A 72,089-nucleotide genomic window follows, 5' to 3' on the forward strand; every position below is an offset into this window, starting at 1 on the left:
CAGGTTGGATTTCTCAAGATAAAGGTTAGAAAAAAATAAAATAAGATTTGGACAAGAAAAAAAAGCATCTCTGGAGTTGTGTGGCATGCTGTGGAAATACTCTACGTTGATGTTCTACTTAATTCTTCTATCATTTTAGAGTTGAGTGCTTGGAGTTTTTTTTTTTTTATTTTTTTGAACATCCATTGGCTTTGAGTAAGAGCAGGTATCTTTAAAAAGTCCCTCATTCCTTTGGGTCATAGTCCTGTTGAGGTTTATTTATAAATCAAAGTGGAGATTAAATGGGGCACCTGGGCCTATTTTTAGAATAAGAGGTTCTGATGGATAGCTTGTGGTTGAAGTCTTTTATCCCTGCTGATCTTTGTTGCCCGCTGCAGTGGGACCCCCAGGATGTGCAATTGTAGGGAAAATATGCCTTTTGACCCTGGAAAAAGATGAAATGAACCCTCTGGAGATTCCAAAGGAGAAGCCCTAAATGACAAACATCCATATGATGTGAGGAGAGGAAGGCTTTCTGAAAGGAAAAGACATGCACTCTGATGTTCCCCAGGATTCAAAGTCAGAAATCTCATATCAGGTTTATCAGGGAGAGGCTGGCATCACACTCACCAAGTGGCCCAGAAGAAAGCATGTTTAGGAATTGCCAGGGTATCTGAACTGAAGGCTCTGTCTGGTTCAGGGTGAGGGGGCCTGAGGATTTGTGGTAAGGTTAGCTCTCAGGATGACTTGCTACTGAGTCTCACTCTTGAAGGTCCAGCTACTCTGGCACAGAATTGTCATTTAGGGAACGTATGCTGAGCATCTGTATGTAGAGAAAGATCTAAATGTGAATTGTCACTGAGGACAGACAGGCACATGTTTGCAAGACTGCAAAGCAACAGTTCACAGCAGCAACTCGGGTGCAACAAGATGCAGGAAAAGATCAGACATCTGTTTCTAGCAGGATTAAAGGCCATCCATTCTTCCTTAACTGTCAGTATAAACTCCAAAAAGTGTTTTTTGTTTTTTTTATTTTGTCAATTTAGGTATGATGCTAAGGTTAAAAAAACACTCTAAACATATATGCATTTATTAGCGCATTATAGTCTCACATCATTATGTAAATAATGAACTGCAGTCTTCCTCCTACTCTACCCTTCTTCCCTGGCACCACTGAGGTTTCCCCTTCATTATCTGGACTCCCTCTGGCATCCCAAATACTCCCTAGCTTGTGCATATTAGAGGAAACATATGACCCTTTACTTTCTGTGATTGGCTAATCTTATTTAGCATAATGTTTTCCAGATCCTTCCATCTTCTTACAAATGATGTAATTTTTTCTGCTTTATTGCTGAGTAGAATTTAATCATGTGTATTTCCCATAATTTTGTAATCCATTCATCTGTTGATGGACATTTAGGTTGGTTTCATAATTTGGCTATTGTGAATTGTGCTGCTATGAACATGGGTATGCATATGTTACTGTAGTTCTCTGGCTTCAGAGCCCCAAGTAAACACTGACATAAACTATGAACAAATAGAATCTCAGGCCCTAGAGCAAAGTCCCATAGCATACTTGAAACTAACAAAAAAATTCCTCAGGTCAGAAATTCAATTATATTTAATATACACAACTACCAAGCTTTTTGTATAGTAAATATATGTTAGTCCTACAGCCATCTACATACCAACGATTCATATCACACTTAAAATTTACTATAAAATGGCATAAGTGAAAAGTACATATTTTAATAAACAGAAGATTTTAATGTGAACATTTTTTGATGGGCTTTGTGTGGCTCCTTATCTGTGAAATGCCTATTCCTGGGGGTTTCTTCTTCTTCAAATGGGTTACTTCTTATTTTCTTACTGATTTTTAGGAGTTTTGCATATGTTCTAAATGTTATTATTTTAACAATGATAAGTGTTAAAGTGTGTTTTTTTCAGTTTGTCGCTTATTTTTCTTTATTGTTGTATAGCCTTAATAAACAGAAGATTCTAATAAAGATAGACTTGAGTTTACTAATACTTTATGTTATGCATTGTCATCTTTAAAAAAAAACTCAGATATCTAGGCCATAGAAATGATCTTGGATTTTATTCAGTAACCAGCTGCCTCAGTACCCTTTACTGAATACCATAACCCTTCCTTTATTGAAACTGAACAGTAGCATATATCAAAGTTTAGTTTAAGTGCATGTCTGTTTTGGGATTCTGTGTTTTTTTCTGTTACTATATCTTCCTTTAGTATCAGACTGCCTCAAGTAACTGTTGATTTCTAGAAGGCCAATTTCTTTCTCCTTTCCAATTATTCTTATTCAAGAACATTTGGGCTATTGGTTACATCTCTCTGCTTTTCCATATTAGTAGAATAAGTTTATCAAGTTCTATTTGAAACCCTTCTAGAATTATGTTTGCATAATTCATAAATTGATGACATTTCGTGGAGTCATCAATTTGGAGAGAATAAAAATCTTTATACTACTGAGTTATCAATGAACATGAAATGTTGTGTAGAAAAGTTGTGTACTTTTTTCCCCATGAAAGACTTAAACAGTTTTTTTTTACTAAGTTTACTCTAAGATATCAAATCTTTTGATGCTATTTTAAGTGATATACTTTTCAGTTGCAGTTTTTCAAGTGATTTTGATCCTGTACCTTTGAGAAACCCTGTGACTCATGTTTAGGGTTTCCCCACGTAGAGGTTCTATATGCCACTGCCAGCACCTGTGGCTATTCCTAGACCAGGCCACTTTCCTCTTGATTTTCAGTTGAGGGAGTTGCAGGACAAATAGGGAGATTTGGGCTATAAGCCATATTCTGGCTTGTGATTAAGAATTCAGAGAGATCAAACAAACAAACAAACAAAAAGAATTCAAAGAAGCCAGGCATGGTGATACATTCCTTGTAATCTTAGTACTTGGAAAACTGAGACAGGAGGATTGTAGATTCAAGGCCTGCATTGGTAATTTAGTGAGATCCTGTTTCAAAATAAAAGCCAAAGTTGAGCCGGGCGTGGAGACTCACGCTTATAATCCCGCGCTTGGGAGGCAGAGACAGGAGGATAGCGCAGGTTCAAAGCCAGCCTTGCTGGTTTAAGAGACCCTGTTTTTAAATAAAATTTTTAAAAAGCTAAAGTTAAGTATAGCTGAGAGGTAAAATACCATTGTGTTCAATTCCCAGTACCATGAAGAAAGAAAAGGAATCCAAGGAAACATCTCTACCTTTCTCCAGAGTCCCAGAGGGCTAGATGGCAGGATATGTCATCTATCTTCCTGTTCAGGCGCCAGGTGTCATTTTGGCCCATCCACATTTGCCGAGAGTCTACAAACACAGGCAGATGTGCGCAGATGGACGTGGCCTTTCTCCTTCCTCCTTTCTCATCTGGGTCATCTTTTCTCCAGACAAGCTCAAAATGAGAGTTTTAAAACATTTTGTACTTAAGCTGGGCGTGGTGGCGCATGCTTGTAATCTCCGTGCTTGGGAGGCAGAGACAGGAGGATCGCGCAGGTTCGAAGCCAGCCGCGCTGGCTTAAGAGACCCTGTTTCCAAAAATTAAAAAAAGTATAAAATAGGTCTGGGAGTGTAGCCCGGAGGTAGACGGGCTTCCTGGAACCCCAGTACCACCACAAAAAAATTGTATTTAAATATAGTATTTTCAGGCATTTTGTTGCAGAAGTTTTTCTGCTCATTTAGTCTATATCCTCCTTTTTTGTAATGTAGAAAAGAATTATGAGATTATTTGACATATCTGTTTCTTAATGAACTCATGATTTTCATATTCTCTTTAGTTACTCACATTTTAAATTATAAAAATATGAAAGTAGTATCTGTGAAAGTGGCCCACCTGTATTTTCCATGTCTATCTTTGACTTTTCCTCTTAAAAATTGAGCCATTTGCTTTATTCCCAGTTTGGCACCTCTCCCAGGCTCCATGCTTTTCAAATAATTACTGAAAAATGGTTCTGATCTCATGACTGCCATCTCTTGCAGTCCTCTCTTTATGGTTTATCTGAGCCTGAAAATTAGAAATCCAAACAATGTCCTCTAATTTAATCCTATTTTGGTTGCATGGGAGAAAAAGTTGGGGATCTAAACTTCTATACTAATTCTGAGCAGTCTTTGTTTGGCTACTGTCATCTCCTACCTAAGCACAGTTTTACTACTACAGAAAGAGTAAGCAGAGGAGCATGGAACATCAGGAAAACGTTCTACTTACAAATCATCACAATTGATTCAGAAAGGACAGCCCAGGAGAGGCCAGAGGGTTAATAAACACTGTCATCTTCACTTAATGTAACTGTCAAAATTGGAGAGAAAGTATTCTCAACTTCATTTTGTCTGAAAAGTTATGTTAAGGAATACATTTCTCAAAAATAAAATATACTCCCAAATTATTTTTATGAAATTAATTTTTATCAGGGTAATTGCAAAAAGGACTGAATTTCCTTGTTCAGGTATAATGAAGCATGTAATTGCAATGCCTACTAAGCATATATTTTTTTCTAGAAAAGTATATGTTGTTTAATGATAAAAATAATTTTTGCATTGAAAGATCTATCCATTTCTCTCTTGAAAAGAAAAATGTGCCCAGTTATCCCAGTTAGGATTACAAAGTTTATGCTTCATTTTGAATTAGGTGGATATGATGAGAAATTATTTGGGCAAAGATGCATTTATGACATTATTAAGTCACTGCTATGAATTCTTCAAAGTAACTACTCCTGGGAAGTACCAGTGGGAACATAGGTAATGGAACAAATCCAAAGCCTAAAGACTGTACTGAAGTAACACTGGAATGCTTATCAGTGTGTGCATATTCAGTGTTTTAAAGAACATTCAGGAAACACTGAGAATTAAAGATATTTCTGATTCTTGCTAAATCTATCATATGTGAGGAAAAAATACTTTTATTGGATTTGAAGTGTGTGGTATTATTAAATGACTTAGGAGTTTGATTATCCTGGGAGGCAAAGTGACATCCAACAGGGATTACAGGGAGTGATTTGGGAATCATAAAATAGTGACAGGCCTGGAGGAGCTTTGGGGAGGCTGAGGCCACTGCAGTAGTATTGTCCTGGGACCCGAATATAAGGAAAACAATGAAGACTTCTAAGCATGGCCCACTGTTTAAACTCTAAATGTTAAGTCTAAAAGATGGGAAGATCCAGGTACAGTGATGCATACCTGTAATCTCAGTACTTAGGAGGCTGGGACAGGTGTCCCACAGGTTTGAGACCAGTCTCATCAACTTAGTGAGATCCTCAGCAACTTAATGAGACTCTGTTACAAAATTAAAATAGGAATGAGGGTGTAACTTGGAGGTAAACACCTCTAGGTTCAATCCCCAGCACAATAAATAAATAAATAAATAAATAAATAAATAAATAAATAAATTTCTTCATTCCATTACTTTTCTTTCTGTTTCTCGCTCCCTTCCTTCTTCCCTTTTCTTTCTTTCTTTCTTTTTTATAGTACTAGGGATTGAACCCGGAGGTATTTCATCTCTGAGACACTATTTTTTTCTTATTTTGAATCAGGGACTCACTAACTGGAAAAGGATCTTGCTAAGTTGCTGAGTCTGACCTTGAACCTGTGATCCTCTTATCTCATCGGCCCCTGTACTGGGATTACAGTTGTGTTGCACCACACTTGGCTATCTTTCTCCCATTCTATATATAACAGTAGCAGCAGCAACATTAGTTGACACTTTTACTTAACATACTTTTAAAAACACCATGGCTGGGCGTGGTGGCACATGCTTGTAATTCCCGCGCTTGGGAGGCAGAGACGGGAGGATCGCTCGCGCAGGTTCGAAGCCAGCCACACACGCTGGTTTAGGAGACGCTGTTTCCAAATAAAAATATAAAATAGGTCTGGGAGTGTAGCCTGGAGGTTAAAGGGCTTCCAGGAACCCCAGTACCACCACCAAAAAAAAAAAAAAAAGCACCATGAAATACCATAAAATACCATTATTATTCTCCTCAATATTTAATGATTTGAAGATGAGACTCAGAAATTTAAGGACTGATCCTAAGAACTATAAGCACCAGTAGCTGAGTTGGGAGAAGACATAAGATGTTCTTGTTGTTTCTTTCTTTTTTTAATGTAATCCCGGAGCAACCCAGGATGAATAAGAATAGGCATCTAAGTGTGATTTTACCACACAAAGATGAAAGTTCTAGGCTAAGACATAGGGTAGACAACAGAATGTGGAATGTAGTTAGCCTGGAAATCTGTTTTCCAAGGGAAAATTTATATTCTTCCATCAAAATTGGCATCTTCTCTTTGCAGTCTGGCTAAGTGATTCTGAAATATTCAAAGCTAACAATGTCAATATTCCCCCAGAAGTTTAGTTCCTTCTGTTCCTATGAGTCTAACCATCCTTTTGTTTACAGTATCCTGAAAAGAACTTTCCTTTGATCAATCTTTGTCTTGCTGTCATTGCGTACTAATCAGCAGACTTCACCCGTGATAATAATCATAGCACTCAATCTGTGCCCAAGTGGAAAATTGTAGCACTTGAGGTGGCAGTGTCATTGGACAGTGTAGGCGTGCTCATTGCAAACTGGACTTGCACCCTGAGAGGCAAAGCGTTTCTACTTCATTATCTTCAGCAGCAGGAACTCTAGATTTCATCTTAAGAACTAGGTCAGTATTGGGGGCATAGGAGGGCATTGAAATGAAACCATCTGGTTGGCAATAAAGAAAAATAGCTCTGTTATCACTGGAGACACAGTACTGTGTATCAAAATTGTTTATTTGCAATTTTAGTATACTGATAGAGATTGATGAAATATTGATTCATGTTGACTTTTAAAACTTTTAAAAATAATTTAGCATACAATAAAATGCTGTGAATTTTGACAAATGCATATAACAATATAACTGCCACCAAAATCAAGACAAAGAAAAAAATTCCCTTATTCTCCCCAAATCCTTTGTGCTTCTCATCTGTAGTTAAGCCATCTTTTAATCACTAAAACGCTTGCAAAATTGATCAAGTATCCATCTTTAAACTTTTGCTTTCCTTAGAATATTATATAAGTGAAATATGCTGCTGCCATGGCACTCGCCTGTGAATTTTTTTATTGGTCCATTGTAGCCATACATCTTAATGGAGTACAAGATGATAAAAGCATAATGAACACATTACTCATTTAGCCCTTACCTAATTCCTACTTTATTCTCTTTCCCCTCCCTCCTTCTCATGTTCGGCTTAGTGATTGAGGTTGATATATTTGCAAATATACTTTAAATTATCTCTTGATTACTCATGACAACTAATACAATTAAATATTGTGTACATAGTTGTTATAATGTGTTGTTTAGAAAATTATGACAAAAACAAAAATTTTTTATATCAATACAGGTATGAATAAAAATACTTTCAATTCATGATTGTTTGAATCTGTGGATGTAGAACTTATGATATAGACTATGTTTGTTTTCTTTTCCTAGGATGCTTTATTTCATCATGTACCATTTTCAAATACTCATTCTTCAAAGTTTAAGTTCGATGATTTGTTTTCTATGCAACATTTCCAGACTTGCCTTAGTTACTTACTTCAAGGCAATTAAACTATTGAACATTTTTCTTTTTTTTTTAATTCACTGGAGATTGAAGCCAGGATTACAAACTACATACTTAACCTGTTTTTATTTTTGTTTTGAAACAAGTCCTTGCAAAATTGTTGAAGCTAGTCTTAGACCTATGATCCTCCTGTCTCAGCCTATTAAGTACTGGGATTGCAGTTCTGTACCACCCCACCCAGCTTTAGGGTAATTGAAGTTCTTTTATAGCAGTAACCCCACTCCAATTTTGGCATAGTCATTTTGGTACATGTATATTGCCTATTCTAGCCTATAAAGTTTTTCCAAATCAAATATTTTCCCTATTTACTATTGGAAAAAAGGAGGTAATATCTTGAAATACACTATGATATTTATCCATCAGATCTGGACTGAGACATTCCACTTTTTTCGCCATGGGCTTATGTTGGGTAGGAGAGGGAAAAGATTTTTATAATAAGAGTACAAAACATTTCAATATACATATCAGAGACAACATATGAGAGATATTTCAAATTACAAAAGACAGTCTTTTTTTTAAGGGAAATAGATTACCTGTTAATTGAAAGGTAATAACCTTATAAAGAAGGTGTAGCATAGTTGGATGTTTCTCTCTCCACCATCTCTTTCTCTCTCCACCAGCTGGCCATATGGTCAGAATGGCCATCTTCAAGCTAGGAAAAGTCTTCACTAGAAATGAAACCACCATCCTAATTCCAATACTTGGTAGGCTGAAATAGGAAGATTGCAAATTTTATGTCAGCCTCAGCAATTTGGTGAGAACTCAGAAATTTGGTGAGACTCTGTTTCAAAAAAAGAAAAAAGAAAAAAAAGAAAAATAAATTAAAAACCTGGGGCCATAACTCAGAGGTAGAATATTCCTGGGTTCCATTTATAAAAAAAAGGAAGAGGAGGAGGAGGACGAAGAGGAGAAGGAGGAGGAGGAGGAGGAGGAGGAGGAGGAGGAGGAGAGACTGAGGAAGAAGATGAGGAGGAGGAGGAGGGGGAGGAGGGGAGGAGGGACAACTAGAAATAAACAATGACAAAGAGACTAGAGAACTAGATGATTCTGATTCTGAAGGAGGGGATTAGGGCCAGCTGGATAAAAAGAGCTGGGAGGTGGGAGACAAGAGAAGAAAGGCCAAGGGTCTTGGGTACCATGAGGAACCTCAGGTAGAAAATGATTCAGAGTTAGCTGTGAAATAATCTATGTTCAGCACCCAACATCAAATTCCCCATATCCCATATCAAGTTCACACATATCTGTGTTAGTCTTCCTGGGCTGCCTTAAGGCAGGATCATGGAATAGGGATCTTAAACAAGGAACATTGACTATGTCATAATTCATAGTTTTGAAAGCTGGAAGCCCAAGATCACGATTTTAAGCAATTTGGTATCTGGACAAGGTCCACTTCCTGGCTTCTCACTGTATCCTCATGTGGGCTTTCCTCAGAGTATGCAGATTAAGAGAGAATGAGAAAGGGCACTGTGGTGTCTCTTCCTATATGGGCACCATTCCTATTAGATATGATCTCACAATGGACTGAGCTGTTGAACTCAAATATGGAAATCCTAACCTTCAATATTACTGAATATGGAGAAAAAAAACATTTAAGGAGGTAAATGAGGAAAAATGAGGTCATAATCCAATAAAAGAGGAAAAAGAGACACCATAGCACTTTCTCTCTCTCTCTACCATTTGAGGACATGGTGCTGAGTGGATATCTTCAAGCTAGGAAGAGTCCTCACTTGAAATGAAATGACCATTAACCACCTCCTTCAAAAAGAGAAGAAAAATAAAATTAAATCAAGTAGGACCTTGATTTTAGGCTTTCCAGCCTCAGAGTGATGAGAAATAAAATTTTGCTGCATAAGCCATCTGGTCTGTGGCATTATGTTGTCAGAGCCCAAGCAAATTATCACAGGGTCCCATCATTATGGCCTCATTTAATGACCTTAATTGATTAGATCCTTAAATGTCCTATTTTCAAATATACACCAATCATGGGTGAAAAAGTTACCTGGACCACATTAGCCAAAGAGAGGAGCCAATTCCTCAAGTACCTCAGTGCTATTCTGTGACTTATTATCCTGAACCAATGCTTAATTACCATAATAGTGGATGATATGAATAAGAGATGTGTCACTGAGACTGCAAATTAATCCAAATACTCTTTTAGTACTTTAGTTTTTTAGTTTTTTTTTTTATGTCTCCCATTAAATTTTCTGTGTCTCCCATTACATTTTTCTAGTGGTTTATTCATTTTCCCGCTTAAGTCTCTTTTTGTCAGATGTATACAAATAATAACTGGGTTGACCTAAATACCTCACAAAACGCACCATCAAATCCTTGATGTTTAGGATGTTTAGGAATGTTTAAGATGTTTAGGAATTAATTATAAGCATATTTCTCTCTATCCTTGGAAGTACCATATATTATAATGGTGTAGAAAAAATTTTAATAAGAATATTGAATTTCGTTCAACTTGTATTAATGGTATTAAGAACATCACACTTTTCTTATATTTACAAGGAACTCTTAAGTTTTCCTTTTGGTGTCTGTAGTGATATAAGCATGACTGCTTGGGAAAGATCATTTTGGACTGCAAATTTAAGTGTCTTCATTTTTAGTGGAGCTTGGCATACTAGAGAATAAAGATGACACCAAAGACTGAAGAGCCTTTAAAGCCACCTGGTGAGCCATACACTTCCTCATTAACAAGTGAAGACAATGTCTCTTGTTGTGGTTCAAAATCCTTATGAAGTAACTCTTTCTCTACCTCTCTTCATTTTCCTTTCCTTCCCACTTATCAGGTTGACTTGAGGAGGAGAGATGAAGTAAAAGGCAGAAAAAGAGCCAGAGAGCCACTTGGGAAATGTCATGAGAGATGGCATGTGAGAAAGTGGGCAGGTGAAGCAGCAAAAAGGAGCAAAGCTACTTGAGATGGCTGTAGGTGAGGCACGGCAACTGGGTCAGGAGGAGAGGAGGAAGAATGGCTTTGGGGGAGGACATGGTGACTGAATAGATAGGAAAAGAGGAGGAAGACTCAATGACAGCTCCAAAATTTCTACCTGAAAGACTGGGATCCTGTTCTTATTCTTAGGAAAAAGTGTCAAATCAAAAACACCCTGAGATTTCACCTAACTCCCTCTAGAATGGCAATCATTCAAAACATAAACAACAATAAATGCTGGCAAAGCTGTGGAGAAGTGGGAACTCTGAAACATTGTTGGTGGGATTGCAAATTAGTGCAACCACTTTGGAAAACAGTATGGAGAATCCTTAGACGAATGGGAATAAATTTACCATTTGACCCAGCAATGCCACTTCTGGGTATCTACCCAAATGAAAGGAAACTAAACTACCAAACTAATGCATGTGTATCTATTCATAGCTGCCCAATTCACCATAGCCAAACTATGGAACCAGCCAAGATGTCCATCAACAGATGAATGGATTACAAAACTGTGGGATATGTACACAATGGAATTTTATTCAGCCATAAAGAAAAACACAATTACATCATTTACAGGGAAATGAAGGGAACTGGAGAACATTGTGCTAAGTGAGATTAGTCAGTCACAAAAAGTAAGAAATCAGATGCTTTCCCTAATATATGAAAGCTAGGGAGACATGGGTAACTGGAGGAACTCTAGATGTAGAAGCAGATTCTATAGAGGATCAAATAAGGCAACCTAACTGAGGGGATGAGGGGGGGGAGGAAAACTCTCTAAAGCACATGATGTACTTAAACAAACATATCAAAGTCAATCACTAAGCCAAGCATAGGAAGGAGAGATGGGGAGGGAATGAGATGGAGATTGGGTTAGGGCTAATTGGTGATGTGTGTATGTATGTCTACACAAGTCTTTTATCCCATTAAGATGTATGACTACAATGCACCGATAAAAAAAATTAAAAAGAGAGAAAATGAAAAAAATGTCAAAAGTTTTCAAAATATATTTCCAGCTTCCATGGTGCACTGTAATAGTAGAGTATATTTGAGTAGAAAATAGTATTAGTATACATTACAAGGATGATAAAGTGTTACAGGTGACAATCATAATTCAGAGATGAAGTTAAATGGATAAAGAAAATGTAGTACAATGAAATTTTAACCAGACATAAAGAAAAACAAAATTATGTCATTTGGAGAAAAATTGATGGATAATATTATGCTAAGGGAGATCAGCCAGTATCACAAAGTCAAGGTTTAAATGTCTTATCTTATATGTGGAAACTAGAAAAAATAGGAAACAAAATTAACTTCAGATAAATGAGGAGAAAGATGAGTAGAATAGTGGAAAGGGACCAGGAAATTGAGACGGGAGGACTGAAAGTAAGAACTAATGGAAGAAACAGTTTGAATTATGCTGTTCCCATGTATACAAGTACCATGATCAAACTCACTATTATGTATGGGGAAGGTTATCAGGGTGGGACCTGAAGGGAAACACACCAAGACCTGTGTGCATGTTTGTTTTTATGACTTTGAACCTCACCGTGATGTAGAATTATAGTGTAACAATAAAGGTATTTTAAAAACAAAGAAATTAAGGAGACTAACTCTTACCTCTTTTTCACTTTTCTAATACAAAATAAATATTCCTCATGAGCCCAGCCACATAGGAGAAGTCCATTGTCACAAAGTGAGGTACACACTGCTTCCTGACAAAAGAAGGAATTGATCTCCTCTACTTTCCACCTTTCCTTTATGAAAATAAAATAAAAATTCTAGCTTCTTAAAACCATTCTCAAAAAGTGCCTCTAACAGAGAAAAAACAAATTGGGACAGACAATATGCTATCATTTTTATGGAAATTTTCATTTAAGTAGAAATAAAGTATCATGTGTTATTATTGACATACTGACTGTATAATTTAATGAAAGCTGTATTTTGAAACTATATAAGAAAAAAAAGGTTCTATGTAATTACAACTGATTGTGTTCATTGTTACGGAAATGTTGTGTCAATAAGCTTAATGAAATAATAACTCAGTAATGATAAACAGGATTTCATAGACACATATCATTAAATGTGGCAAAGGAAGACATTATTTGACTGCAGTCCTGGAATAGAAAAGCAAACTTAATTATATTAGATGGTAAATTGCTATTAAGTTACTGGTTGTTCTCCCTAGAGTCATGACTTTGTATGCTGATCCCTCGCCTTCAATTAATATTTAAGCAACTGCTTAAGAAGATTAACAATCACGGAATGAGTTAACTTAATTTTGCCTGGGGTTGAAGTATAATTTGCTGTCCTCTATTACTGTAAAAACCATGAAATCTTATTAGAAATATTATGTTAAGAAGAAATGGACATGGCTATGCTAAGATGAGCATGGGCTCTTCTCCTATAATTCTTACAATTAATATAAAAGGGGTATTCCGACAACTCTAATCTTAGAAATCATATATTTTCTCTGTTTCCTTTTGAATATGCTTTTATTGGTGCATTATATTCTCACAACACAATGTAAATTATGTTGACAGTGACATACATGCACACAGCACTTGGTTGCTCCCCACCTTCCCATCTCCCCTTCCCAATATAGAGTACTGAAATTGACGCTGGTATTTTCACATATGTACACATAGTGGATGGTAGTAATTCTATTAATGAACCTCCTCTTCCCCATCCCCTTTCCTTAGACCTTCTCTGTGGCTCCACTAAGGTTTCTCCTCCATTATCTGGTGTCCCTTTCATATCACACTCTTCAGTTTTCTTTATAAGTTCATCCTCTTAGATCCTATTTATAGATTTCCAGATTTTTTAATGGACACATTCCTTTCAGAGAGTATGTCTTGTTTATTGCTTTATCCCTTGGTCACCACGGAAAGCAAATAAGTATTGTTGAACAACAACAACAACAACAACAAAATGAAGCTGTAAGAGGAAACTGAAACATTCCCATGAGAGTAAGAGCAGAATACCAGGTTAATGCTCCATAAAAGATATTTTTGCACATCAGAGTTGGTCCTCCCCATGGAGCGGTAAGTTAGAAGCCAATATTCTAGACTTCCATGGGATTGAAAGTACAGTTTACCTTGAGGAGAAGAGATGAAGGACTTAGTGTTGATGCTGCCCTGAGCTTCCTGCTTGCTGATTGTCTGATTCCACACTCTAGCCATTCTTATTAGGGAAAAATTTAGACATATTTTCATGATACATTGCAGGATGCAGCCTGGCCCACCAGGCACAGTAGTTTGCCATTACATTTTAAACACTGGGACATATAAAAGAATCCTAGAAAATCTAGGTTATGAAGTGAAATTTACTGAAATCTAACCTCCCCTTTCTTTAAATATTAGGCCTATATAGTCTCCATATGTTCCTCCCCCCCACTTATTTCTAAAGTTATTAACTTTACTTCACAAAGATTAAAATACCCAATGTTGACTTTATGTAAGTACCTAATAAAATATTTCAACCCCCAACTTATTTTTCCCCCACTGGGGAAAATCTTCACCTTACTCTGACCTTTTAAAAATTATTTTTATATGCCAAAACATATAAAATATAAAATATATAAAACATATAGATATAGAAAATTCACCACAGAGGTGAATCAGTTTGGGGATTTTTATTCGTAGCAAAATGAACCAGAGAAGAGGCATTGTTTAATCATTTATTTCCACAAGAATTTTCTTAATTCCTAAAGGAGCTTTTAAGTACTCAGCCACAAAGAGACAAGGCCAATGTCTCACCATGGCCCCTCTGGCCTGATAGAAGAGAGGGCAAGAACAGTTCCATCAGGACATATCAGGGTGAGGTAGTGAATATAGAAGGATGAACAGTTCTGTAAAATAGAAAGAAATGAGATGTTTGTGGATACTTTCCTTAAAGAACTAGAAATTAAGTTATCTAGTTAGGTGAGGTAAAAGCAGGCAGAAAGAAAAATGGTTCATAAGATCCTCTTCCAATGTCAAACTGACTTGACCTCTCAGGGACCTCATTTAAATGTGTGAGAAGAAAATCAGATGGAGCCATCTTGAATCAGGTGTCCCAGGGGTAGCAGCTTTCATTCCAGAATAGCAGGGCTGCTCCCCAAATACACTCTGTGGGTACAACCCAGAGAACAGCCACATTTTCTTAAAAGGAGAGCTGATAATGAAGCAGTGTCTGTCTGACCCAGGAAGTTTGATATGCAACCCCCAAAAATCTTTTGTCTATGGTTAAGATGTAGCCCTTCAGGAGGCTGAAGGCCATAGGGTTTCTAAGGACACCCCCAGGTGCTATGAACATGTATGTTTCTATTACTCTGAAACTCATTATGATATATAATTACAATGTACCAATAAAAATATATTTTAAAAAAGGATTCACTAGGAGTCCCAGGACTCAATAGGTATTTGTATTCATGGCTGGAACTGATTACAGTGGAAGGACACAGAGAAAAATCTTCCAAGTGAAAAGTGGGACAAAGTCAGGGAGGCCACATGTGGCCCAGCCCTGCAGGGTCCTCTCCCAATTGAGGCACACGAGGTATACTTAACTCCACAGAAATGAGGTGCAACATCCCATGGTAGTTGTGGCCATCCAGAGAAACTCCATGGAGACTCAGAGCATAGGGTTTCTTGTGAGGCTGGGCTTAAAGGCACCTCTTGGCCAGGATATACCCCAATTCCAGACACCCAGAAGGATAGCAGGTATTGAGTACAAACCGCATTGTTCATATAAATAACAAAGACACATTGAGTTTTCCTTTTATTATAACTCATGAAAATAGTGGGGAAATCCCCAAATCTAAGTTCCCAAATACCAGGAAAAGGCCTACTGCACTAGTGGGACTGTCAAAGAGAGCAGTCAGGCCTTCTGGGTAACTCTCATGTACCCACAGAATCTCTGCAAATGCCTTCCTTGCTTTGTTCTAATAGGATACACACCAGATTTATGTCTCCACTGTGGGGTGCAGCTTATATCTTTAGCCACACAGCAATGAATTTGCCCCTCATTTGTGTGGTTGGCTTTGTGTCTTAGACACAGTTCATATTCTTTGAGTTTCAAGTATCTGGTTTAACAGAAATCATTGCTGCAGAGCCACCACTTGCCCAGATGGTTGTAGGTTGTCTTCTTTAATATTTCGGAGTCTTTCAACCACATCTACCCACTGAGAGTCATTATGCCTTATTATATTCAGACACTGCTGTTATCTGTCTGTGAGCATGACCCTAAAAGATACTATATATATATTTGGCTCCTCTGTGACTCTAAGTGTCTGGAGGAACATGGAGTCCAAGTTCACTCCTAGAAGAAAACCAGCAGCCTGAGTGCTTCAAGTCCAGGGGATGGTATAGGAAACCTCAAGTTTCTTTTCTTGGGTCATGTCACCTTTAAAACACTGGCTGCCCCTTGTCTCTTTCTCTTCTCCTCTCCTTATATCCATATGCTCCAATCTCTTCTGTTCCTTGGGTCTCTTCTCCAGGGTGTGTCTCAGCTCCAGCCTAACAATACCCTGAGGAGTCCTCAGTCATACTGACGATGGTATTGGACCCATGAAGAATGGACAGGCATAGATAGCAGTTCTCATACATCCTTCTGTACAGTAGATTTAAATTCATCCAGCTTTCCATCTGCTAATATTGTTTGCCTATCATAACCCATGTGAAACTTGCCTGAAAAGTCACTGCTTCTATGTTCTATATTATAGAGTTCTTTTTCTCTAGAGAAGAGGAAGGGGGATGCAATAATATGGGTGAGGTAAGGTTTTTTCCTGTCCCCTATGCATCTTACCACTTTTTCTTTGATGTCTGAGTCTAGCCCCCACCCCATCCACAGATGAAGTTCACATTAATAGGATTAGAGGAAATCATTAGAACTTCAGCACAGAGAGGCAGGATGCTCGCCTGGATCATCTCTGATTTAATTGTGACAATTTGCTCTTGTAAATGGCTTTAACTTGAGTAACTTTGAATAGGACTACATTTGAGATAATAATGATCAAGCTAGAATTGTACAGGGACTTCCCTGAATGATTGTAGAATTGCTTTAAGGGGAAGCTCAAATCTAACTTTTTGTGCATCCTTGAGAAAAATAAAATTTTGAAATGCTTTTTGCTGTTTTTCTTTAACTCCCCAGGAGGTTGAATGTCATTGTTTCTGAAAAAAAAATAACTGGCTACACTTGAGTAATCATTTTTAAAGTTATCTTGCAAAAATTTTTTATTTCAAGGCTATAAAGAATAGTTTTTTATTTTCTTCCAAGTTATTTTTTTTTATCATATTCTCTATAAGTAGTGTTTATTGCTAAAGAAAAACATAGAAAAGAAGGAGCCTTGAGGGAGATTGTCATCTTTTACTCAACACGGTATCTGAGTATTTTATACAGCTTACTATACATATTTGTTCGATGCACAGTTACAGTTTTTCCAGAATAGTACAGGGCAAGTTAAAACAAATCTCTCAAATCTGAGAGGTCGTGCAGTATAATAACAAAGGCAAAGATTATTACCTTTAATTGTATTAATTGGTGGTAATCTTGCTAATTATCTTTTAACTCTCCTCAAGGACACACAATGAGCAGGGCTCTAGGCTGAGCATGGCACATGCATTTTTGCAGCAAGTTGAGACTCAGAATGGCACACCAAATAGGATTTATCATTCTCTGCTGTTCACAGATGAATTCACTGGGCTTCATGTCGCGTCTGACTTCCCTGTGGCTATGCAGTTATTGAACCACACAGCATTCCACAGATGTGCACCAAGCAGAAAGGCAGCAGTGTAGCACAGTGGGCACCACATGGGTATTGAAAATTCAGCCCTGTCTATATGCCACGGAAACTGTGTGAACCATGGGTACTACATCTCTTTGTATCCCACTTCTTCTCTTGTGGGAAATGCAGGGTCTATTTGAGAGTAACAGTGGGTGTGCCTCACATTATGGACTGAATGTTCATGTCTCCAACAAAATCCACTTGTTGAAAGCCTAAACCCCAGTGTGATATGTAAGACTGGAAGGCCTTTGGGGGTTGTTTCGGGTTGGGGCCCTCATGATGGGATTGGTTGCCTATAAGAAAGCAGTATCTATGAACCAGGAAATGGGCTCTCACCAGGCACCGGATGGAAGCATACTGGTGCCTTGGTCTTGGATTTCCCAGCCTTCAGAAATGTGAGGAAAACATGCTTATTGTTTTATTCACTTATGTCATAATATGTTATAACAATGTGAGTGGACTGAGATACCTCACAGGATAGTTATAAAGATTAATGAGATGATCTTTCAGGAACCTCATAAAATTTCTTTTTTTTCACATTTTAGCCATCTTTTTTCAGACAAATTTTTTTTAGCTGTTTGATATATTTATTTCACTAATCTACTTTTTTCTTTTAACAATTTTTTATTGAACATAAATAGTATACATTTAAACTATATTTGGTGCCCTCTCCCCCCACCCCCTTTTTCCCTTCCCCCCTCCCACCAATGGTTGTCCAGGTTAACCATGTCATATTCATAATTTTACACATGTTCAGATGTAGACCCTCATTAATCAAGATCAGCCTTCCTCCTCTCCTATCTTTCCATTCAAACTTTGCTGATATTTCCCCTCCATTATCTGGAGTCTCAGTGGTATCCTCTGTGTTTCCTAGTTTGGGCATATTAGAGGAAACATATGTACCTTCTCCTTCTGTGCTTGGCTGATCTCACTTAACATAATGTTCTCCAGGGCTTTCCATCTTCTTGCAAATGATATAATTTTGTTCTTCTTTATGGCTGAATAGAATTCCACTGTGTGTATTTCCCAAAGTTTTGCTATCCATTCATCTGTTGATGGAGATCTGGCTTGGTTCCATATTTTGGCTATTACAAATTATGCTGCTATGAATATAGGTATGCATATTCTGCTGAACCTCATAAAATTTCAAGAAATGTTAGCTACTGTTAGGCCTACTAGACACTAGGAAAATAATAATTTTTCTCTTTTTTGTGTAAAGAGCTTTGCTATTTAATTTAAGATTTACAAAAATATACAGAGGTGGTAATATTATATGTCTTTTTCATTACCTTGCAAAGATACTTATATTCTCATGTTTACTGCTGCACTATTCCCAAGAGCCAACACATGGAATCAACTATCAGTGAGTGAATGAGTAAAGAAAATTTGGTACATATACACAATGAAATATTGTCCAGCCATAAAAATAATTAAATTCTGTTAATCAGGGTACTGTGGATAGAATTGGAAGACCTTAGTGAAATAAGCTCCACCGAGAAAGACCAATACTGCATGGAGGGATGGAGACAACGGTGGGTAAGAAGAGTAGCTCTGAATGTTCTATAGCATAGTAAGATAACCATAAGGGGCAATGACTCATTGCATTTTTCAAAATAGTGCCCAGAAAAGATTTTGAATCTTCCCAGAACTAAGAAGTAATAATTGTTTGAGCTGATAGATTATGTCAATCATCCTGATTAGATTCTTCCATATTATGCATTAAAATAACATATTGTATTCCAAAATATGTGCAATTATTATATATCAATTAAAAATAAAGGAGCATTTTATATTATTATTATTATTATTATTATTATTATTTATTTATTATTATTGTTGTTGTTATTATTATTAAGATTCACAAATGCATTCCTCTAGTGGAGCTGTGCCTATTACTAGTGGTCTTGGTATCACTGCAGTTCTACTCCACCCTAGTTCCCAAAGAATGGACTTATTCTACTTCAGCCCTCTTGAATCCCATAACTATTTGGGGTCTTACCTGTAAAGCACTGTGTGAAGTGCTCTAAGTGTATCCAGCTTTACCCAAGTGTTGTTTAAGAGTTGGATGAGGTAGACAGATTTCTACTTTAGACTCTCACTCTGGGAATTGTGTGGAGATAAGCTCATAAAATCAAACTGGGCAAAGGGAAGGCAGAGGGGACAAGTGCTCTAGAAGAGATGGCACTGGGGGAAGAAATAGAGGAGGACAGGGCTAGAGAATTTATTTATTTATTTATTTATTTATTTATTTATTTATTTATTTATTTTTATACTGAGGATTGAATGCAGAGTCATTCTACCTCTGAGCTATGTCCCCAGCCCTATTTTTTTTTTAAAACAGGCTCTTATTATGTTGCTGAGGGCCTCACTAAGTTGCTGAAGTTGTTTTTGAACCTGTGATCCTCCTGTCTCAGCCTCCTAAATGCTGGGATTACAAACATGTGCCACCACATCCAGCTTAGAGAATCATTTAGAAGGTAAATTGGGACAATCTGATGAGAGTTAGACATGGGTGGTGATAGTACTATTTTATTGAGAAGAGGCTCATCAGTTGGACATGGTGGCGTGTTCTGTATAATCTTAGTACTTGAGAGACTTAAATAGGAAGAGTACAAGTTCAAGGACAGTCTCAACCACTTAGTGAGACCCTTGGCAATTTAGCGAGACCTTGTTTCAAAATAAAAGAAAAAATAGGGCTGGAGTGTAGCTTAGAGGCAGAATGCTCTTGGGTTTGTTCAGTCTCTACTACAGAAGAAGATAAATAAGAATAGAAGGAAGAGGTGTAGAAGGAGGAGGATGAGAAGGAGAAAGTGATAAAGGGGTTCATTGAGATGAGTACCATGAGATCTACAATGGGAGCAGGTCTCCTAAAGAGAGACCAAGTGCAACTTGCAGTATCTGGAAATGGTTTCAGGGGAGGGAGGAGGTGGGCAATGAAATGGAAGGAAGAAGGAAAGACTGGATTGGCATTCAAACATAAACAGTGCGGCCAGAGAGGCTCACAAGAAATTATATTCACTGGAGACATCCCAAATTATTTAGAGAGAAGATTAATTCATAAAAAATATATAGCTGAGGATAATAATTTCTCAGTTAAAATACATAGACCTTTGCAATGTTTATTAAAGTATGGTTCAGATTCCAAGGGTTTCAAGCATATGGCTGATAGCCATAGAGACAAATTGCTTCATAAGCAAATAATCTCCTTACTTTTAAAAGAAGAAAATATATAACACCAGACCAATAAGATGTATTTCTTGCACCAACATTTATTACTCTGTTTTGCAACATACCAAGAAAATGGAATTTGTCCAAAATAATTTTAATTAGGTACATTTCCACTGCCTTATGCTAAGGTCTCACCTGAGCCTAAAAATTTCTTTCTTAGTATGAAAGGAAGAGAAAAAATGTGTATTCATCAGAAAAGTTACTAACTTAGAGCTAATTTCTTATTGCAATCATAGAAACTGAATAGATTTTCTAAAAGCAATTTCCAGTGAGAAGAATTAAAGAAAAAAATATTTTAAATGAGGTGATGATGTTAACAAACCACTACAAAAATAGCTACTTGTGATGAATTACCGCAGCTGGCATACTGTGGACATTTTAGAAGGTGCTTCTTCTGTTCTTGAAATAACCATGTCTTGGACATGGACTTCAGCTGATGAGAATTGCCTCAAAAACTTCTTCTTTCTTGGAGATTTTATCAGATTAACTTCCTCTGCTCCAGCAGAGCCAGCCAACAGATTTAAGTGAACAGAAAAGTGATGTATATGTTCACTGCTGGACTCGAAACAAAAGTGTGATTTCCAAAGTATAAATCAAAAAAGGCCATCACATAACAAAATGTGACTTTCAAACCAACAGTATTTCAAATTCTGTTAAAATTACAAACATAGGCTGGGCATGATGTCACACATCTGTAATCCCACTACTTGGGAGGCTGAGACAGTATAATTGTAGGTTTGAGGCCAACCTCAGCAAACTCATGAGGCCCTATAAAACTTAGAGATACCCTGTTTCAAAATTAAAAAAAAAATATGGCTGGGAGTGTAGCTGAGAGATAGAATGCTTCTGGGTTTAGCCCCCAATATCACAAGCAAATAAAAAAAATAAAAAATTAGAATGAAGCAATTAATTAACAGGAACATGCTAAGTATTTCTACTAAAACCTTCCTTCTCAGTTTTCATCAATTTAATATCTTGTTATTTAATCCCCACCAAGAGTTAAAGCTATCAATGGAGGTGCCGTGTTATATTTGGGATCTTGAATGTCCCCCAGAGACACCTGTGTTGAAAGCTTGATCCCAGTTCAGCAGTGGTCAGAGGTGGTTACTGAAACAATGGGTTAATCTATTGATAGCTGCATATGCTACTACTAGGAGCTGGTGGAGACTGCAGACCAGTGGTGCATGGTTGAGAGGAAGTAGGTCACTGGGGTGTGAATTTTTCCTTTTTCTCTTTCTCTCCTTCCTGTGTGCCATGAGATGAACAGCTTTTCTCTGCCATAGCCTTCTATCATACTGTCCTGCTTATTCCAGCCAGAAGCAATGGAGCCAGTTAATTGACTGTGAACTGAAACTTTGAGCCCCATAAAACTGTTCCTCCTGTGATAAAGTGAGCCTAGGCCTTAGCTTCATTAATGCCATGATGTTACTCTAGGTGACTCCAAAGCACTACTTTCATCACCAGCTACCGGCTAGTCACGTATACTTGCCTATTTGGCTTCTGTAACTCCTGCTTGGCTTACACTTGCAGAGAAACAAAGGTTGTTAGGAACTTCCTATCTTTAAAACAATCAAAAGGTGGACAATAGAAGGAGCCAACATGGCTTGTTGAGCTCCTGGACAATGCTGTTCTCGGTTTCTGTACTTTGACTTGCATACCCACTGGGGGGAGGAAAAAAAAACTGTTGATTGTCCATTCTGTGGGAACCTAAACTCTTCACTTCTGAGCTTGTGATTTTGATGTATAAAAAGAGCCCTGAAAAACAGCCTGGGGCTGCACTCAGGATTAAACACCCTGTAGTGTAGTTGCCAGCCAGCTAATAAAGACTTTCTATTTGGCTTAAACTAAGTCTGAGTGGTCTTCTCTGGTCGTCACACTATAACACTCCTTTAAGTTATTCAATATATTAATATGTATCCAATGTATATTATATTATATCCAATATATTATATTATATATTATATCTGATGTATATTATATATTATATCAATATATACCATATTATATATTATATTCAATGCATATTATATCATATAATATACAATATATGATGTTATATCATATATATTATATATGTAAGCACAGTGATGAGAAGCTGATTAACACAACATGCACACTTGTTCACAATCTGTTAATGTTCTCATATGTTGTAATATAAAATGCTGTTTTATAAATATTTTAAAGCAACATTGGCTAAGTTGTTACTCTTTTCAAGGCTGAAGATATAGAACCAGATTAGGTCTGAAAACTGGAAGTGAAAATGTATCATGGAAACAGCATGAGGATCTCTTTGTGAATGCCTCCTTTTTGTGTGTTAATATTGCATCTTCCACTTGACCATTTTCATAGACAAAAAAGAATCATGTGCAGACATGATTCATGTTTGGGAAACCCATATTTCTCCACGTTTGTGTAGGTCAGGTGAGGTGATGACATAAGGCTATACATTTTAAGATACAGCTTTGCAGTAACTGAGATTGCTGTCCTTTTTCCTGTGACTGTGATGCATTGCTACTTTTACTGCTTGAAGCTGGCTCATTCTTGGCTGATACCTTCTGCTTCTTATTCACTCCTGAGTAACCAAATGATACACTTGACATTGGACTAAGATGGATTCCACTGCCATACATTGCACTATGGAGCTTCAGCTACAACCAGCCTATTCCACACAATTTAAAAAGAAATTTTATCCTTTTTAAAAATTGGTGGCTGCACACTTGTAATCCTGGTGTGACAGGAGGCTGTGACAGGAGGATTGCAGTTTTGAGGCCAGCCTCAGCTGCTTACTGAGGCCCTGTTTCAAAATAAAGAATAAAAATATAGCTTGGAGGTCGAATGCCTCTGAGTTCCATCCCCAGACCCGCCAAAAAAAAAAAAAAAAAAAAAAGAAAGAAAGAAAGAAGGAAAGAAAGAAAGAAAGAAAGAAAGAAAAAAAGAAAGAAAGAAATAGAGCTGGAGGTATAGTTTGGAGGTAAAATGCCCCTGAGTTCAATATTCAATACTACACACAAAATAAATAAATAAATAAAATAAAAATAAAAATTGGTTTCTAGGGGAGAGTTGATCTGAATTATTTAATATCTCATTATCTGATATAGACAGTTTTAGTTTTATTTTTTCATTAAGCAGGAATAAATCATTTTATTAAGGCTTAGAATTTTTGTTTGTTTTTTCCTTCAAAATATTTTATTTTAATTAATCTATATTAATTGCATATATTGATAGTGATCAGTATGATGTCAATATATGTACATATCATACATTGATAAACAGTGTAATTATTATTTACCTCTTATCACTTCTTTATGTTTGGAACCTTTGAACTGTTCCCTTTCAGATCTTCACAAACACAGAGTGGGTTATCGTGAACTATCCCCACCCTGCTGTGCTGCTGAGCCCCAGAACTTGTTCCTTCTGCCCCATACTCACCTACTTCCCACCCCTTCCCGCCTCCAGTCATCATTATTCTACACTCATGGGGATTTTTTTTCTTATCTTTTTTTAGCTGCCACATATGTGAAAATCATTTCTAATTTGACTGACAACTTGAGTAATTATGCTAATTAGTTTACATTCTGTAAACATCTATAAATATTATAAATCCAAGTCTAATTGAAAATTATGCAGGCTATTTACATGTGCAAAGAGATGGCACATTGCTTATTAAAATGTCCCTTTTAAATTGCATCAGTGATATGTGACAGATGCTTACCGACTTCTGAAAACAAATCAGCAAATAAAGACAGAAATTAAGTCAAAGTTACTACCTCTGAAAGGACATTTTTTATTTACATTGATAATTTAAAATCTACTGGCCATGCCATTTAACACACTTACGAATGCTAATGAGATAATCACCTGGAGGACAGAGCCCTTGGTCTCTTCTTTGGAAGAAATTTGGGGAAAAAGAATTTCATTTGTTTTTAGAATCTTGATTTCCTATTTAGTAAAACTAAGCTGTAATGAACTTTCTTCTCTTTGTGTCTAGATGTCTTTGTGGTCTCTAAGCTCCTGAGCTCCCAATTCTTCTGGAAATTCTGATATGTAGTTTTGTTTGTTTGTTTGTTTGTTTGTTTCTTTCTTTCTTTCTTCCTTCCTTTCATCTACTTTTCTGAAAAACCTAAGGAAGATATTTGGGTCACATTTAAAAGGAGTCTTGTTAACTAAGTAGAAGCTTAAATCTAAATAACCAGTCCAATATCAGACATGCAGAAAGAATTAACACATATTCAAAAATATAAAGGTTTGTTTAGATATGGTTCCTCATGGATGGCATGGCTTTTGCCATTTATAACTCCCCTTCTCATCATCCTTGTCATTTTACTTTTGGGGCCATGTGTACTAAATTGTATGGTGAATTTCATTTCTCATAGGCTGGAAGCTTTTAGACTTCAGAGGGTATTACAGACAGACCCTGACAAGGACGTCTATCGAAGTCCTTTGGATGGTCATAGAAACAAACAACATGGACCCATCTGATTTCCCCATTCCAATTACATACATGTGTACCCTAAGCCAGGGCCCCCTTACGTCACCCCTGTTCAGCTGGAAGAAGCTCGATGAGTCATTGCCCTTATTCATTTGCTATGGGTACATGTATGTAATAATAATAATGGGAGAAAATTGATGCAAATTGAGTTCATGTTAAATGTTTGTAAAATTATAAAAGTCAAAATGTATTTTCTGTATCTACCTTTGGCCTGAAAGGTGTCCAGAAGTTACTAGACAGAGGGAGGAATGTACCAGTGTTGGGGATGGCCTAGGAATATTTGGGAAAGCTATGATTATTATATTTCAAAAATCTGTGTAAGGACTTGGTTTCTGCCTAAAAGCAGGCAACTATTCCGATGTAAATTGTCTTAGATAAAAGTAATTAACAAGTCAATAGGAGAGGGGAGCTAGTGCTTCCTCTTTCTAAAAGACAGATCTACACAATTAGCTAGGATGGTAGGAGGGGTCAACCTTTGTTAAAGGATACACCTTGCCACACTTTGTTGGGGGAGGAACCTTACAGGGACTATGTCAGAATTACATAAACAATATGGAGGTCATGGGTGTAAAAAGGTCGGTAATGCTGTATCTTGGGTGGGGCATTCATTTGAACCACTCCCTCCATGCCATTCTGGCATGGGGCTGTAACTATCTTCTGTATTTCTATCATTTGAATAAACTTCTTTAAATCTTCAAAAAAATAAATCTATCTGTAGGGCTTGAGGTTTTCTTTAAGCAGAAAAAAGACTTTATTTCTATCAAATTGGAAAGTATGAATCAATCTTCAAGCAAGATAACCAGAGTAATCAATAATACAATCAACAGGATAGCGTCTATGAAACATACTACAGCATAGTTTTATTTATTTATTTTTTTCTGAGCTTGGTAGAAAAGGCCATTTGCATCATTTTGAAGGACAATAAAAATAAAGAAATATTAGGTTTGAGCCAAGATTTTGACTTAGCACAACACTTTCATGTCCATTATATCATTTGGTAGTCTGAAGAGCTGGGCATACTGGTTGAAAAAAATGGAAGCAGCATAGGTTAATCTGCAGTGATATCTTATTCTCTGCCCCTTGTCTCCTATATTATCACTGCTCATCTGCAAATCACATCTCAAAATCCCATTTTTAAGGTCTTCTTTTCAAATATGTAGTCCTTTCCTATATATCTCCAAAAAAATTTCCTCTATAGGTGGCATATTTATATTTTGTTTAATATTTGTTAATTTTTCTTACTCACATTTTTCTGACATTTCATTTATCTTCTGTTTATTCAATATCATCTTTCTTTGAAAACTTCCATAATTAAGTCAGTATTTGAGGAAAATGATCAAAAACCAAAATAAGATGAAGTTGACATTCATTACAAAAGGAGGATCATTTTAGTAGCACTAGCTAGTCTTTATATTAAAAGAGATAATTCTAAAATTTATTTCCCTTTAGGACATTTGCTTTAAGAAAGTGTCAAACAGTGTGTATATGGTATTTGTAAAATACTGAGTCTGCCTATAGAATTTTTAAAACAGACAACCTGATTTTCTTCCTCCAAACAATGTCCAGATCAGGATAGATGCCAGGAAGGGCAATATTTATCACTATTTAATGCTGGTATAATAGTTTCCACGACAAACCTCCCTTTAGCTTTACTCATACATAATAATTTCAACCTGGAATTAAATATTCACATTGCTGTTTGTATAGGATAAACAATAAGATATCAAATGGCATTTGCAAAACTGGTTAACAATATGCAGCAAAATGGAAATAAATCCCACTTCCTCACGCTGCACAAGAGACAACTCAAGATGGATCAGACTTGGAAATTAGACCAGAGACCCTGAGACTCCTTGAAGAGGGCATAGGTCCAACACATAGGCAACACAACCCAACAGCACAACAAAATAAAAGGTGAATCAATACGTGGGATTGCATGAAACTGAAGAGCATCTGTATAGCAAAGGAAACTGTCAAGAATCTCAATTGAGAGCCAACAGAATGGGAAAAAATTTTTGCCATCTACTCCTCTGATAGAGGACTAGTAGCTAGAATATACAGAGAAGTCAAGAAACTCAGCAATAAGAAAACAAATAGCCCAATCAAAAATGGGCAAGTGAATTAAATAGACACTTCACAAAGGAAGAAATTCAAATGGCCAATAAATGCATGAAAAAATGCTCAACATCACTGGCAATCAGAGAGATGCAAATCAAAACTACCCTGAGATTTCACTTAACTCCAACTAGAATGGCAATCATTCAAAACACAAACAACAACAAATGCTGTCAAGGATGTGCAGGAGTGAGAACTCTAAAACATTGTTGGTGGGATTGCAAATTAGTGCAACTACTTTGGAAAACAGAATGGAGGATCCTTAGAAGAATGGGAACAAATTTACCATTTGACCCTGCAATACCACTTCTGGGTATCTACCCAAAAGAAAGGAAACCAAACTACCAAACTAATCCATGTGTATCTATGTTCATAGCTGCACAATTCACCATTCCCAAACTATAGAACCAGCCAAGATATCCATCAACAGATGAATGGATTATAAAACTGTGGGATATGTACACAGTGGAATTTTACTCAGCCATAAAGAAAAACATACATCATTTACAGGGAAATGGATGGAACTGGAGGACATTATACTCAGTGAAATTAGACACAAAAAAGAAAAAAATTGGATGATTTCCCTAATATGTAAAAGCTGGAGAGAAATAGGTAACAGCAGAAACTCTAGAGGAAGAAGCAGATTTTATAGATGAGCAAGTAAGGTGACCTAACTGAGGGGATGGGAGGAGAGAAGAGGGAAACTCTCTAAAGTGCACGATGTACTTAAACATATCAAAGTCAATCACTAAGCCAAGCATGGGTAGGAAGGATGGGGAAGAAATGGGGCAGGAATTGGGTAAGGGCTAATTGGGTGATATGTGCATGTATGTCTCCACCATCTTTTATCTCATTAAGATATATGACTACAATGCACCAATAAAAAATTTAAAATAAACAAGCAATACAATTTCCTTAAGTTGCTGCTTGATAACAAAATGCTTTTTTTTTGTTGATGTACTAAATAGACAGCAGCTTCTAGAATGCAAGTTTAGTTCAGCTTTAATAGAGACTTGCCTATGACAGTAGCAGTCTGAGGGAGTTTGACTTTATTAGTTTATTTCTTGAACTAGGGAAAGAAATGGGCCAAGAAATAAACAAGAGGTCAATGAATTAAATTTATAGATGTTGGAGAGTATTATGAAATGGCAACTTCTGCCCATTTAGTTGACTAAATGGTTTTGATATCTTTGAGAGGTCAATAGAGTGTAAAATAAAGAAATTCTTTTCATAAGCAAGAAAGGTTTCAGACAGGAATCTCACACTATACAAATCAATTCAATGAGCCTAATGGGTGATGCACTGACTTTAGACCATCATGTAGACAATCTAAACATTCTGTTTGCTGCCTCTCAACACCGCAGGTTGCTTTTTAGAATCATTTTTCTGCACGAGAAAATTTAACACACCTTCTGTAAAGGTACAAATCTTTCTCTATATTCAGACTGCTAAATATTATCTGTTTAAATCTTGGGTGTTTGTTAGAACTGGACAAACTCTTAATGACCATTCAGTACAGCAGTGTTTCCCAATATATAAAACATGAACCCCTGCTTTAAATTTTTTGAATCATATAGTTAAAAGTACATTATCCCTTTTAAGTTATCTTTTAATCTTACCCATAGGACAGATAAAATTTTTTTGTGCTATTATCATTAACACCTGTGCATTTGACATTTTTATTTTTCATAAAGAAAAAACAGCTCTCATACCCATAGCATTTATCAGAAATTATGCCTACCATATACTGGTACATCTTTATAAGAAAAATATTTATTTTTAAGTTACCATCTCTTCATGAGTTGTTATATCAGTTATACATTTATTAAAGTGATTAAAGTTTTATTTAAAATACAGTCAAGCAGAATGGATTCATAAAAATGAAGCTTTTAGGTAAATTATAGGTATAGTGTAGCTCTTGCAGAAATTGTGAAGGTGACAGATACTCAGAAAACTGAAGCCTGGAAAAGAATACTCTAAAGCAATTCTCTTGGATAGATTTAAAAAAAAAAAAACAACTAAGAACAAGTTTGCTTAGGTGATCTGACCAGCTCACACTAGACCTTGGATCAATTTTTCCCAAATCTGGTGCATGTTCAACAGAATCACACCATCTTTGCCCAATTCAGAGAGACAAAATAAGTTAGTTTTACTCATAGAAAACTTATGAAATGTCATGATCTACAAGCTTAGTTTATTTAAAAATAACAATGCATTTTAGAATTTAAGAAGTTTTTATAATATAAAGTTATGTCAAAAACCTAATATCATTTTAGAGATAAATATAATACTGAAGACATATTTGGGAATTTTTAAAGTAAAGTGCCACTTGGAAGAAGCCCTATAGCTAATTAAAAACAAAATCAGCTGGACGTGCTGGCACATGCTTGTATTCCCAGTACTTGGGAGGCTGAGACAGGAAGATTGCAGGTTCTCGGCCAACCTCAGTTACTTAGTGAGGTACTCTGCAACTTAGAGAGACCCTGTTTCAAAATAAAAGAATAAAATGGGGGTGGGGTTGTACCTTGGAGGTAAAATGTCCCTAGGTTCAATCCACAGTGCCATGCACACACACACACACACACACACACACACACACACACACACACTAGATAATTCACTGGTTCTCTAGCTTGACTACATATGGGATCAATTGGGTTAAATAAAAAAACTAATAAGTTGGGTATGATGGTGCTTGTTTGTAATTCCAGTATTTGGGAATCTGAGACAGAAGGTTCTCAGGTTTGAGCCTCAGTAACTTAGCAAGACTCTTGGTAATCTAGCAAGACTCTGCTTCAAACAAACAAAACCACAAACAAATAAAAAGGGGTATACGTTGGAGGTAGAATGCCCCTGGTTTTGATCTCCAGTAAAACACACACACACACACACACACACACACGCCTGAATCTACACACCAATTAAATTGGAGTAAGAGCCACTTGGACATTGTTCCAAAAGCCAAGCAGATGATTCCAACCTGCTAACTAGTTGGCTAACCACTTCTCAGTGTAAACTCAGGCAACTACCAGGCTCTCCATATGTAAGCAGATCAGCCTCATGATGACATTCACCTGCTCACTGCAATAATCTTTAAAGGAAAGCCTTCTGGGATTTTGGGCTGCAAAAAGAAGAGCAGGAAATAAATGAGAAAGGGATGTATTATGGGATTATTCTCATTTTGAGGAGTAATGGAAATTTCTTGTGTGTGTGTGTGTGGTACTGGGGTTCCTGGAAGCCCTTCAAACTCCGGGCTACACTCCCAGACTTATTTTTTTTTATATATTTTTATTTGGAAACAGGGTCTCTTAAACCAGCATGGCTGGCTTCGAACCTGCACGATCCTCCTGTCTCTGCCTCCCAAGTGTGGGGATTACAAGTGTGCGCCATCACGACCTGCCGAGGAGTAATGGAAATTCTTTTGCACCCTGCAATTGGCCAAGACGTACATGTACAAGTGTGTGTGTGTGTGTGTGTGTGTGTGTGTGTGTGTGTGTTCCAAAGGTGTTTTTACCTCCTTCTTAACCCTAAATATTTTTATGCATATATATTCTAAGGATTTGTGAACCTATTGAGAAAGCGAATGCATTTTTGTCTTTAGTCAAGAAAATACCATAAAAATACTTTACTGTTAAAGCAGTTTTGGGTTCACAGCAAAATAGAAGGAGAGTATAGAGAGATTGTTTTTATATTTACTTCTCCATAACTGCATAGCCTCCATAATTTTTTATTTCATTAAATTTCTCTACTAATTTTTTTTTTGGGGGGGTGATACTGGGGTTTCTGGAAACCCTTCTACCTCTGAGCTACACTCCCAGATCTATTTTATATTTTTATTTGGAAACAGGGTCTCTTAAGCCAGTGAGGCTGGCTTTGAACCTGTGTGATCCTCCTTTCTCTGCCTCCCAAGCATGGGTTTTACAAGTGTGTGCCACTATGCCCGGCCCTTCTCTACTAATTTATTATTTTCATTTTATTGATTTCTGATCTGATTTTTGTGTCTTTTCTTCTAATTATTTTGTATTTTATTTGCTCATTGCTTTCTAATTTACTATGGTTAATTTTAATTGATTTTTAGATAATTCTTCATTTCCAATATTTATATTCGATTGGTATATGAATATGTCTTAAATTTCCCTCCAAACATTGTTGTCAGTATATTCTGCAAAGTGTTTTCTTTTTTCACTGAATTAAATTATTTTTAAATTTCTCTTGAGTTGTCTTTTTGACACATGTTGTTTAGAATCTGTTACTTTGCTTTGCATGGTGGCTCATGCTTGTAATCTCAGTTTTGGAGGCTGAGACAGGAGAATCACAGATTTTAGGACAGAATCAGTAACATATCGAGACTCTCAGCAAACTAGTGAGACCCTGTTTCAGAAAACAAATAATAAAAAGGGTCCAAGAGATCATAGTTCAGAGGTAGAACACCCCTGGGCTCAAACCCCAGTACCACAAAATAATGTGTTATTTCTTCTTTCTGTATTTCGGCATAATCCAGTTATCTCTGTTATTAAATTTTAGCATAATTTCACTGAGGTCTGAGGGTAAATACTGAGTAATTTCTGTTCTTTTAAATGTATTAGTATCCTTTATAATGTAGAATAAAGTTAATCTTAGTGATTGTTCCTCGTGTGCTTGAGAATAGTTTTTGTTTTATTCTTGTTGGGTTAAGCAATCTATAGTTTTCCATTACGTCCAGTTAATTGATGTTGTTGAATTCAGTTATGTCCTTACTGACTTCCCATCTGTGGATCTATTTCTAGTTGAGAGCTGTTGTAGTCATAAACTATAATAGTAGATTATGTATTCCTCTTTGAAATTTTATAGGTTTCCATCTCACATATTTTGATATTATTTTTAGATGCTTTCACATTAAAAAATTATTTTATCTTCTTGAAGAATGGACCTTTTGGTCATTTTGTAATGCTTCCCTTTGTTTTTGAAACTCTCCTTGCTATGAAATCAGTTCAATCCAGAATCAAGTTAGCTACTTCTGTTTCCTTTGATTAGTGTTATGATTGTATATATTTCTCCATACATTTAACCTATATGTACTTTTATATTTAATGTGAATTTCTTACAGATGACATAACTTGTTATTGTTTCTTGATCCACTTTGATAATGTTTATCTTTTAATATAAACAATTGGTATTTAAAGTAATTATTGATGCAGTTGAATTTATATTAATCAGATTTGTCACTATTTTCTATTTGTTACCCTCATTCTTTTTTCCTATTTTTACCTCCTATTTTTTCAGCCTTTTGTAGTTTTATTAGGTCTTTCATATTATCTCATTTTATCTCCTTTTTTAGCATATCAATTATACTTTCAAAAATCTTTTTAATAGTTTTTCAAGACTTTAAATATACATGAACAACAAATACAAGGCTACATTCAATTAATACTATACTTTTTTATAGGTAGTGTTCTAGTAACAAAATTAATGTTTCCCTCTTGTCCATTGTGCTTTCATTGTACTTATATGTAAACATACTGAAATACACTCATACATGTATATATTTATAAGATATATAAGTGAATATACTACTGCCTAATAATTTGAACAAATTCTTATCTAACGTATCAATTATAAATAAGAAAACTAGAAGTTTCTATTTTACCTTCACTAATTCCTACTTTGATGTTTTTTTCTTGCCTCATGAACATCAGAGATTCTGACCTTTATTATTTTCCTTCTCTCCAATATTTAACATTTCTTGCTTCTCTGGCCTATTAGCTAGGATTTTTTTAAACTGGTAGTTTATGAAGCTGGAATATTTGACTGAGTGCTATGACTTTAGAATTGGTTTTGATAGTGTAGCATGATGGATCAGGTAAAAGTGGCTGCTGTGGTGAGGCCTTTAGTGATGTGGTGGTCAGCTGTAGGGACAGGAAGCATCCTCTAGTTCTTTGATTAGGTTTCCATTTTTAGAGAACTGTGCCTTTGAACTGTGAATCTCACCAGTGCATCTCAGCTGCCCTGACACCTCAGGTGTGGCAAGAAACCTGGAGATGGTGGGTATTTCCTTTTCTCCAGATCAGAAAGGCTCTGATAAAATCCCAGCAGCATTGGTTATAGTAATAAAATTTCTCCTGAGGACAGAGTTGGTCAAGAAGAAGAGAAAGCTTTAATAAATTTAAAATTATTCCCTTTCCCCTCTCTGTGCAGGAAGCATTGACTATGAGAACCATGGTTGAGCTCCTGGAGGTAACACTCATAAAAGAGTTAATGATGTTCCTGTGAGTGGGTCCCCTAGGGTTTTTAATCTCTCATATGTGTTCACACTGAGTCTTTAGTAATTCACCAACCTCAGCTCAGATTTTGCTACCCTAGCAGTGGTGCTCAGGTATTCTGTGCTCAGGATTCTGTTCTGGAAACCTGCAATGCCCTTATTGTCTGAACAGACAGACCTAAGATATTATATTTTATATTTTTCATAGCTTATATTTCCCACAGCCTGTACAAGCTATATTTTCTATAGTAGCTACACCATTTTACATTCTCACCAGCAATACACAGTGTTTCAATTGCCTCCATCCTGGCCAACACTCATTTTTTATAACAACCATATTAGCAGGTATAAAGTGGTATCATCTCATTGTGATTTTCACTTACATTTCCCTCATAATAAACACTGTTGTATACCTTCTCATGTTCTTATTGAATATCTGTATGTTTCCTTTGGACAGATGTTTATTTAAGTCTCTTGACCAACTTTTAATTCAGTTGTTTGCCTTTTATTGTTGTTATAGAAAATCTTTATATACTCAAGGTATTAATTTCTTGCCAGATATATGATTTGTAAATGTTTTCTTCTTCTCTTATGTATACTAGGCATTTTCATTGGCCCATGGGGAGGCCTGGAGAATGGCTATTTTATTCTCCTAGTGATTTCATTTGTAATCAAATCTAGTTGTCTAATTTCCTGTTGTGTTAATTACCTTCCTATCACTATGACAAAACACTTGAGATAACTAACTTATATAACTTAGTCCATGATCAGGCAGACCCATCGCTTTGGGCCCTTGATGAGGGTGCTGGATAGTTATGAAAAGTGTATGGCAGGACGAACTGTTCTCTTCATGGCCAGGAAGCAAGGGAGCATGAGGAAAGGGCCAGGGTCCCTAAAGCCCCTTCAAGGTCATTCCTCCAATGACCTAAGCACCTACCACAGGCCTCACCTCCTATACTTTACACCAGCTCCCAAAAATGAAAGCCTGAGGACCAAGCCTTTAACACATGACTTGTATGTTGTTGAGACACTCACAATCCAAACTGTAGCACCTGTTTACTATCTCTAAAGATAATTACTGTTCTAAATTTTTATATACATGTGCACATATATATAAACATATACATATACACATACATACGTGTGTATTTTTTAGTTCAAAGACTCTTTGCTTTCTTGATAAACAAAGATTTTCATCATTGCTTCTCTAGTCTCAGAATGCAAGTGAAAAATAAGATTGTTTACCATTGATACCAGAAATCAGAGTTTCTCATTGAAATAATCTCTCCGACATGGCACATAGGCTTAAAAATCTCTAAAATGTAATATGCTTAAGTTAATTAACAGATTAATTTATTCTTTCACAAAGCTATTAAGCTTGTACTATGTAACTTATAAAGAAGACATGAAACCTATTTATGTTTTCAATATTTTATGAAAGAAACATATTCAGTCATAACAATGCATTATCACTTTAAAAATATTTGAGGGCCTGGAATGCCCAAGGAATTGCATTAGACATCTGGCATGTCACTTTCTAATGGAGTTAGTCAGAAGAATGAACAAGCACAGGATATTATGTGCAAAGCCAATAACTTTGCTGACAGTCAATGGCATTCTGAAACTACAGAACAAAGTGGCAATTTTCAATTTTTTTCATATTTCTAAAACAAGTAATTTTTTTTCAAATGACTGTTACTTTAACTATTAAAGAGAACAAAGTAAAAAAATATCCCAAAGCATATTCAAATGCCACATTAATTTTGAATTTCTTTATATTTATACATAAGCATTAATATTTGTCAATCATAGCTGCTAAATATGTATTTCAGAATTCCCAGGGTAGATTTTTAAAAATGTACTTTAACTACTTTTTCACATTGCTACCAAAATATATTCATAATTTATATTAACCTGTTTTTTCCAGTTATTAAATACTATATTTTCTGTGCCTGCACATGCCTCTTGAATATTGTCTAATATTCAATATTACTTATTTTAAATAAGTAGGAAGCTAACATTCTTATAAACAAAATAATTATACCTGACATAAATAACCAGGGTGTGTGATTTAAAGTCATAACACTGATATTGGTAAGCAATTTAAGAAAGTAAAAAGAAAAATCAAATATTCAATGACATTTCTAGGAAAGAGGGTTTTTTTTCTTTAAAAGCATTATTATAAGAACAGTGGTTAAGAAAATGTTTCCTATGAGGACTTAAAATTAAAGCAAGGTACCCAGGTTTTTCACATGTCCAATTTGCATACAGCCTTCATTTCATTTGCTAACTTTAACTCACTAAAGCATGAATTGCTACTAATGCGGAAGAAATTAGGTACTCTTATCTTGCTCAGTGTCTAAAGGCCAGATTTCTAGTTAATGTGAAAAACAGCAGGAAAAAAACAACAGGATCATAAAACTTCTCTTGCAGCAAGTGGAAGACTGTAGCTGAGATTAGAGGCAGCTCAGACTGAAGCATATCACAAAGGCTGTATTTCTTTGCCTGAAACTGGAAAGATCCTAACAGCCAACTCACTTATATTTTGCTATAAAAATGACTAACATTTTTTCTCTTCCTCACCCTCTTCTATTTTCTCCTCTCTCCTTTATCTTCTATTTTCTTCTCTCTTATTTTCTCCTTTTCTTTTTTCCCATAAAAATAAGATTCTAGTTCTTTCTGTATTCATTATCCACCTGGAAAGACTTGGGGCAACATTAAAAATTGCAGGCTCTGAAAGAACTATCCTGAGGTTTTTTTTAAATCCTATATCTATTCTTCCTAATTCCTTCTATGAGGCCAGTATCGCATTAATCCCCAAACCAAATAAAGATACTTCAAAAAAGGAAAATTACAGACCAATATCCATAATGAACACAGATGCAAAAATTCTAAGCAAAATACTAGCTATATGCATTCAAAACCATATCAAGAGAATTGTACACCATGACCAAGTTGGTTTCATCGTAGAAAAGCAAAGCTGGTTCAACATATGCAAATCAATACATGTTATTCACCACATAAATAGAACTAAGAACAAAAACTGCATGATCATTTCAATAGATGCTGAAAAAATATTCGACAAAATCCAATACCCATTTATGTTAAAAAACACTGCAGAAAATTGGAATAGAAGGAAGATATTTCAACATCAATAAGGCTATATACAATAAACCCAAAGACAACATCATATTGAATGGAGAAAAACTGTAAGAATTCCCTTTAAAATCAGTCACAAGACAAGGATTCCCATTATCACCTCTCCTTTTCAATATAGTCCTTGAGACTCTTGCCACAGCAATAAGACAAGAGAAGGAAATCAAAGGAATTCAACTAGGAAGAGAGGAGCTAAAACTATCCTTATTTGCAGATGATATGATTCTTTATCTAGAAGATCCAATGAACTCAACCAAAAAGACTTCTGAAGCTGATTAACCAAATCAGCAAAGTTGTAGGATACAAAATCAACCTAAAGAAATCGGTTGCTTTTCCCTATGCCAACAATGAATCCACAACAAAAGAAATAAAGAAAACTATTCCATTTACTATAACCTCTAAACCAATAAAATACCTAGGAATAAACCTAACCAAAGATGTAAAAGACCTCTATAGAGAAAACTACAAAACATTAAAGAAAGTAATTGAAGAAGACCTTGGAAGATGGAAAGATCTCCCTTGCTCATGGATAGGCAGAATTAATATCATCAAAATGGCTATTCTGCCAAAAGTGATCTATAGATTCAATGCAATCCCCATTAAAATACTAACAACATTTCTCATAGACCTGGAAAAATCAGTTATGGATTTTGTATGGAGGAAGAAAAGACCCATAATAACCAAAGCAATTCTCAGCAACAAGAACCAGGCAGGAGGCATCACAATCCCGGACTTCAAATTATACTATAGAGCAATAGTAGTAAAAACAGCATGGTATTGGCACAAGAATAGGCAGACTGACTAGTGGAACAGAATAGAAGACACAGAAACAAACGCACACATCTATAGTCAACTGATCTTTGACAAAGGGGCCAAACTCATATGCTGGAGAAAAGACAGCGTTTTCAACAGATGGTGCTAGGACAACTGGCTATCCATTTGTAGAAAGTTGGATCTGAATCCTTACTTCTCACCATGCATAGGAATCAACTCGAAATGGATCACAGACTTAGAAATTAGACCAGAGACTGTGAAGTTTTTAGAGAAAGGCATAGGATCTACTCTTCAACATACAGGTACAGGGAGTAACTTTCTCAATAAAACTTCCAAAGTGCAGGAAATTAAAGCAACAATTCATAAGTGGGATCTCTTATCAAAGAAAACCATCAAGAACCTAAAGAGGAAGCCTACAGAGTGGGAGAAGATCTTTACCAGCCACCATTCTGATAGGGGGCTAATATCCAGAATATACAAAGAGCTCAAAAGACTCTACACTAGCAAAACAAACAACCCAATCAAGAAATGGGCAACTGAAATGAATAGACATTTCATAAAAGAAGAAATACAAATGGCCAATAGATACATGAAAAGATGTTCAACATCACTAGCCATCAGGGAGATGCAAATCAAAACTACGCTGAGATTCCATCTAACCCCAATCAGAGTGGCAAACATAAAGATCAAACAACAACAATTGCTGGCGAGGATGTGGGGAAACAGGAACTCTTACACTGTTGGTGGGAGTACAAATTAGTTCAGCCACTATGGTGATTCCTTAGAAAACTGGGAATAGATCCACCATTTGATCTGGCTATACCACTCCTGGGTATCTTTTCAAAGGGGTTGAAATCAGAGAACTACGTTAACATGCATACCCATGTTCATAGCAGCACAGTTTGTAATAGCCAAACTATGGAACCAACCTAGATCTCCATAAAATTATGGGAAATACACACAATGGAATTCTATTCAGCTATAAAGAAAAATAAGATAATAGCATTTGCAAGAAGATGGAAGGAACTAGAGAACATTATTATAAGTGAGATTAGTCAAGCACAGAGAGAAGGGATATATGTTTTCTCTAATATGTACAAGCTAGGGAGTAGTGGTAATACCAGAGGGACTCCAGATGATGGAGGGGAAATCTCAGCAAAGCTTGAACAGAAGGATAGGAGAGGAAGAAAGCTGAGGGTTTTCAATGGAGGAGCTACATACGAATATGTGTAATAGCATAAATACAACATGATTAACCTGGACACTCTCTATTGGGGGGGGGGGAGGGAAGGGGCAGGGCATGAAGCACAATGTAAATGTGCACCACTCTCAATATGTTCCACTTATAAAAAATTAAAATTAAATTTAAAAAATCATAAAATTAAATCCTATATCTATATCATTTATTTTAAAGTTGACAAAGAAGATGTAAGTCTGCATTATATAGGAACTGTGATGATGGGGTTCCCTTTTAGATATTCCTTTAGGGCCCATAGAATCCTACTGTGTGCCAGACCAAGCAGTTGGTACAGAAATGCTTATTATCAACATTTAAAAATGTTTTCCTAGCTTTTACATCCAAAATATAGTTTCACAATTTTTCAGACTCATTGGTAAAAAGAAAAAAACTTTACTTCTAATTTTTTTTTGTGTGTGTGTGGTACTGAGGTTCCTGGAAGCCCTTCTACCTCCAGGCTACACTTCCATACCTATTTTATTTTTTTTATGTTTTTATTTGGAAACCAGGTCTCTTCTTCGAACCTGCGCGATCCTCCTGTCTCCGCCTCCCAAACGTGGGGATTATAAGCATGCGTCACCACGCCCGGCTACTTCTAATTTTTAATGCTACATTAAAAGGCAAAGGTACATCAAACATAGCTTTCTAGAAAGACTGGCAGAAAGAGATGTTTAGAAAGACAAAGCCTGATAAGGGGCAGATATTGCAGCTCCACACTGGGAAATACTACAGAAGTGCATTATGAAGCAGTTTTTATATTTGAGGTCTATGTATTAGATGTGTGACCTTGAGAAAGTGTCTTAACCTATTTGCAGTTCAGTTTACTCATTTATTATATGAGGATCATGGAAGTGCCACTTTCATAAGACTTCTATGAGGACCAAAGAAATTAGGTCAGACAATTGCCCAGAACATAATGGCTTTCTGAGAAGTATTATATTTTATTATTATATTCTGAGATTCCAATGTAGTTTAAAAGAGAAAGAAAAAAAAAACAGAAGAGGACCCCATTTGTAGGACATTATTGGGCCATAGAAATGATAGGCTTTCAAGGAGTACTATTGAGTCCATTTGATGCTGTTTAATGTGGTTGGGGAAAAAGTCGCGGTCAACAACTAAGTAAAATGAAGAGTTTTTATTGTTTTTATGAAGCAAATTTAATGAGATCATATATACACATATATGTATATATGTATGTGTGTGCATATATATATATATATATATATATATATATATATATATACAGTGACTTACTGTCACTGTCAAGATCATCCATCACTTCCAACAGTTACCTTAGGCCTTTTGTAATTCCACTCTACATTGCCTCTCCCTATTATTTAGACCCCCATTATCACAAGGAAATTTCTGGCTTTAGTTCTTGCAGGTCAGTTAGCATTTTCAGTTGGCATTTTCTAGACATTTATATAAATGCAATCATATAACAGGCAGTATTTTGTCTAGCTATTTTTCCCTCAGAATACTGATTATGAGATTCACCAATGCTATTTTAAGTATTAATAGTTCTTTCATTTCTAAATAATATTTTATTGTATGGCCATGCCACAATTCATTCATTGACTTAGTTTTCATTTTCTGTTGCTATTAATGGAATACCACAGATTGGGAAATGTATAAAGAATGGAGGTTTTTTAGCTAACACTTCTGGAGGCTGGGAAGTCTAAGAGCACAGCACCAGCATCTGCTAGGCCTCTGGTGAGGGCCTTCTCTCTGCATCATTACATGGTGGAGGGCATTGCATGGAAAGAAAGAGTAAGCTTGCTAACTTAGGTCTCCTTCTTCTTATAATGACTAAGGCCATTCTAGCTTAGCATGGGAGTACATGCCTGTAATCCCAGTCTTGGGAGGCTGAGACAGGAGGATCACAAAGGCAAGCCTCAGCAACTTAGACTCTATTTTAAATTAAAAATAAGATAGAGATGGGAGTATACCTTGGAGGTAGAATGCCCCTGGGTTCAATCTCCAACACCAAACACACACACACACACACACACACACACACACACACACACACACACACACTTGTTTCATGAATCTATTTGTATATCTTGATGCCCAAAAGGCATGTTTTTCTTTCAGCATCTAATTATTCATTCCTAGTACATATAAATACAATTTATGTTGGAGATATAAACCTCACATTCTGTAATTCTTCTTATTCATTAGTTATAACAGCATTTTTGTAGATTACATCATGTTTTCTATGTATACAATCATGTCATCTGAAAATAAGAAAATTTTACTTTTTTTTTCCAGTGTGGATGTTTTTCTTTTCCTCTCTCCCTTCCTTTTCTTGCTTGAATTGTGTAGAATTTTCAGAAAAATGTTAAATTTAAGTGCTAATAATGGATAACTTTGTTTTGAGACTGATCACAGAAGGAACTGATGGCTTACAGTTCTGATGATCTGCAACCTCTTAAGTCCTTGGTTGTTTTTTGTCTCTGGAATCAGGTGCAGTGAGGGAAGATGGCACTGTTGTGGTGCCTGCGGCTACAAGGCAAACAAATTTCTTTTCTGCTTTCTGATCGGTCTTCTAGCTCTCTATTTCCTGCTGCCTTTTACTTATATACATATTTTTTAATAGTTATGGTGTTTTCTTGACTTTGTAAGAATGCTGTTTTTAAGGCATAGAGATCTGGTGTCAGCAGGACTGGTATGTGGTGCTTCCCTAGGTCGCCATCTTCTACTCTGTTAACTTTCAACTTCATTTCCCTTTATTTTTTCTAGTACATAAAAGCAAAAATGTTGGTCATTGATTCAAATCTTTCTTCTTTTCTAATACAAATTTTACAGATTTCCCAGTAAGCACTGTTTAGTACAGTATACAGATTCGTATGTCATGTTTTAATTTCCATTCAGGTCAAAGTACTTTATAATTTTCCTTTTGATTTTTTTCTTTAACTTATGAGCTCTTTAGATTATGTTGTTTCTTTTCTAAGTACTTGGGTGAATTTCCAAAGCACATTCTGTTATTGATTTCTAACTTAATTTCACTGTGGTCAGAGTACACACTTTATATAACTTGAATACTTTATTGACACTTGTTTTATGGCAGAGAATAATAGCTACATTGAAAAATGTTCTGGGCACACCTAAGAAGAATGCATTCTACTGTCTTTGAATTAAGGGTTATAGAATTAGTAATTAGGTCTATTTCACAGAAAGTATTGCTCAAGTATACTACTGATTTTTGTTTACTTGCTTTATAAATTATTGAGAGAGAAATGTTGAAATCCTGGCTATAACTGAAAGGTTTTTTTTAAATTTTTTCTGATATGGTTGCCAGAGCTCTCATTTTTAATAATGTTAGCATTGCACATCTTACTTCACCTTTTAACTTTTCTGTATTTTTATATTTGAAGTTCACTTCTTGTATGTAGGAAATAGTTGAGTGTTATATATTTCTCTTACTTGATTATTTCTGTTAATTAAATAGTTAAGGTGCTAAGGCCTTTTTTTTTTACTTTCATTGTGATGGCTGGGTGCTTAGGATTAAAATTACCATCTTGGACCTGGCATGGTGGTGCATGCTTGTAATCCCCGCGCTTGGGAGGTGGAGACAGGAGGATGGCGCAGATTCGAAGCCAGCCGCACTGGCTTAAGAGACCCTGTTTCAAAAATATAAAATAGATCTGGGAGTTTTGCCTGAGGTAGAAGGACTTCCAGGAACCCCAGTACCACCAAAAAAAAAAAAAAATTACCATCTTGGTGGTAGTGTTCAACTTGTTCCATTTTTGTTTGTTATTCCTCTTTTTTTTTTTGTCTGTCTTCTTTTAGATTAACTATTTCATCAGTTTCTTTTACTTCTCCTTTGTGCGTTTATTGACTATGACTCTTTACGCTTTTTACCTTAGTGGTTGCTTTGGAATTTTTATTATACAACCTGGGATTGGTGATCTTCTATAAAGGATCAAATGATGATTTTAGGCATCATGGTCTACGTGTTGATCTCTACTACATTTTTATAACATTTCTTAATGTAAAAACATTCATTTCTTGCAAAAACAGGGTCTATGGGACAGACTGATGTGCTAAGTATACTTTGCCACTCTGTGATTTACATCTCATCAATGTCTACCTTCAAGTAATGTTGTACCCGTTTATAGTAAGACTTAAAAACATAATTTTGAGCATGCAAAAGTATATTTTCATTTCTTCTCTTCTGAATTTTGTAGTATTTTTGCTATACAATCTATTTTTATGAAAATTATGAGCCCTATATTTCATTTTTACTTTTATTTAAATAATTATCTTTGAAATAAATTAAAATTGTAGGTTAAAAATTGATATATCTATTCTATATGCCATTCATTGTTTTTTTTAAAGATCTAAATTTCCATCTGGTATTGTTTTCCTTTTACCTGAAAGATTTCCTTTCATATTTTGGATATTAAAGAGCTTCTGGTGGCAAAATCTACCTTGAAACACAAGTTTCCTGGTGGCAAATTCATTTAGATTTTGCATACCTCTATTTGTCACTGAGTTTTAAAGATAACCTTCCTGAGTATAGAATTTTATGCTGACAGCTTTTAATTTCTACCTTTAAATATGTTCTTGGAGTGCTTGAAAAATGTGGTATTCTTCTGGGCTCAGATGGAATATTCTATAAATATGTATTATATTAATGTGGCTGATGATGTCAAGCTCTATATTCTTGCTGATTTGTATCTGGTTGTTTGTTCATTATTGAAAGGATATTGGAGTCACTAAACTGTGGATTTGTTCTTTTATTATATTGGCTATTGCTTCACTATCTTGTAGCACTGTTGTTGGAGATATATATTTACATATAACATATATGTAAATATATTAACATATCATATATATATTTAAGACTGCAATGCGTTTGGGTGGACTGATCCTTTTATCATTATATAATGTCCTTCTACCTGGTAATTTTCTTTTCTCTGAAGTTTACTTTATCCAGTACACTAGAACCATTTCTGTCTTTTCTTTTTAAGTTTATGTTGCACAGTACACCTTTTTCTATCTTTTTACTTCCCATCAAACTTTTTCATTATATTTGCAGAGATTTTCTTGTAGACAGTGTCTAGTTGGGTCATATTTTTTTTTATTTACTCTGCCAGTATCTACTTTTAATTAGTGCATTTCAACTATCTACTTTTGATGTATTCATTAAAAAGTTAAGGTTTCAGCCTGTCATCTTATTTCTTGTTTTCTGTTACTGTCTTGGTTATTCTTTCTCTAGTTTACCCCGTTCTTATTTTTTTAGGATTCCAATTTATCTATATGTTCATGAGTATGAATTTTACTATAGTTATTACATATATTATATAGTTACTCTTGGTATTAAATTATATGTTCATAATTCAACAAAGCCTACTGATATTTGACATTATACCTATTTGAAGGAAGTATAGAAGCTTTATTTCCCTTTGTTTTTCTTCTCACTTAAAATATAATAATCCCAAATATTTCCTTTTTATATACTGAGCACCATGTTAGGTAGTATTATAATTTTTACTTTCCTCAAACCTTTTTTAGAAAACTTAAAAAGAGAAAAAATTCAATCACATTCTATTGCTTTTTCCATGTTTTTTCTTTCCTCTTAACGTGTCAAGTGGCTTTATCACTCCATTTAGGTTTAGAGCACTTTCTTTAACTATTATAATGTGGGTTCACGAGCAACAGATTCTTTTATTTTCTTTATTTCTAAAAATGTCTTAAATTCTTCTTAATTGTTGGACAATGTTTTTGCTAGATGTAGAATTTTGGCCAACAATTTTTTTTTAACCACTTTAAAAAATGTTGTGCTACTTTTCTCTGGGTTTTATGTTTTTTTATGAATAAATCTGTTGTCGTTCAAATTATTTGTATACATATGTGTATATATAATACACATCATATATGTGTATATATACATATTTTTTTCTGTCTGCTTTTGTTTATAAATTTCAGAAAATTTCACTGTGATGTTTATAGTTATGTATTTCTTTCACTTAATCTTGCTTGAGGTTTGTTCATTTTTTAAATGGATAGGTTTATGTTGCCAAATTTAGGAAATTTAAAGCTATTTTTATGTCATATTTTCAATGCTATTCTTTTTCTTGTCTCATTCTACATAGTCACATACATTCTTAAGTCAAAATTGAATTTTGTTCAATCTATTTTCTTTCAGTTGTTCAGACTGACTAGTTTCTGTTGTTTTCAGTTTTTTGATCCTTTACTCTTCATGATGCTGTTGAATTCATCCATTTTGACTGTAATTTAACAAATGAAATTTCCACTGGGTTCACTGTTATGTCTTCCACATCCTACCACATGTGTGCACATTTCTTTTCTAACACCACTCTGTTAGTGTCAGTTGTGAGGTTCTATTATAGTCAAATTACATACGGGAGCTTTAGTCTCTTTACTCAGCTTGTCCTCGAGAAGGGGGACAGAATTGTCATGAGGGCATTACCACAGTTCTTTCTATAATGTGTCACAATTATTGTCAAAATGTTTCTTAGCCAGGAATAAAATAAGAGATTAGGGCTAATTATGTCCTTGTCAGGCCCTTTCTAAATTCTGTACTCAAAATGCTCCAAATTAATGAAACTTTCCAGTCACACTACTGGCAGTAGGTGTTATTTCATACCTTTGGGATACTTGGTACCATCCCATTAATCCTTTAAGTTGGTTTTTTCCCCAGCCTCAGGTTCTTTCTTTTTCCATGAGGGTTGGTCAAAACTGTGTTGAGTATGTGAAGGACACACTATGCAGATCACTCGATTTCTCTAACTTGAGTTTTATCTTCCTCCATCCCTTTCCTACTAGTTTCAGTTGTCATTTTCCCCTCTTCAGACCAATCTCTCCATCTATCCAATCAACCCAAGAAATTCATGGTCTCCACATGTCTTTCTTCTCCCTGTCATAGGCTGTCAATTCTCTTCACTTGATAACTTGGGCATTGTTAAAACTGACTTCATTTACTTCACATTTCAGGAATCATTGTCATCAGAGCCTGATGCCATTGTATTGAAAACTACTGTTTTGTAAATCTTGTCCCTTTTTTCTATTGTTTCAGGCAGGATGTGCTACTCCATTTTTGGTAGGGGATAGAAATCCAATTGGAAGCTTCTAGAAATATATATATATATGACTACTTTTGAAAATAACACCAACACTCAAGTATTGAGATCCATCTTTGAACCACACATTGGGATTAACATCATGAACTGGCCCAAACTGAATATACAGTGTTATCTGGGTGGGATTTGTCCATAAGAGGGTAAATTCCAAGGGACTTGATGAAATTGACAAAGTGTGGTCTTTTCTGTTGTCTTCACCCTCCTTTTTCTAAGTTTAACCCTCCTTTTACTAAGCTTCTCACATGTCTGTCTCACTAACTTTTCTTATTAAAACCCAAAACCCTAGCTTCTGTGTTTGATTAAATTTTTGATGCCTTCCTTAAAGTTTCTATGTAAGAAAAAGTACTGGCTGTAGGAGGCCAAGAGAATTGTCAAGCTACCTCTTCCCTAGCCAACCCTAAGTATTAAATATTAAAATAATAATCTTGGACCCAAAGTTGTTCATGCAAAGGACTTCAGCAAGCAGCATTTATGGAACCCAGTCCATCACACCCAAGCTTTCAGACAGTAAACAAAACTCAAACATCAAATAAATTGCCCAGGTATATTCCAAAAATGTGTAAAATTATGTGGACTTCTGTGTTATGCAGATGCTGAAGTAAGCATGAATATCTGTTGGTTTTAGGGGTTATAAAAATAGCATGTAATAATAATTTGAGTTATTAGCACCGTTTGTCCTTTGATGTTGGGGGCCATTATTTTTTTTAACAGATTTTACATGTTATTCTAAATATTTAGCAATGAAAATAACTTGAAAATACACAATACATTAATTTTCCTTTTCATTATATCAATTTGCTAATGACTAAAAAGAGTACTTAAAACTCTTCATCTGTTCATGATAAACAGTTATTTAGAAACCAAACAAGATCTAGATTTTGTTGTCTTGCCTTCCAATCCCACATGCTTTCTAATAACACACCAATAGGAATTCTATGTTCATAATTTTTTCAGTTTTTAATATGCCTTGTCCACCTTATTCAGTGCTTACTCTGCTGGGTATTTTATTTGTCTTCATCTTCACCACAAACTCTTAAGGAAACACATTATCAAAGCTGAAGGACTTGTGAAATCCCAACTCATGTTTGGATTTAAACCTCGGTCTGACTAGTTTCAAAGTCTAAATTCATTTCATAACATACTGGATTACCTTTGTCTTATTCTTACTTGCATTTCTTTTATTTACTTTAGTCAATCACATATGGGTTATATATAGGCCAGTAGCTTGAAATTGACCATGGTTGGATTATTTACAACACACACACACACACACACACACACACACACACACACACCTGGCAAACATTACAGGACAGCCTCACACCTCAGTAGCCAGTTGTTAACCTCTTACCAATACACTTCAGTGATTTATAGAATCCATAAGGGTAAATTCAAGTCAGTTCTACTTTATGAAAACAAAGTTGGAACAAATATATGTATGTACTATTGAGACAAAATCTCTTATTTTAATGGAATTTCTTTAAAACATTTCCACTTAATTGAAGGCATTCCATCTCAAAGGCATATACATTTGTATTTGTTCTTTATATTACAAGAGAACATAGTATATAATAGAACATAGTATATAATAGAACATAGTATAACATAGTATATAATAGTTCCTAACTAGATAAATAATAATCAAAATAATTGTTTTAGAAGTTATTTAATTTCTCTTTTTAGAAATGGCAACATGGAACCAGGCGTATTGGTGAATGCTTGTAATCCCAGCATTTGGAAAGCAGAGACTGAAGAATCTCATTTCATGCACAGCCTCAGCTACTTAGTGAGGCCCTTCACAAGTCAGTGTGATCCTGTTTCAAAAGTAAAAGAGACTAAAAAAAAAAAAAAAAAAATAGGGCTGGGGGTATAGCTCAGAGGTAGAATGCCCCTGGGTTTTATCCCCAGTACCACACACACACACACACACACACACATGAAATGGCAACATGATATAATAGACTAATTAATTTGTTCAAGATCATCTAATATGTTAATGGTGGGACTTAGCTCTGAAGGTCCCAGATACCTACTCTATATAATTCTCAAAATAAAATTTCCTTTATATTCACTAAATAAATAAATAAAATTAGGAATTTATCAATTCTCTCTTAAAAAGGAGAGAAAGAAACTGGGGAAGCATGAACTGAGAGTATAATAAACAAGGACAATAACTGTTAAGGAGAATTACTTTCTTTGGAGTAACATAAAGATGTAAACCTCAATATCAATCGACAACCATAAACTACTAAATGGAAAAATACCACCTTTGTTAGAACCAAACCTTTAGTCCTTTTATTTCTCCTAATAAAATTGTCTTAAAGGATACAATTTTGGGAGAGTTATTTTATTAAAAATTAATTCCTTTAAATGGAACGGTAAGTAGAAATATTTAAAAGAAATTCCACTAAAATAAGAGCTTTTAATTTGTCTCAATACTGCATACATATATTTAAGTTTGTGTTTCATAAAATAGAACTTACTTGACTTTACAGTGTAACATCCTCGAGGATTATATAAGCCACTCAAGGGTACTGGTAAGTGGTTAACAACTGGCTACTGAGATATGAGGCTGTTTTGTAATATTTGTCAGTGTGTGTGTGTGTGTGTGTGTGTGTGTGTGTGTGTGTGTGTGCATGTCTGGTAAATAATCCAAGCACAGTCAATTTCAAGCTACTGGCCTAATGACTACTTCACAACATTCCTGAAAGTGTAACAACTGACTCTCTCTACAACTGATTTTTTACTCCAAAAGAAAAAGAAGCTTTTTTCCTGACTCATATCAAATTCTCCAAAAAATATTAAGTGTTTCTTTTTGTAGGTATCAGATACATAAAGTGATATAAGACAAGCTCCCCTCCCTAAAAATGCTTAATATTTAACTGGGAAGCAGGATTGTAAAACAAAAGTAACATGAAACAACTACTGTGCCAACAATTGCTATTGAAAATAAATGCTAAAGGTTCTGCATCACCAACAATTTGTAAATTAAAATGCACCTACATTTTCTAGGACCTGGAAATAGTAAAAAGTTTGTTTCTTTTTCAAGACTGAATATTTTGTCAAAAGAAAATATAAACACAAAATTTGAAAAACAATTCTGTCTTTCCTATCATGTGAAAGGCAGACTGCCAGTCTTTGAAGCAGACACATAAACATTTACCTGATCCCTAAATGTTGGCGATTTCATGTAATCCCACTCTCTTGGTTTTAATTGCTACCTCTCTGTAGGTAAACCCTGATTCTATGTAGATTTTTTTCATCATGAACATTGACTTCTATATTCAATTTTCTCTTATATGTGCTTATTATAAACACATATAATGTGCTTATTATAAACACAACTAAGAGTCTTTCCCTTCCCACTATGTGTCTTCTGCATTCTATAGTTTAGTCTATACCACCAGGCACCTTGTAGAATCCTGAGAGTCAGCCTGGATTCCTCCTTTCTCATTCTCTCATCCTAAACAAATACTAAATATGACCTGTTTTACCTCTAATAATTTTCAAAATTTTCTTCACAGTCTTTACAATGCAATATGCAGAAGACACCAACAAACTCCTTGGATTTCTCCCAAGCACCCTGATGAGTATGACCCTGGGCCTTTGCTCAGGCAGTTCATCTGTCAGGAGTGCAGGAATGTTCTTCCCTCTGCCTGGCTGACTCTGACTCATCCCCCAGGCTGTACTAGGCTTCTCCCAAAGAGCTTCAGGACTCACTGTGACTCTGCCATTGCACATACCTCCTGTCCTATAATGACTTCCTAACTTCTTCTCTTCTGTCATGAGAGGCTCCTCAGGGACCGGGACCATCTTAGTCATCACTTCCCTTGTACTCTTGTCCCTGAGTTCAGGACATTATTAGACTTTCAACAAACACTGATTCTAAAAATGTTGAATAGATCAGTAACCAGTGACTAGAGGTCTTAGCAGAACTTAGAGTTCCATTCTATTTATATGCATTTCAAAACACACAAAACATTTGAGCTCACTGGAAGTAGCTGAGAAATTCAAATGTTATTGATAATACTACTAAGTTTGTTCTGTAGGGAGCAGTAGGTTTTCTAGAAATAATCTAACTATGTACATCATAATCATACCACTTTAAAATAAACTTTAAACTCACCTGTTTAATGATTTTGACCTTTATTTGGTGTGTGGGCTGAAAATTCTCAGAAATTTATGACAGGGCCGAGATAGCATGTGTCAGACTCTCCCTTCATACCTTAACTGCAGAAGGTGGATGGCGATAGGAGAGCATAGGAGAGTGGTTGGGATGATGTCATTCATGCTCAGCCAGGGGTGTTGGAGTTAGTAAAAATCCAAAAAAGAAGAAATAATCCTCAATGGAGTAAGCCAAAAGAGAAAAGCATCTTGACTATAAATGTGATTAAGAACTAGAAAAAACTATCTCAAGAATCTGTCAATTTTTAAGGTCTATAAATCATGAATATGGACTGCTGCACAGATGTATTAGACACATTCATCTGTTTTTCAAATTTATTTGCCAGCCTGGAGGCAGAAGGTTTAGCACAACGACATGATAACAAACTACTTTGTCAGGACAGAACACTTCTTGAATTAATCTAGACAGTAAGTACTTCTTAAACACTTATAAATTCTAATTATTACAACGCAGGAATCAGGAATTGCACTCAGACTATGAATATTTTGTAACTCTAAATAGGATGATAACTGAAAACGGAGACAGAGTAAAGAATATCTGGATAGGGTATAATATCCAAGCACATTGTCTTTATTCTCCTCTGCTGGAAATGAAATGATTGTACTGCTCAATGATGAGACTTTTGCCATTTTGGAACAGAATTGATCATGGAAGCTCAGTATGACAGCTGTGTATGAAAGTCTTATGTGCCCCATAAATACAACGAAGGATCAATTCATATTGCATATTCTCAGGCTTCTACTGCTCTGAGAGTCTCTGAAGAAGCCCATTTCCTTCCTCCATTTTTGATGCCATACAAATTAATACTTTATTTTTTCAAGAAATATTCTTCATCTGTTGAATTCAATTTTATTTTAAAAAGTATTAAGTGTATTTTGTATACATGCGAGATAACATCATGAAGTTTCTAATATTCTGAATTAGAATCAGATGATTAAGAGACAAATGATGATACACTATGTAAGTTACACTAATTACTAAATGAACTACTAAATAAATCACTAAATGCATAATTACTGTAGTACTGAATAGATATAATTAAGATGTGCTACATAAGCAGATAGATAAAATCCCCAAATTTCTAAAGCAAATATATATTTGATTTTTGTTGGATTATGCATTTCTCGAGACAGTTGAGTGGTATAACTAATGATTTCTTCTCTTTTGTTACCCATATTAACAAGTGTTAAATACTTTAGGATACTGTCTAATAGCAATCTATAACTAAATACTACTGGTCTTATTTATTGCTTTTTATTAACTACATAAGATAAACATATGACATTTCCAGTAAAAAAAAAAACTATTTTTTGGTGAATACAATGCATTTGTTAGCATTCCAGATCAGTTAAAAACGGCCAGTTAAACTCGTTATTTTCAAGTTTATCACATATAACATTCACCTCTGACTTATTGAACATTTTTCACCTCCAAACATTTAGCAAGGTGTTTTACAAGATTATTTCACTCATTTAATCCTTACAACAACCCAAATAAGAGAGATTTGTTGGCCTTATTTACAGAAAGGTCTGTAAAGCATAAAGAAGCAAAGTAATGTACACAATCATTATTTAAATTTATAAAGCCAAGATCATCACAATCCTAATTTTTCAACCACTGGTTTTTTTCATATTTCCATTGTCTATATGAACGAATTCTAGATTATTTAACACCGTGGCTACAAGCTGTTGGCCTGCTTACTACAATTCAGTTCAGCAAATACTGGTTTAGCAATTACTTTGGCATATCAATAAAATTGATTCTATGTATCAATTATATCCACCTTGTATCTTATAGTTAGCTTAACATTGTCAGCAACATGTAGGATATCTGAGATTGTGCCAGCTAGGGATATTACGTTTCAGTCAGCATTCTTATTGCTGTGACTCAAAATACCTGACAGTAACAACCTAGAGGAAGGAGATTTATTTGTTCACAGTTCTAGAGATTCCAGGAGTTCTGTCCATGTTATGCCAGGTAAAATCGGTGGAGCTCAGGGCATGGTTTAGGGAACAAAAAGAAAGAGCACAGAGGCTCTGCTCTTTCATCATGGAGGCCAGAAGCAAGAAAGAGGTTGTGAAGAAGATTCATGGACACATGTGCAGTTCCTAAATCTAAACCCTTTATGAAGCTGCCATTCTCAACAACTAAGCCCCACATCCAATATGGCTGCCTTCTTTTCACCTGAGTCTCAGGGACATTCTAAATCCAAACCATAACAAACTGTAATGTAGAAGTTTTCTCTGAGAACTTAATCTCCATAATACTCATTTATTTCCTTTCATGGTTTCTCTATTTCTTCTCATTATTATATTCAAAGCACTGACAAAACCTGCATGCACTCAATTCAGTTGGTGACAACATTATATAAATGTTGTAATGATATCTCTTGGTTTATAATATTTAAATTATTATAACTCATTAGTAATCTTTTTTACAGGTGCATTTTAGCCATACATCATGATGAAGTTCAGAGTGATAGAGACATACATGCACATAGCTGTCAGTAAGCCTCCCAACAACTTCTACCCCACTTCCTTCCCCTCCCTGTGCATAATATTGATATTGGCAGGGATAATTTTGTGTATGTACATGATGTCCATTGAAATGTTTTTTTTTTTTTTTAATCAAACCTCCCTTCCCTCTACTAGTCTCTCTCCCTTGGGACCCCTCCATCACTCCTCTAGGGTTTCTACTCCTTTGTCTAGAATTCATTTTGTATCCCAATTTCTTCCTAGTTTCCATAGGTGATGGAAAACATCCAACCTTTAATTTTTGTTCCTGACTAATATCACTTAACATAATAATCTCCAGTTCCATCTCTTTTTCTGCAAATGACATAATTTTATTCTTCTTATGGGCTGAATAGAATTCCATTATTTGTATATACTATAATTTTATAATCTATTCATTGGCTTATGGCCACCTAGGCTGGTTCCAAAAATATAGAACACGTCATAGTTTTGTATGTCATCCTTGAGCGGGGACCATCATAATTTCTCTGTATTATTACAATTTTAGTATATGTGCTCTTAAAGTAAGCACTGGTAAACTTAAACATGTAAAAAAGAGATTCATTTACAAGGGCTTGTTATGTTTTGGATCTGAAATGCTCTCCAAAGGTTCATGTGCTGAACATTTTGTCTTCAGTGCAGCAATGTCCAGAGTGGGGGTTTGGGGAAGTATTAGTATCATGTGGCCTCTGGCTTTATCACTGAGGGAAATGGTGGAAACTGTGAGAGGTGGAGTCTAGTTTGAAGGAGTGGGTCCTTGGGGTCTGACACTGTGGAATGTCTTCCACAGTCAGACTGTGTGAAGAGCCCCACCCATTGCCTGCTAGCTCGAAGACCTAAAAATAGCGCCGAGCGGAAGCTCTGTGAGGCCCATTAAGCAGTAAACAACTTTCAGGAAGTCCGGTAACCGGAGCATGGGGCGCACGGGAACACAACATACCACTGTTTGTAACAAATGAGCTAATTTTGCATGGAGCGAGTGATCTGAGTGCTGATTGGCTGCTTGGGATATATAAGCGGGGAGCGGGGAGCGGAGAGGAGAAGAGTATGTAAGAGCCTGGGATAATAAAGAGTCCGAAGAAGATCGTCTCCGGTGTCGTGCTTGAAAGCGACAAGACTGTGGCCTCTTCCTCTCTCTCTGCTTCCTGGCTGCTATGAGCAGAGAAGCTTTCCCCTGCCATGGCCTTCCACCATGATGTGTTGCCTCACCTTCAGCCCAGAGCAGTGGAGCCAGCTAACCATGGACTGAGACCTCTAAACCATTAGCCACAGTAAATCTTTTCTCCTTTAAGTTGTTTATGTTTATGTTGGATGAATACAACCAGTTTATTAGCATAATAAATACTGTGATGAAAAGTTAATTAACATGTGTCCACATAGATTTGCTAAAAAATTTTTTTGATAGTGGCCAGATATCTGCTAGAAAACAACTGAAGAGTTTGAGAAAGAGCTCTGTGACTCCGGATATGGGCTCTCCTTAGAAACTGAAGGAGTGGGTCTTTCACTCCTACTGATCTAACCAGCAATGACTAACTGTAGCCTGAGGTTGAACATTTGTGCAGCCTCTGTTAAAATCAACTGAGGAGTGACTAAGAAACAGATGTACTTAGAGCTGCACCATAAAATATACTATTGTAATTGATATTGGTCATTTTTATATTATCTATTTTACATTGCTTTGTGTCTGTTTCTCAAAAGTACATTTTGTGAGAATATTGAGAAATGAGATGTGCCCAAATAAAGACAGCACAGATCTGTGAATCATGTTTCACAGAATGAGTGAGCTTTCTGGGTTTGCTTAGCCCAATAAAGAGAACAGGAGGAATACATCGACAGTATTCAAATATTTGAAGAGGGTTTCATTTAGTTTTCAGTGGCTTCAAGAAATAAATCGAGGCATAGGAACCACTGAGGAAGCATTTGGTTTTCATTCACTGTAATATATCTTGTTGCCAGTAACCAAGCCTTCTAACAATGATAATAGTGACTTTTTCATCACCGAAGCAAAGTCATAGGAATCCCAAGCTCAAAGAGCAAATTCTATTCACATTTTTCCTTTGACTTCTGAGAAATAGAACCTCAAAGAAGCCATGTCTGTGTCTTTTGCTTAAGTTAAAATCAATGCTGGAGACAGAACTGGAACGTGTGTCCACTGCTGTTTCCCCTCACAGTCCTCCCAGCACAGCTCAGAGACAGCAATGCAGTGTTGGGTGTTTAACTATGCAATCTCATAAAAGATGCCGAATTGTTAGAACATAGAAATATAGCAAATCTAAGGTGTCTGCTACTTCTCAGGGTTTGTTCTTCCAATTTCAGGATTATTTGATTTGCATGTTTGTTTTCCTAAAACGTGATTTTTGTCACTGCAAGTAAATATCATTTCTGGTCTGAGAGTGCTACTCCATTCAATTATTCAGGTCACAGAACAGCAGTGTGTTTCAAGAGCAGTATCAGTTTCACTGGAAGGGGAAGGATAAACATAGTCACACTCCAGCGATGTTTCTAGAAGCCTATTCAGGAGTAAAATAGGAATGGTTTCTTTTCTAGCTACAAAGAACTAAAAGGCTAACCAGTCCTAGGACTATTTATGTTTAACAGGTTGATTTATAATGATGTAATTTCAAACAAAATAATTAAGAAAAAGTTAAATTGGTATGGGCAGAAGGGAAAGGAAAATTTTCCTAGATCTAAAATCATATCATCTATCTATATTCATAAATTACAGTAACCAGAAAGAGCTTTGTATTCATCTTCAAATTCATATACATTTTTTACTTTGTAAATACATGTTTTTGCCCTTAATGCATGAGTTCCAGACTAAAAATTGCCTTACCTATGAATATATAAAAGATAAGTTAAAGTTTAAAGTTTACAAGGTTGAAGGTTTAGAAATTTGATTCCAGTTTGGCTCTGTGTAAATATTATTCTAGTAATACAATGTGAATGATAATAAAAGTACTGATAACATTTATTTAGTATAAATTTTATATTAAATCATGTTATAAACACATTCATTATGTCAGAACTTGTGAGTTTGATCACTAACATTAATAATTTTGGAGTTGTAACCCAGATTTTACAAAGTAAGTAGCTCTCAAACATATCAATCACTAGGCCAGACATGAGAAGGAGGGAGTGGGGAGGGAATGGAGTGGGAATTGGGTAAGGGTGATGTGTGCATGTATGCCTCTAGCATCTTGTACTTCACTAAAATGTATGACTACAATGTACCAATAAGAAAATTTAAAAAAAAATAGACTAAAGACTTGCAGAAATCACACAATTGGTTAATAGCAGAACTGGGATTCAAGATCACACCTGCTCAAGTAAGTGAGAGAAATGAGCAAGAGTACAAGGTAAAAAAAGGAGAGACAAAAATGAAATTTTTAAAAATATTCATATATGTGTCTGAAACTGTCTTTTTGTTAGATATATGATAATATGCTTATCATATCATTTTTCCAAGGAGATGAATTTTCCTACTCTGATTATTTCAAGGGAATGATCAAAACTCTTAATGCCGCCCTTTAATACTCTGACATATACGTCATTACAATTAATTTGATTCCTTTTTTTCTGAAAATTTTCTTTATCTATTGATTCAAAGACTATTGAGTAGTTGGTACTTACCATATAGTATCTACTTACCATGTAGTATACTAGATATACAGAATATAATAGAGCAAAACAGACAAATCCAAGCTCTCATGAATCTACCAACCTAATGAAAGAAAAAGACAGTAACCACATAATTACACCTGTGCCAGGCATTAACTGCCACATAAATGCTGCTGTTAGAAATATCCATGCATTAAATTACTTGGATTCAAAAATTATTATTATTAGAGAAATGTATGAGCCTCTGGGGAGCAGGCGGGAAAAGCTTCTGTCTCTCCTTCGATGAACATCCTTTTTTATTGCGGGGTTAAACAAAGCATTTCTAAAAAAAAAAAAAAAGTGACTAAATGGCAATGATGTTAAGGGTTAAGCTTGGGGAGAGGCAGTCATGAGTTAATTCTAGAAAGAGGCAATCACAAGTTAGCTTGAAGGAGAGGCAAGAGTAAACACTTGTGAGAACTAAGGGAATTCTCACATGTAGGGGAAAACACACATGTTGATTAAACATGTGTGTTTCACCAACCCAGTCCAGGTTGACTTAAGTGCTATCACCCAACAAGGCTCCCAACATATACCAACAAGCATGCAAATACAAACTGTGATGCATGCTATAAACATGAGCGAGGACTATGGTGCTGATGGCATGTGGCAGGTATATTGGGCCAGGTTCTCCTAGAAACAGGCACCAAAATTTGTTGGGTAAAGAACAGAGACTGGCCATAGAACTAGAAGAGCCATCATCTCATGATGCAGGTCTAACTCTCAGCAAAGGAGTAGGGAGGTTGTTTTGGTAAGATGCTCAGGGTGTTCTCAATCCAGACTCACTTGCCAGAGAGATCTTATCTACCTGATGTGTTCTGTCATGGACTGGAAGCAGTCTTGGGTAGAGGAGGCATGAGAAAAATGCCTGATGGGATGAATTTTTCCCCACTGCATTTGGAGAACTGACAGGCAAGACCTCATGGTGACCATGAGATGAGTGGCATGGAGTTAATCAGAAATAATTTCCCTAAGGAAATAAGTTACTTGAGTTTGAAGGAGTGGCTCTCAGATGATGAATGGAATCAGGAACATGTGGGGACTCAATTTTATAATGTTTAAACTTTTCTCAACTAGTTGGAACACTGTAGGATGTCCCTATGACTCTTGATGTGTATAAGCACATTCTGGAATTCAGTCAACTGGACAATCTTTTGGGATCCCTGAGCCCTAAGGAAAAACAAAAAACTATTAAATCTTTGTCTTTCAAGACTTAGTTCTTGTCCAGTTGTCAACTTTGTACAAATTACTTATTAGCACCTAATCTGTAAATTTAGGATCATGCTATTTATTAACTTATACACATTAATGATGATTAAACAAAGTATAAATTAGGGAGTGCTACTGTGTTAATTCAGTTGGCATATATTTTTCTTCACCTATTGTAGATCCACTAAGATAACCATAGGTTAATCATGAATAGAGCTTTGTCCCCATCTGGGTATCACAGCTATTTCTAAAATACCACAAATAGTCAGTTAATAAAAATCAAATCATCCAGCTGGCTTTAGGGGCCAAATGATGTGTCATTCATCTCTCCAAATGTGTCAGTTCTGTGCCCTTGAGGACAGACTCATTAGGCCCAATGCCATGGTCAGTACAGTTTGTAATTGGTGCCTGGATAGCTTCAGAATGAACATTTTTAGAATAATATCCTACATTTTAAAAATTATAATATGAAAATACCTTCCTTCATGATCACAAAACTCAGAATCTGAAATAATTGATTAAACAATGATACTTAATAAAGCTTGTTGATAAATTTCCACTTTTGACTTATGTATAAATGATGTGACTTCATAATTTGCTTGGTAGATTTCCTGGTGGGAGTGAGTTTGTCTAAGAGGATGTGTCTGTCTAGATTCTCTTGTGTGATTGATGGTAACCACCTCTGCATTCTTAACTTGGGGGACAGTGAATGCTGTATATGAAGCAGGATCTTTGAATTTAAAATCTCCAGGAAAATGTCCTTTGTATTTAAATTAAAAAATGAGTATTCCAACTTTGGTTGAAATTTATGCATCAGGAGTTGATCTCCCACCATGGAGCAGGATGAAATAAGTGGTTTTTTGAAACATTGGTAGTTGAAGTTCACTCCTGTTTCACCACCCAGCTGCTCACCTGCCTCTCTGCCTCTGGCTTGGCTGGTTTCAGTTTTGCTATAAAAAGGATTATTCTAAAACTCAAAAATCTAAGTATTTGATTTCCTAGATTTAAATCATATAACAACCCAGCAGTGCTTTCTGGTGAAGGTCCCATTTTTTAGCATGGCATCTGCCATTCATGGTCTTGCATTTCTTTCTCCCTCCAATTTGTATTTCATTCTGAACCACATGCCTTGTCTCCGTGGATAACTGTGTCTCCACCTCCTAAAGGCACCATGCTGTCTCTCTGTCTCTGAATCTTCTGTTTCTTCTGCCTATGATTTTATCCTTACTCCTCTTTCACCGTAGCCAGGAAAACTCCAATCCACTCTCCAGAGTTGGTCTCTGCTGTCTTCTCCTAGAAGATACCGTCTGTGCTTTGTGCTTTGACTTCTTTGCATGGCTTTGGCAACATGTTTTACATTTTGACTCTCTTACTTTTTTTCTTCTTCTTTTCTTTTTTCTTTCTTTTCTTTTTTTCAGTACTAGGGATGGAATCCAGGCATTCTGGCTTTGAGCTATACCCAAAGCCCTAATTTTTTTATTCTTTATTTTGAAACATGGTTTCACTGAGTTGCAAAAAGCCTCACTAAAGAGCCGAGACTGTCTTCGAACCCCGATCCTCCTGTCTCAACTTCCCAAATGCATGGAATTACAAACATGCACCACCACGCCCAGCTTTTTCTTCTTTTTTTTTTTATTGGTACACTGTAACTGTACATCTTGCTAAAGTTCAGGGCGATAGAGGCGCCCATGTACACAGTCTTGTTGAGCTCTACCCCCATTCCCATCCCTTTCTCCCTCCCCACCTTACATGCTATACACATTGATTGGCACTGATAAGTTTATATATGTACATGATGCAAGTCTTCCTCCCCTCTCTTATTCCCCCAGTTAGGTGCACTCCTTCACTCTACTAAAGTGTCTCCACTTTTGTCTGGAGTCTCTCTTGTATCTCAATTTCTTCTTAGCTTCCACATATGAGAGAAAATATCTTTCAGTTTTTTATTAATATCACAGCATAATATTTTTAGTTCCATCCATTTACCTGCAGACATAACTTTGTTCATTTTTATAGTTGAGTAGAATTCCATTGTGTACATATCCCATAATTTTGTAATACATTCATCTATTGATGGACAAAAATATAGAATGCTTCACAAATTTTCATGTTATCCTTGTACAGGGGCCATGCTAATCTAATCTTGTATAGTTCCGATTTAGTATATGTATTGGCAAAGTAAATACAACTCTTTCCTTTTGAGAAAGGAAATTCACATACAAAGGCCACTAACTTAAATGCAAAATTTAGTGACTCATATTATATTCACAGATCTGGGTGACCATTGCTAAAACCTAATTTCAGAACCCCAAAAGAAAATTCAATATCTATTAGAGTTACTCCCCTTCTTTCCACATTTTCAAGCCATAAACAGTAATGTACTTTCTATGTTTATCTGTCTACTCTCAATATTTCAAATATTTAATGGGTATTGCATTGAATCTGTAGGTCACTTTTGGAAGAATGGTCATTTTAATGATATTTATTCTGCTTATCCAAGAACATGGAAGATCCTTCCAAGAACATGGAAGATCTTTTCACATCCTAAGGTCTTCTTTGATTTTTTTTTCAATGTTTTATAATTTTCTCTGTAGAGGCCTTTTACCTCCTTGGTTAAGTTTATTCCTAATATATTTTTGTGGGATATCTTGAGTGGAAGTGTTTTCTGAATTTCTTTTTTAGTGGGCTTGTGGTTGGCATATAGGAAAGCTTCTGATTCTTTAAAATTAATTTTGTATTCAGACACTGCTGAATATGTTGATCAGTTCTATAACCATTTTAGTTGAGTTTGTTGGGTCTTCTAAGTATATTATTATGCTATCTGCATATAGTGATAGTTTTAGTTCTTCTTTTTCTATTTGTACTCTTTGATTTACTTTTCCTGCCTAATTGCTCTGGCTAGAGTCTCAAGTATTATATTGAAAAGAACTGGTGATAATGAACATCCTTGTCTTGTTTCTGTTTTTAGGAGAAATTCTCATTTTTTCCCATTTAATATGATGTTGGCTGTGGGTTTATTGTATATTGCCTTTATGATGTTGAGATATGTTCCTTCTATTCCTATTCTCTGAGTGCTTTTAGCATAAATGGATGTTGGATTTTGTAGAATATTTTTTCAGCATCTATTGAAATTATCATGTGATTGTTGTCTTTGTTTCTGACTATGTGATGAATTACATGGATTGCTTTTTATATGTTTAACTAGACTTGCATCTCTGGGATGAATCCTACTTGGTCATGGTGTATGATTTTCATGATGTGGTTTTGAATGTGTGTCGTTAGTATTTTATTTAGCAGTTTTGCATCTAAGTTCATCAGCAACATAGGCTTGTAGTTTTCTTCCCTTAAGCTGTCTTTATTTGTTTTTGGCATTAATGGCATGTTGGCTTCATAGACTGTATTTGGGAGAGTCCTATTTCTTTCTATTTCACTAAATAGATTAAGAGTAATGGGATTAGCTCTTTTATAAAGGCTTTATAAAATTAACTTGGAAAACTATCTGGCCCTGGGATTTTGTTTGAGGGTAGGCTCTTTATTGTTTTTTCAATCTCTTTGATTGTTATAAGGTTGGTTTGTATTTTCTTTATCATTTTTTACTCAGTTTAGGAAAGTTGTATTTATCTAGAAATTTGTCAAACATAAATTTTTATAATGCATTTTATGGTGACTTATTTCAGTTAATAATGTTATAAATGTTCATCTATGTTGTAGTATATATATATATATATATATCAGTACTTAATTCCATTTTATGAGCAAATGATATTACATTGTATGAATATATGAAATTTTATTTATTCATTCACTGATAATTTGCTTTGTTTTGAATTTTTAGCTCTTATGGATAATACTGTTATGAAAATTCATGTGCAAACTTTTTGAGGACCTATATTTTTATTTCTTTGAAGGTATACCTATGGGAAGTTTTTTTTTGTTTTTTGTTTTTTGTTTTTATTTTTTTGGTGGTACTGGGGTTCCTGCAAACCCTTCTACCTCTGGGCTACACTCCCAGACCTATTTTTTATATTTTTATTTGGAAACAGGGTCTCTTAAGCCAGCACAGCTGGCTTCCAACCTGCACGATCTTCCTGTCTCCTCCTCCCAAGTGCAGGGATTACAAGTGTGCACCACCACGCCCAGCTAGGAGAATTTTTGAGTTATATGAAATATTTATTTATTTGCTTGTTTGTTTATTTGTTTGTTTTTGTACTAGGTATTGATCCCAGGGTTGTTCTACCACTAAGCTGCACCCCCAGCCCTATATTATTTTTTATTTGAAAAAAGTGTCTCACTAAGTTGATCTGAGGCTAAGTTGCTGAGGCTGGTTTTGAACTTGTGGTCCTACTGTCTCAGCCTCCCAAGTACTGGGGTTACAGGTTTTTTCCACTGTGCCTGGACTTAAAGAGTTATATTTAGCATAAGAAACAACTAAACTTTATCCCACAGTTACTGCACAATTTTATATTCCCACTGGGAATGTATAAAGGCTCTAATTTCTCTTTATCCTTTTCCTTAATGTTTATTCTTTTCTGTTATTTTCAAATTTTTATATCATAACCATTTAGATGTACATTAAATTTCATCTTTCTATGGTTTTAATTTGTATTTTTCAAATGGCTAATTACATCGAACATCTTTTTGTGTGCTTCTTGGCCAATTTTATACCTTCTTTGGCAAAATGTCTAACCAGGTTTTTTGCCAACTTTTAAAATCAGGTTTATTTGACTTTTTACTTATTGGGTCATAAATATTTATTATATATTCTGAACACATGGTCTTTATCTATGTTTAACTGAAATATTTTCTCCCATATCATGTGTTGTAGTTTTACTTCTTGAGAATACTCTTTGCAGGACAAAGGTTTTTAATTTTAATAAAATTCAGATTCTTTAGCTCCTTGGACTTTGGTGCCATATTAATGAAGTATTTATTTAGCCCAAGGCCATAAAAACTTACTTCTTCATTTTATAGTCTTATATGACTTATAGTCTTAGTTCTTATATATGGATCTTTGATTCTTATTGAGTTAATATTTATGTGTGGTGGAATAAATGAATTCAACTTCATTTTTACCATGGATATTCAGTTTTTACAATACTATTTATTGAAAAACTATTTGGTTTCCCATTGAATTATCTTGATACAATTATCAAAAGTCAATGGATTTCAAATTCAAGGTTATTACTTATAGATGATCAATTACATTTTGTTGATCTGTATATCTATACATATACTAGTGTTAAATCATTAATTATTATAAATTTACAGAAACCTTTGATTGAAGAAAGTAAGTTCTCCATTTTTTTCTAAATTGTTTTATTTATATTTGTATCTTTGCTTTTCCATAATACCCACTGGTATTTTGGTAGGGATTTTGTTAAATCTGTAGATAAATATTAACTCACTCTCTGATTTCTAAAGATGGAATTTTTACTCATTATTAAATTTTTTAAATAATGTTTTTCTAGTTTTCAGAATACAAGTTTATACCTTTGTTCACTTTATTTCAAACAATTTTCACATTTTTGGTGCTATTGCAAATAAAATTGTCTTCTGAATATTATTTTCAAATTTTCTTGCTGACATAGAAATACAATTTATTTTTTGTATCTATCTTTTATCTCTAACTCTTGTTTTTCTAGAGAAAAGGTTTAGCATACAAACCAAATGAACCTCCAGTCTATCATTTCTATTAGTACTCTGTGTGAAAATTCCTTGGGGTAATCCATATGTAAAATCCATCACATATTCTGAAATTTGAAATCATTTTTTCTCACCTTGCCATCATTTATTTCTCTCTCTTGTTAAATGCCCTTGTTAAAACTTTCAGAACAATATAGCAATCAGATTTTCTTTTATCCTGGCATTACAGAAAAATCCTCTAATTTTTCATGTTAGTAGTGAGTAATTTATACCCATGTTTTCTCAAATGAAAGAAATACCTTTTATGATTATTTTTTTCAGTATTTTTATTATGATGATGTTCTTGATATTTCCAATACCTACTGCACCCATTGATATAATCATGTGTTTTATCCTTTATTAAATTACTATTCTGCATGTTAATTTATTTTCCTGTGTTATATTCACCTTGCATACCTGTGCTAAATATCACGTGCTTGTGTGTATAATCATTCTAATACATTGTTGGATTTAGTTTCCTAGTATTTTGTTCGAAATTTTTGGATTTATTTCATTATGATGCTTTCGATATTGGTGATCAAAGTAAAACTGTCCTCACAAGATAAATTTTTTGAATAATTCATTTTTAATTAACTATTTGGTATAATTTACAAGTGAAGGAATTTAAATCTACGTTTTATTTTTGAGAGATATTTTAATTTAATTACTTATTTTTTTTTTTTTTGATAGTACTAGGGTTCCTGGAAGACCTTCTACCTCTGGGCTATACTCCCAGACCTATTTTTATATTTTTATTTGGAAACAGGGTCTCTTAAGCCAGAGAGACTGGCTTCGAACCTGCGCCATGCTCCTGTATTCGCCTCCCAAGCGCGGATTACAAGCGTGTGCCACCACGCCTGGCTAATTACTTACTTAAATTTTTTTTGTGGCCCTAGAGAGGAAAATCGGGGCCTTACACATGCTAGGAAAGCCTTGTAGTCTGAACTATATCCCCAGTCCCTAAAGTTATTTTTATTTGCTAATTCTATACATTTACTTGTTAAAGATCTGTTTAATTATTTACATCTTTTTAAATTAAAAATATAAATTGTTTTATTTTTAAAACTTTTACTGATGCATTATAGTCTCATAGCATAAAATTGTATACCATGACCAAGTATGGTCTCAATCTATATTGCTTTGTATATGTCAAACCAAGTTCAATTCAACATATACAAAGAAATAAATACAAAAAAATAAATACATGTTATTCACCACATAAATAGAACTAAGGACAAAAATCACATGGCCATCTAGCTAAGTAGCTGAGGCTGGCCACAAATCTGCAATCCTTCTATCGCAGCCTCCCAAATACTGGGGTTACAAGTGTGTTCCCTATGCTTGGCTAGTTCATGTTTCTGCTGTGTCCTACTATGTCCCTTCCCCAGAGATTATTTGCCAAATTACAGACCCAGTGGGTCTATTTTTTGCCATGGAAGTCCCTACAGCCAAGTAGGATCCCATTGGGATGCTGTGTAAACTCATGATCTTGACAAGTATCACTTGGATTGCTTCAGGAAAGGATAAATTCAGCTGTAGCCACAGGAGTTTGCTGGGCATTTGGTTTGGTTGATGTCTAGATTTACAGTAGTTTTAAAGATGTGGCATATAGCCGCTGGGAGCCTTGCAGGCACATTGTTTCTTTGTCCAAGTTCAATTTCTGCTGCAGGTTTTTTGGGGCAGTTTGGATGGGTGGACAGGGGAGTTGAGCTTGAGGTATTCAAGTATAAAGAGAAGAATGTGATTGCTTTTGAAGATAGTTTTTTATAGTCACAGCCTTGATAAGATTCTGCTTCTTCTTTGCTGGAATTGGTCTCTGAGAGCTGCTATGTCTTAGCAGCAAGTAGCCCTGGCATAGGCTTGCCAAGACATCATGGCCTCCACACGTTGCTCACCAGATGATATACATGAAGCTCTTCTCCTCATATTTTCTCTGTTTTGCTTTCAATTCCAACATATTTTATCTGTCTTTCTTCTGTTGAGTTATGACTGCTTTTCTTCTCTTGCTAAAGATCAGTCTTTTCCCTGGTTGAGTTCCTAGACTTGGAGTAACCAAAATGCTGTCTTCCTCTTTTGTCTTTCTCAGTTCCACACTATTTGATCTTCTTTGTTTTAAACTTTGTATTGAATTATTCATATTATTTTTATCCAGGAATTGGCTCATTTAAGTTATAAATTTTTATCAGAATTGTACATAATTTAATCTCATAACCCTTCATATTTCTATAAGGTTAATTGTGATGTCTTCTTTTATTCTTGAGTTTAATAATTTTTTTTATAATTTGGGGTGGGGGAAGGGGATATAAAAGGTCAGTCTAGTTCAAAGTTTTTAGATTTTTAATTTTTCCAAAGAACATATATTTTATTTTATTTATTATTTTTCTACTCTCTACTTGTTTTCATTTTAATCTTCCTTTTTTTTTTTTCCTACTGTTTGTCTTGGGTTTACTTCATATTTTTTCTATTTCTATGCTGGAAGTTCACCTAAGCACCATGTGATCCACCAGTATCCTGTGTATGTTTTTTTCTACTTTTGTCTACCACTTACTAGTGGCCTCCACTGGCTGAAACTGGCTGCATCTTTTACTCATGCAAAACACAGCCACGAGGATGATGAGGGTCTTAGAATATATTTAAGGCAACAAAGTTCTTTGAAATCTGTCCGCAGAAGTCATTATGTCACCAGGAAATTAAACACTGACAAACAGAGTCCCCCACACCAAGGGAGATGGGCTGCCTGGTGATGCAGTCTAGGAATAGCCAGTCAGGCCTCCAGTGGAAGCAAAACAATGAAGACACACTGAAAACACTTCCCATCAGCACAGGTGCTGAGAATTGAGGAGTGGCTCCTGTGAGGCTGCCACAATGGGTGGTCCTTGTCTTTGTTTGTGATTGCTTCTCACAGTGTGCTGCTTATTCCACAGTGAACTAATTATCTTTAGCAGCTTGAAGTGGAAGGTGTAGGCTACAGATTCAAGTTACGATTCTTTTCCACCACTTACTAGATATGTGGTTCTAGGAAAGACACATGATCTAATTCAACTCTCATTCCCTGATTTACAAACAAGAATAGATGTCTCAGGATGGTTATGAGAACTCAATGAGTTCTTTCCAAGGAAAGAACTATGAACAGTTTGCTTATACATCAAACTATTTTTAGAATGGATAATATGTTTAACTTCTAGCATCATATGAATTTATAGCTATTGTCTGAAACAATAATTCAAGCCTGATCTGTGTTAAAGTGACAGTTTGACCCACAACATAAGGTAATATTTATTTCAGACAACTTTGTGGGACATAAATTATACACTCAAAATAATGATTAACCCAATATTTTCTAGCATTCTAGCTTTATTTATACATACATATATTTATTTATAAATATATATGTATTTTCTACATTTGGGAGAAATTTCGTGATGATTACTGTCTTATATCAAGTACATATAAATATTGCGCTATGATAATAAGCTTATCCAGCTTAGTGAGTGAGAATGTGGTCAGAGCTTTTCCTGTCTCAGAAAATAAGAAAAGCACATTGAGTACAGAAGGTGCTGAAAGTGGATAATATGTTCTTATTTTTCCATACTGTGAGCTCCAATAGGTATGAGCCATATTTTTTATATTTCTATCTCCATTACTTAGTAGGGCTGCCTGTCAAAAATATGCTTAATGAATTAAAAATTAAAGGCAAGAAGGAAGGAAAAAGAATATTTTTAAAAAGTTCTGCGGGGTCCCTTCACCCCGATCCAGAAACTATATCACAGCTTTCCCATCCATCCCGTGTTCTCTTAGTGTCCAGCTCTCTATTCATATTTTTATTATTTTAGTATTGATGTTTATGGCCAATTTGACTAAATGATTTGTAGATAGAATTCCTCTGTCAGTAGAGTTTATTTGATTTAGAGAAAAATATTATGTTTTAAAGAGGCAATGGTGTGAGAATTTCTAATATCCTAATAGGATATCAAGAGCTTGTTTCCTAAGTGGGAATTTTTCTGTCCCTCACTATTCTTTCTATTCTGCCTAACTATTGTAAGCCATCTGCACCCAGGTAGAGTCCTATTAACGCACAGGGTAGTCACACCAGGAAGAAAGCAATTGAACACATCAAACTTGGAAAAACTATTAAGTTTTTTGTAGAAGATTATTCACTCCTACTTAATTGAATTTTAGCCTTTCTGCCTTCTTCTTTCTCTTTAAAACACATATTTTCCACCCCATAATGATCACTTGTTTGATTTACACCTTTTTTAGTTTTATAAATTAGTCATATTCTGGATAAAATGGTTTTCTCTTGAGAAAATAGCCACAATAAACAGTCATGATAAATCAGCTGATGCTTTGGCCCAGGATTTTAAATAATTCATGAGTTTTTCTGACTTATATGACTTATATGAAGCTAGGATGACCAAATCATGGAAGGGAGAGTAACTCTTGAGAACTATAGATCATTAGTAGTTATATAGCAGGTATGTATGTATATTAAAATAGTATATATTATGGAAACTTGAAAACAGCACGATGAGTAGTTTGAGACAGGTTGTTATGGTACAAAGTTGAGAAAATATTCCTTATTTTATAAAAAACATAATGCTAGTTTATTGAGATTTAGTATTAATTATTTTATGTTAAAAATTATGAAAGTGAGTTTCTTTTAATTGTCCTAAATACAGATTATCTGTAACTTCAAAATGTATTGGGATGTCATCTAACTCCATCCCATTTAAACTTCAAATGCTTTTCTGCCATGCTGTATACAAAGAATTCTTATGTGTTATTAAAAGTTTCTTTATTTTAGATAAATAAGATTTTAAAATATGTTATTTAATTTATATATAAAAGTAATAAAAAGGTTTTTTTCTATTACATAGCAGTGATACAAGATGACATTTAACTTATTCTTGGAAGGTTAATACATCTTGAATTATTACTGTTTTTTTGTCACATTATCAGTATCATAACATTGTAGAATGATAGCGTTAAAAAGAACACCAAGGGTCTACTTATTCAATGCCTCATTATGGCATCATTAAAATTAGATGCTTGTCCTCAAACAAGTGGATTATTTTTTAGGAAAACATATATTACAATTTTATGAAACTAGAATTACTCCAAAAATTATGAAAAGTCAAGGTAGAATTATAGAATAAAAACTAGAAATTTGAAAAGAATTAATAACAACCCCCCCCCCCCCCGATAAAGACTATCTAGTTTAGATGGAAACAGATAACTCACAACTCAGGGTAATTAAAGTTTATCTCAGAGTTGGAAAAAAAAGAGAATTTTTAACTCTTTCCATGAGGTCAGAATAATCCTGGTGCTAAAACAAACAAACAAACAAACAAAATGACAGAAATAAATGAAAAACATATCAATTCATTTATATATACATATGAAAATTCAAATAAAATATTCAAACACTATGCATAGCTATATTTTTACATAATAATACTTTTTGGAAAACCAGAGTTTACTGAGTGCAAGGATGGATTGTAAGTGGAATCCATTAATACTATTTATAGTATTATGAAATTAAATGAAAAAATGATTATCTTGATAAATGTAAAAAATCACTTGACTAAATTCATCATTACTTTCTAAAGAAAAAAATCTCTTAGATAAGTAATAGAAGAAACACTTTATAAGTTGGTAAGTTATATATGTGTAAAAGATATAAAATATATAACTAATACATGGACAAATATAAAACACATTATCATTATACTTAAGGACAGAACAAGAGTGTCTATTTGCATTCTAGTTCTTAACCTGCTTTTAGGTATTAGTCAACACATCATGTCTTAAAAAATGCACACTTGATGAAAAATCAGTAGGATTATTATTGCTGTTTAGAATAATATAATAACCTATTAAACTGTATACAATGTTTATAAGATTGTCATATTTATAATTAATCTAAAAATGTGTTACTTTCTATACATATATCAGTATAACCAATATAGAAATGTAACAAAAATAAATGTTCTAACAGTAAAAGCAAAATAACACTAAAAATGGCTAGGTAAATATTTAAAAAGTAAACAAAATCTTTTATTAAAAATAATGCTATAGCCGGGTGTGATGGCGCACACTTGTAATCCCCACGCTTGGGAAGCTGATACAGGAGGATCGCGCAGGTTCCTAGCCGGCCTCACTGGCTTAAGAGACTCTGTTTCCAAATAAAAATAAAAATAATCGGTCTGGGAGTATAGCCCGGAGGTAGAAGGGTTTCCAGGGACCCCAGTACCACCAAAAACAAAAACAACAACAACAAAAAAACCAGAAACAAAAAAAAACAATTCTATAGTTATCAGCTTATTATTAAAAGCCCTATTGTTAAAAAGTTAGGTACTGACCTCTAGAAACAGACTTCCTGACTTAAATCTTGTTTCTGCTAGTTGTGGGTCATGAGATCTTAGTCGAATAATATACCTCTTTGTACCTTATTTTTCTTATCTTCAAAATGAGGAAGGTAGTTTAATTGGTCATATTTAACCTATTTTAGTGACTGCACTGTACTCTGTCCTACTGTAAGCATTTTATAAATATAATCTCTCTGAATGGTACCCAGCCTGTGATTTTTGTGAAGACTGAATGAGTTAATAAAGCATTTATAGGAAGAAGCAAAAAAGAACAATATAAACTTACGTTTTAAAAGGTAATACATAATCAAAAGTATATACCAATTATTCAGTTTGTAAAGTCAACAACTTTTTTGAGATTAAACTTACTTATTTGGTAATAGTTATAAACCTTTAAAGGATAATCTTAATGTAGTTTGATATGCTTGATTTAAAATTTTCTGAAGAGAAAAATCTATAAAATTTATAATCTCTAAAGAATAATATAATTTGTAAATAATGCTTTGAAAAATTAATACTTTCAAAAGCAATATTTATAATTACATATTTTTATATTTAAAATTTAAAGCGTGAATATTTTAATACAACAAAATTTAGTAAAATAAGTAGGAAACAAAGGAGATTCATGCAACTAAGCAGTTATTTGATATTTTTTCCATTCTTAAATTAGTGAGAAAAAAGATCAACTATTTTAAAAAAGTGAACATACATATGTATATATAGGTGGATGGAGTGCACTCAAATGATAGAAAGTAGTATAAAATAAATACATAATCAGAAACAGTTGTTTATCATCATTATTAAGTATCATGTAGTACACATATGCTATACTTTTACATGATGGGCAGGCATATTGACCATAGGGTTACTATAAGCAATCAAGTAATGTATTGTTCTATGAAATTATGAAAAGAACACTAGGCAATAAAACATTTTCAGATCCATTGTAATCTGATGGGCTCACCATCATATACACAGTTCATCACTGACTAAGACATCATTATTTTGTGCATGAAAGCATGAGAACAACCCAGTAGAAAAAGATAAAAGTCATAAATAAGTCATTAATAAAAAAATAAAATGAAATTTCTCATAAACATAAAATATCATCAATGTCACCATTAATTTAAAGAAAATATTGAAAATTTGCACATGAAAATGTTCCTTGGAGAAACTTTCCAGGTAGAATGAGCTATTAAAAAAAAAAAAAAAAAAAAAACGAGCCGGGCATGGTGGCGCAGGCTTGTAATCCCTGCGCTTTGGAGGTGGAGACAGGAGGATCGCGCAGGTTCAAAGCCAGCTTCACTGCTTGAGAGACCCTACTTCCAAATAAAAAATAAAAACAAATAGGTCTGGGAGTGTAGCCTGGAGGTAGAAGTCCTTCCAGGAACCCCAGTACCACCAAAAATAAATAAATAAATAAATAAATAAATAAATAAATAAATAAATAAATAAACCTTGAGTCCAGATGGGATGGCACACGCTTGTAATTCCAGTAATTGGGATGATGAAACAGGAGAATCATAGGTTCAAAGCCAGCCTCAGCAACTTACTGAGGCTCTCAGAAACCTAGTGAGATCCTGCTTCAAATAAAAAAATTTTAAATAAAATGGTCTTCAAGGGTATCTTGGAGATAGAATGGTCTTGGGTTTAATCCCTAGCACCAGAAGAAAAGCAGAAGGAAGGGAAGGGAAGGAAGGAAAGGCAAGGCTTGAATTATTATTTTTTAGATTTTTCTTTTATTTATATTAGTACAATAAAATGTATTTATCTGAATAAAAATAAAAATAAATGGAAAATCCATTAAGCTCTTCCCAGATAAGATGTACTCAATATTTTGAAATCTCCTGAGGGAAAATGGCTAAAACAGAATTTTAAAGCACTGATCTACAAGAAAGAGGGGTAGTGGCAAAGCTTTGAAATAGGAACTGATGAAAAGGTTTAACAAAAATCAACCCATCTGTTTCTTTCTATTGTGCTTCATAATATAGTTTTTAAATGCAATATGCACATTGTATAGCTATCACTTCAAATATATGAAACCATATTCTGTGTGCATGGTTCTAAGGGATCAGCACCCTGAAAACAGCAGCAGAATCAAACGTCAAAGAATGCATGTGCTTTGTTTAGTCCAGCAAAATCTTTACCAAACAAGTTTCCTCTTGATAGTCATAATTCTGAGGACAGTGATTAAGTTGGCGTACAAGAAAAAAGAAATATTAGAAATATTACAGCTTGAAAAGAAAAATATGGAATTTGTTGCAGCTAAGGAAGACAGAGCAGCGTGAACCCTGGCCTCATAACTCATAAACTATGAGATAGGACTCTCTCCTCAAGTTTTTTTTTTAAATCAAGAAGGAACACAGTGAATTTTGCTAAAGGCCTCAAGAAAAAAAAATTACTGCCCTTAAAGCAGCTGAAGAAAAGCCTGAAAAACAGGGGCAAAGGACACCGTGATTAAAATGCCTTCAAACGTAAATCCAAACTGGAGTAAGGCAAGTCTGTCTCACAGCTTTCTGGAGTTTCAGACAATCTTTTAAGACTCTTCCAACAGTGTTTTGGTCCAATTCTTCCACCAGTTGAGAAAGCTAATGCTTTGGCCATGGCTGGAAGGATAGTTTATGGCAGACATTCACAGGCTGTTGTATATTTGAAGCAGTTATCAACATTGGCATATGTTTGATTTTTTTTATCATCAGCACTAGTACAATGCAAGGAAAGAACTAGAATTTTTGGTGAATTTATGTATTATCATTCATTCATTCATTCATTCATAACAAGCACTTACATAACAGGTACTCCGTTGTACATTAGAACATGAAAACAAGCATGTCTAGAGCAGTCTCTGATTATAGAGGGC

The sequence above is a fragment of the Muscardinus avellanarius genome (genome assembly GCF_963383645.1).
Source record: "Muscardinus avellanarius genome assembly, chromosome: 4".
In the NCBI taxonomy this organism is placed as follows: Eukaryota; Metazoa; Chordata; class Mammalia; order Rodentia; family Gliridae; genus Muscardinus; species Muscardinus avellanarius.